Source organism: Phyllostomus discolor, chromosome 11, assembly GCF_004126475.2.
Source record: "Phyllostomus discolor isolate MPI-MPIP mPhyDis1 chromosome 11, mPhyDis1.pri.v3, whole genome shotgun sequence".
NCBI lineage: Eukaryota > Metazoa > Chordata > Mammalia > Chiroptera > Phyllostomidae > Phyllostomus > Phyllostomus discolor.
Window position 1 is genome coordinate 28,209,621 of NC_040913.2, and position 72,089 is coordinate 28,281,709.

At 35.0% G+C, this 72,089-nt stretch overlaps 1 non-coding gene and 2 pseudogenes across 1 annotated transcript; all 3 read left to right on the top strand.

Moving 5' to 3' along the window:
- Nucleotides 1-5,125: 5,125 nt before the first annotated feature.
- Nucleotides 5,126-5,289, top strand: LOC114509028. The gene has a single exon (XR_003685596.1). It is a non-coding gene; the product is annotated as a U1 spliceosomal RNA (small nuclear RNA).
- Nucleotides 5,290-26,529: 21,240 nt separating this feature from the next.
- Nucleotides 26,530-32,458, top strand: LOC114508429 (annotated as a pseudogene).
- A 2,323-nt stretch (nucleotides 32,459-34,781) lies between these two features.
- On the top strand, nucleotides 34,782-46,654 carry LOC114508428 (annotated as a pseudogene).
- The last annotated feature ends 25,435 nt before the right edge of the window (nucleotides 46,655-72,089 follow it).

Here is a 72,089-nt window from a genome sequence, read left to right on the forward strand (position 1 = left end):
TGTATGGTTCCAGATGGGTACGAGATTCATTAGTGTTATCACTTTATAAGGCATATAAATGTCTAATCATACGTTGTACACCTGAAACCAATATAATATTGTATATGAATTATAATTGAAAATTAAGAAAAGGTAAACAGCATAAAACAGTATTCAAAATTAATCCAGATAATTGCCTAATGAATACTGATATTCTGAATATTTAAAACAATACATTGCATTTTGTCTACATTGTCTACAATTAATCATAATATTAAGGTAAGACATGGTGTGCACTCTAGTTGGTACTGTATTTGGCTATTTTTGAGCTATATTTGGTACTGAAATGCTACATAGCAGTTGAATATAATTTTTTCCATAATAAAAATAGCAAAACATCTTCCCTGTTAGCCAATAACAAACAATATTCATATCAAAATGAACCCATTAAAGAAAAAAAGTGTAGCTTCTTTTACATACTTTTATAGCAGTTTGATCATATTTTGGCATAATCAGCCTGAAATAAATCTAGTATATGTCTCAATGGAAAGTGTTAAAGCTGAATAAAAAATTGCACGAATCCAGTTTTATCATGCACAATTTTTAAAACGATGCTCAAAATTATACAGAACTATGCTGCTTAGGCATTTCTTTAATGAATTGGAGTGAATGATAGTGCTTTCTTATAAACAAACAGGCACATAGAAACAGTAAAATCGAAAGGAGGATTCAGAGAATCGCATTATGCTAATCCCAAGAAAGTCATTCTTGTGATGTAGTACAAGAACAGTCTATATCCCATTCACTTCAAATATGAAAATACACTGCAGAGGCCATTCAGAAGTTACTGTTACTTCATAGTATATTCAGCAAATCAATGTAATATGCATTCACTCTTCTGGCAATGTGGGCTGTCAGAGTTCCTAAAACCCACCAATTCATCTAGAAGAGGCGACAGTTTGAGGTGTTTTTTTCTAATAAACGTTAAATTGTGAACTCACAGTTGTAGTCTCATGCATAGGATATTAAACAGAGAAGAATGCATAAGTACATTTATTGGAATTTTATATAGCTTTGTTATTGAACTTACTTTTATTTTTTTATTTTTAAAAGAAACACTCCAAATATTTCATCGCCTTTTTTAAAAAAAGATTTTATTTATTTATTTTTTAGAGAGAGGGGAAAGGAAGGAGAAAGAGAGGGAGAGAAACATCGACGTGTGGTTGCCTCTCACACACCTCCCACCGGGTACCTGGCCCACAACCCAGGCATGTGCCCTGACCAGGGATCTAACTGGAGACCGTTTGGTTTGAAGCCCACACTCAATCCACTGAGCTACACCAGCCAGGGTTGAACTTACTTTTAAATATCAGTGTTGTATGCTACATTTAATGGAAAATACAACACAGAAATAGCTTAATAAATATTAATTTTATTAAAGGGAATGTGTCATTAATAGAGTTTTCCTTTGACAAATTTTATAATGTCTGATTTTAAATATATTAATATATATTTTATGGGGCCACTAAGATAATTTTAAGGCATAATGTATCTTAAGTTGGTAAATGGTTTATTTATTTGATAAATGAAGTTTGAGTCCTCACTCAATGTAATGCCAAATATAAAATTTTGTTATAATTAACATGGGTTATCTACATAAATGCATGTTGATCTAAAATAGTAAAAATACACAAATCCTGTTGGTTGTAGCAGAAAGACATGTGTTTAATCCAAAATATTTTTTAACAAGGATTTTACAATCAAATATACTTAGAGTATCATGTGAGGTCAAGTGCCAGACTGTGTTCAATTAGATTTATACTTTAATAATTTCTTTTGAAAATACCTTTCAGAATCACATTAGAAGCTAAGCTCAACCCATTCTATTGAGAGTCTAATATTCTAATCATTTGGATGGGAGAAATCTTTTTAAACATGTTTTCTTAGAATTCTATTTTTTTCCCTTAAGTTGGTATTATGAATTGAGGTCTATTGGTTATGGTGATGTTTTTCATACAGAATGCTGAAAAAAAAAATATATATATATATTCTATAGAACTACTGGGTTAACAAGGTAAAGGGATTAAGAAAAAACTAATTTATAAACACACATACACAAAAACACACAAATAAATATATTCTAAAGAACCAGAATCCTGTATTTAAACTTTATTCTGTCTAATCCTAAATAAGTGATCTTGAAATATTTTAAAAAGCCTTAGCCCTGGCTGGTGTGGCTCAGTGGACTGAGTGTTGGCCTAAAAACCAAAGGGTCACTAGTTCGATTCCCAGTCAGGTCACATGCTTAGGTTGTGAACCAGGTCTGCAGTTGGAGGTACATAGGAGGCAACCACACATTGATATTTCTCTCCCTCTCCTTCTCCCTCCCTTCCCCTATGCCTAAAAATAGATAAATAATCTTTAAAAAATTAAAAAACCCTACAATATATCAATATATTCATCTTGAAATTCAGTGTAATAATAAAAACTTTCAAATAGGATTTTTAATGTATAACTTTCAAAAGTTTAAAAGAGCATGACTGAATCTCATACTCACCAATATAAAATAAACATTTGTCAAAGTTGATATTTAACTCACTATTTATTAATGGAAGCAGCAACATGTCATGAACAGTCTAGAGAACATTTAAGTATATATATATGGCAATAGATATAGAGATAGAGATGAAATTTGATAGATTGCTGGGTAAAATGCAAAACTGACTAATGTTTAAAACCCATAACCATAATATTTAGGATTATGTCCTCTACTTGATGGATATTATTTACATCTCTTAAGGCAAAATTCAACAATTTTTCCTCTGCTTCTAGAGGGTTGAAAATCAGTAAATGAATCCAATACTGCATTAAAAATATCCATTATTCTCTTTTACTTATATCCGAGTTGTGGGTACTTTTATTACAACAGTTTCTCCTGTTGTGATCAGAATCTCCAAAGATTATACTTGATCATGATAAAAACTGTTCTTGTTAGATTTGGCCTCATTATTCGTATAGATTCCATGAGAGTGTTACTTAACTCAATAAGCCTTCTTGAATTTGTTCTGTAAGTCAGGCTTGAACAGTTTTGACAACTAATAATGTCAAATCATTAACTTCTGTGTATAAAGTTTCAAAGGTATCATTGATTGCCTCTGAAAATTATATGGTTTATTCTTTTTTTCTGAGGTTGAGGATCCAAGCCCAAGACACATTGTCCATTAGATTTTAACTGTTAATTTATATATTTGAGTAAATTTCTCTTAAATTGAGATTTTTTATGATTTGTTAAGGTCCCTAAATTACTAGCAATCATTTTTTTTTGTAAAAAAAAATCTTTGAATTCTAAAACTGAGAGACTAAAACTGTATGATCCAGATAAGTCAGATTTCTTAGTAAGATATTACAGAATTTTGCTCCAAATATTATTTACCCTTATTCCTTAATATGAGTTTGTCATACCTGATTGAATGCATTTTTTTTCAAGTGTAATACTCCAAGTTTAGCCTTGATTGCACTATTGACTTCGTCCAATTATATCCTGGTAACACAGAGGGCAGAGTCATATTGCATCTGTACAAGTAATTGATTGCCATTGTAAGTAAGAAAACAGCAAAAATATTTGTGTTTGGTTTTTGAGAGGATAGTGAGAATTGGATATGAATTCAGAATGGCTCATTTCATCTTTAAAGAGTATAATCTCCTAAATTGTGGACTAGAGCTATCATAAAATAAAAAGGAGCTTTTTCATATACCATGTAAAATAGAACATTAAAAATACTGCCCATAGTATTTTGTGAGGTTCACTTCTGAACAAACAGAAAATGAGGACCTCATTTGAGGTCCTCAATGAGGATTTACCCTCCCACATGAAACACTCTTTCCAGTGTTGTCTGTATTTTTATACAAACAACATATTTTCAAAACTAGTTTTAGAATTTTATCAACTGTCAGCTCAAGGCATTGGTCTTGGAACAAGGAAAACCAAACAGGATGAACCCTATGAATGCTCTAGCTTTGGCTGATGCAAGCAACTCTCCAGGATGCGAAGGCACATCTACAGATGGAGAGGTCAGAGTGATATGATCACTTGATGCAAGGAACCCATGGGCCAAAAATGGTCGTAGCATTCAGAGGCTGAGAGGTACAAGTTAACAGAACTTCCCCCGGAGACCCCTGGAGACCCCTGGAGACCCCCAGAAGCATGCTGCTGTGCTGACGTCTTTATTTAAGTCACTGAGACCCAGTTTGGACTTCTGACATCCAATATTGTAAAATAATCAATTTGGGGTGTTTTACACCACTAAATTTGTGGTAATTTGTTATAGCAGTAATAAAAATTTAATATAAATCTTATGGATCAAGGCATATAATATTCACTCTCCTGTCATGCCTTTTATAACTTGCTGTATTTCCTCAAGTTGGTCTTTCATTACATTCTTTTATATTCTGAGACAGCCTGTGTTTACCCTTTAGGACAGAACGATTCATTCTACCCTGAAAAAAAAGTAAAATTATTTCCTTCACCTTGCATGAAGGGTTCTATTTTTCTGTCACTGTTGCTCTGAATATATCCATATACCTATATGAATAATTTTTAATCAAATATCTTCTTCTAATTCACAGAGAAAATGGGGGGTAGAAAGCTCAAAATTGTGTCATAATCAAATATTTTAGCAGAGTAGCAAAGCTTAAAAATGTACTTTAATACAACTTTTTATAGTCACACATAACTCACATCTTTTTTTAAATGGAAAAAATGAGCAGACTCATTAACATGACTAAAAAAGTCACTCTATGGAATATAAAAATGAGATAAGGACATATGTAAACTGAAATATATGCTTCATAATCAATGTTTTATTATTCAAATTTTCTAAGAAAGTATTCAAATATCCAACATTATTATCAATTAACTCAATTTAATAACCCAAGATTTTAAGTTACCTAAAGATCTTGGAAATAGTTTACACTGACAAATAAATTGGTGATATAAAAGTTTTTACTATAAACATTAAATTATTATAATTACTCTTTTCATTTGAAACAAACACCAATTTTTTGTAAGTAAATAAAATGTACATGCAATTAGCCTCAAGGAAAAGACCTGTAGCTATTAAGTATTTTTTAAAACACACAAAATTTTATGCTTAGCTGGAAGAGGAGATACCACAATTGTGAAGGTGGTTTTCTTGGGGTAAGGCTCACCCATTGCATTATGGGTCTGCTGACCCCTGCAATTTCCCCAAATGTGGGAAATACAACTGAACAGTTTGTGGTAGTGGGGGACTGTGTTTGCGCTCTCCCCTGGAAGAAAAAAGAAGAAAAAATTTCATACAAAATTATTATAACAGTCTTAAGATTTACCTTAACTATGAATATAGATTCTGAAAATGTTTCTAAACTAGCAGTTTCTAGAAGGACTGTTTTTCACAAAAAAATTCTGCATATTTACAGTACTAAGATTTGGTTTCTTTAGTCTATGGGAATTTGAGAATATTTTATTTACTTAAACAATTATTAGTATCTATAAATGCATAAAATAGTGCTCCTTTCATTTAAGTAGGAAAGCATTTCACACACAAAAAAGCACATCTTTTCTCAATTACAAACATGCAGAGTCCCAGACACACAGTCCATACTTTTAGTTCTACGATATTATCTGCAGATGATATTGAAATGCAATAACTGTCTCTATCTCAAGGGTGTTTTTTTTTTTGCTAGTGGATAAAAAATAATTAATTGATCTGATCTCATAAATAGACAAACAAAAAGACTAACAACTGGATTTTTTGCCATCTGTTACTCAACAAAGCATTGTTCTCAATTGTTCGTCCTACAGAGTTCACCAAATGATGAGATCCTAAAACCAAACCCCAGTCATTGTTACCATCAATGAGAAGTGAGTTATTAACAGAGTGTGACTTAAAACAAAAAACAAAACAAACAAACCAGAAAATCAGGGAACAGAGCAGGGCAAAGTGCTGTTTTTATTTCTTCTTGAAATGTTCTGAAATTCTCTCTGGCTCTCTGGGAGCCAAGAAAGAAAAACAAATGAACGAATCTACCTTCACTAAACAGCCGCATGAGGTGCGAGTTGGGAAACCATTCTCTTTGTGAATCTCAAAGTTCTTCAGCAAAAGCAGCAGTCTGTCCTCTGGACTAACACTTCAGGACTTTTGTGGAAACAATGACCTTGGCAGAGAGTGTCTTCCTCAGTCGAGGTCAAGGAACAGATTTGTTCTTTATCCTTGAGGATAAATAAGATAGGTTATACCTCTCTTCAGAACAAAGATTAGACAGATTTTCTAGGAGCCACTATACAGTCTACAATTACCTAAAATTGTGTTGCCTCAGCTGTGTTACAAACATGCTGTGTGTGGAATTCAGCTGGCTCCATCTCTGCATTGTCCCAAGGCCTTGGAGATGAGAGGGAAACCTAGGCAAACATGAACTTGATGCCGCATGCAGTGCTGTAATAAAGTCCTTTCAGCTGACCCAGGAATCTCCTATCTTCTCCCAGCAACTATGAAACCAAGGCAAACTGAGTAACTTGTTACTTTGTAGGGTAACATGTCACACTTCCAGAATTCTTGACAGCAGCATTTGTTAACTACTCAGTTTCTGAATCCTAAGTCTATTTGTGCATCTTCATAGATGTCAGTATAAGAAATGCCCAAACCTGTAGAGAAGTTTTATAAGAATTCATGTGAGTCTAAACTGATTATAGTTGCCAGGAAGCAAGCTATAAAATACTCTGAAGAATAATAGTTTTGTGGGGTTTTTATGCATTTGAAATCAAGGAGGGAACTTAAGGAAGATTACATAAGGGTGGGAAAAAGCAAGAAGGAGATTGAATTATAAGAATATGTGCTCTCTTAAGGAGTATTATTATTTCTGGCACTTCAAAGTTATGTTAACCTAGGAGCAGAAGGCCAATGGACAGGGCTTATTTTAAGGTTTGGCTGGGTAGATCAGTTGGTTAGTGCATCATCACATACACCAACACTGCAGGTTCCAGCCCCGGTCAAAGCACATGTAAGAGGCAACCCAATGAATGCATAAATGGGTGCAACAACAGATTGAGTGTTTCTCTCTCAAAAATCAGAAAAAAACATCAGAACCTTTCACTAAGAAAAGTTACAGGTCTGAATTGTGGTTATCCACCATGACCTGCCCAGGTAGGAATTTATAATTTATTACAGCACCACGTTTTTTGTCCTCCCAGATGATCTCCAACACTTATAAAGCATAAGTTTCAAAGGTTTTAAAAAAACATAACTCTCCTACCAACATGGAATGAACATGTGTCAAAGATACTCTTTAATTTATAAATTAATGGATAACTTACTGTGACTGCTTCAAATACCATTTGAGAAGTTAGATATAGAAAAGTAAAATTGCTTGGTTGAATGCAAAACTGGCTAATATTCAAATGGAATAGAAATCATAACTTTGATTCTCTACCAGAAGAAAAGGGTCAAGATAAACAGCCATTGAAATGCTGTAAAATACTCCAACAAATAGTCTATTTCAGCACTGCACTGAAAGAGCGCTCGATAATCTTTCTTATATCACGTTTCAGATGATGTTCCTCACCTATGGTTGAAAGGGTTCTGTAGATTAATGTAGTTAAAGCTCTTACAATAGTTCTCGGCATATGATGTCATGCTCTGTACATGTTAGCTACTATTTTATTTGTTTGTTTATATGTTTTTTTGAAAACCAAATATAAATATTTCTTCTAGGCAGGAAATTATCAAAGCTGAATTTTCCCTTATCCATGACCCTACCTATAGATGGTTAATGGTAATGCATTTCCTCCACACAGTCACAACTAAGTACTATCAAAATCTTAGGCCACTTATATCAACCCATTTTCCATTCTCATTTAACCATTCAAACTTTGTGTGTTAGGAGCACTATTAAAATTTGTTGCAATAGAATTACTAATGAAGGTCCTCACAGTCATGGTTCCCTGAAGTCCCCATTGTGTACAGGGCACGGCAAAAGTAGCTTTACAATTGTACATATGCAAACACAGAATTTATTCTTACATTATCATTTATTAGTTATCGTGTTATTTTCCACATGAACTGTAAACCCACTGTTGCTCCACACTGTACAATGAATAAACTTCTATGCAGCTGGAAGATACTTGCTACATGCCATTCTCTGGAAATGAAGAAAATAGTCACTAAAATCACTGCAGCAGTTTTTCATCCTCCTGAGGAAGCCTGAGAGAGAAAGGCTGGAGCTGGACCAACAATAGTGACATAAGTAACCCCTGATAGCTTGTTAGAAACAAAATCTCAAGGTCTACCTCACACCTACTGATTCAGAACCAAAATTTTACGCAGACACAAGGGAATTCACATGGGTATTCAACATTTTGAAGTGCAGCTCTAGAGCATCCATCTTTAGGTGGATGCTACAGGGTGACTCATCTCAGAGATGGTTTACGTAGTGGTTTCTTGTTTCAAGATGATGACTCTGGTTTAAAACCTGGTTCTTCTGTTTAGTAGTTTTATGACTTCTGCAAGATAAACAACCCTTTCATACTTTAGTATCTTCATCTGTAAACTGGATATCAAGATACTATTTAATAATTCACAGGGTTTTAGAGTGGAGTTTTACATATGTAAATTGTTTATATCAGCACCTGGCACATTTACATAAGCTTTTGATAAATGAGAGTTATTGTTATTCATATCTATGTGTTGGAGACTTTTTTATTGTTTTACTCACATTCAACAGTTGAATATATTGTAATTACTCCTTCTCATACTAAAATATTCAAAGATTTCAAAATTTGTTATCATCAGATAAATTATGTTAATTTTCATTTTAAAATTTGGTGTTATGTGGTTTTCAGTTGTTATAATATTTATCTGTTTGAATTAGTAAGTATACATGCATCTTACAGCAAAAATCAAAATCCTGAAATAAGAGAATTAATGAGATATTTAATCATTATATCTATGAAAGAAGAAAAATTGGTGCACTGAAATAACTTAGTCCAAGTGAAAAATTAATTATAGCCTAGGAAATATGAAAGTAAATTCAGATTAGAGATACTTTTGGTCCGTAAAGCTTTGTAATCTGACCGATTCTTGGCATTCCTACAGCAGGGATGCCTTGGAGCCATAAATACAGGCAAGAATGTTTTTCAAAGAAGGCTATTATTCTAGTAGAATTAGGCAGAAAATAACTTCTTACTCTAGAAAGAATTCCTCCACCTTTACTTCCATTATTCTATGCTCATTATCTTTCTCAATGTTTTTTTGCCACCTTTTGCTGAATTGCTTATTCTTCTAGTTTCCTTAAAAATTTAATACTATATATATACTCAAAATAAAAAGTAGTTATATGTATCTCCAATCCTTCCCAGTCCCTCTCTTTTCCCTTATGTTTTATTTAATTACTTGTTAGTTTCATCAATGAGATTAAATAACATGCTAATGTGCCATTACTTGATTGACCATTTTAGAACTGTAGTTTTACTTTCAACTCAGTATAGTTAATTTTTATTATTGATTATCTATCTTTACATATTAAACTTAAGTCCTAGAAAAACAGAAATATAAATTTCTTTTTTCACTGTTATATTATCAGTGGTAGAATAGCTTAAGGAAATTCTTTAATGACATGATAATAAAACTCATATATAATAGAATATTAGAGATTTTCCTTTTACATTTAAGTCATAATTAATCTTAAATTTATTTTTGTAAGCAAAATGAGCTAGAGTTTTACTATTTTTTAAGCTTAAAGATGAACATTAAGCCCCAAATTATGAAGGGTCTGAGAAATTATGCTACTTGTAAATTAACAGTATCCTTCTACAGTTAAATACACACACACGCAGATCACACCATTTACTCACACTGCATATTAGCAGCACTTGTTCATCACACCAAGTTCCCCACGAGGGTGATGTAATGAGGTTCAGATGCACTTACTATACATGCTGTGTGGGGTTTGCTCCACAGGAGAGGAACCTTAAAATTAATGAGGCTCAGGTCTTATATAGAGCAGCTGTCAGATCTGTCCCTTTACTTCTCTGAAAAAAAAAAAAAAAACCAGAGAACTTTGCTCTAGAATATAAACAAATCATTTTTGGAAAGGGGGAAATATTTCTAGGTCTATTACCTTTGGAAATTGTGAAAATGGATCCAAGGAAATTGAGTCTTTAAATCTCTCCTGAGCAACTGACTACCACTAATTTCCAAAGCACGTGTGTCATTCCATGATAAAGCCTAGACTGTGCTGAAATGTGAAAGTGTTCGTGGAGCATTGTGTCCCAACACTAATTTCTCTCCTAACATAATTTAGTGAATAGGCATTCCTCCAATGTTCTGCAAAGTAAATTGGTTGTATATCATATATTCATATGAGTGTGGATCTGATCTGGATACCCTATTCTATTCAACAGCTTTATTTCTTTTTTGTATTTCTACAGTAATACTTTAATTTCACATTATTCACATTAATGCACGCACATTTTATAAAGCCCTTATGACCTTATGACAAATCATGTTACATGAAGGAAGGGACAAGTTTCCTGCATTTTATTTCTTTTCTGTGATCATCTTGATTATTTTTGATGCTAACACTTCCAAAGAATTTTTAGAATTAGTTTGTTGAGTACAATGAATAATCCTTTTGGGAATTTTATTGAAGTTGAATTGAATCTATAAATCAATATCAGGAGAACTGATACCTAATAATGTATAATTACCTTATTTATAAGCATTATATGTGTTTTCATTAATATTAAAATATTCAAAATATAAATAAATTATTTGATAAGTTAGACCAACACCTCAACTCTTTATCATTAACAGAGGATATAAAAAATTGAGGCTTACTCATTTAATTAATTTCACTATCTGACAATGAAAAGAATAAACTACAATTACCCACCTGTACATAGTTTAATCTCAACATGTAATTCTGAATAAGTACTACAAGTTTCTGAGGAAAAATATTTTTTCTTAAAAAAATTATAAAATTTTAATATGATTATGTACCATGCCATATATGGGACAAATTTGGTAAATCTGGCAATTCTAGTTCTAGATTAGTTTTTGATCTGGTATCTCCTTTAACTAGTCCTCAAGTAAGGGAACTTGACAATACCATATAGTTCATCATAGACTCACCTGACAATTGAGATGACCACCTGTATTAACTTAATGGCTTCATCCAGTGGAAAAACAAAATTTTCATATCATTATGATAGAAGACAAGTTTTTTAAAAGATTTTATTTATTTGTTTTTAGGGCGATGGGAAGGGAAGGAGAAAGAAAGGGAGAAAAACATCAATGTCTGGTTGCTTCTCGTGCACCCCCTAACTGGGGACCTGGTCCATAACCCAGGCATGTGCCCTTTCTGGGAATTAAACTAGGGACCCATCCTTTGGTTCACAGGCCTGCACTCAATCCACTGAGTCACACCAGCCAGGGCAGGAGGCAATTTTACAATGTGGAGCAAGGAGTCCACCGAAGTTATGCTCTTACCTTCCTACAGAAACTGGGGGATGAGGGTCCTAGCTCCCTTGACATTTACTTTTCAAAGAGAAGGTTTCTGGGTTCTTGAAAAGGGCATTCTAGGGTCACAAAAGTGACAAAACACCAGTGGAAAAAGGGCCCTTGTAGTCTTCAAGCTAAATATATTCATTTTAAAGAGATGTAAAACTGCTTACATTAGAAGGAAATGTAAAGAAAATACGTGAAGATAAAGGAGGGGAGGAAAATCTCTCCCTTATTTCTAACAGAAAAAAATAAACCTCTTACTTGTAATTTGTATTTGACTTTACAGCTATCAGATAAAATATGAAATTCCCAGATAAGTTTGAGTTATTAGATGTGTTATATTTTTAGTGTAAGTATATTTCATGGTATATGTGGAATAAATTTGGTGAATCTGTCGATCTGGCTTCAAATTAATTGTTGACATAGTAGAGATGAGAAAATTTCTACCGAAGCTGCTCCAAACTCACTCAGCTGTAAAAGGCAGAAGGTCTCATGAGCACATCCAGAGAATTCCACAGTTTTACACAGATAGCATTAAGGCTTTACTTATCCACTCAGCCTCATGTGTGAGTGCTCTGATGCACAGTGATTCTTAAGAGGAGAAGGCAAGTAAAGATAGGTAGGATCTGGGTGAGACTGCAAGGCACTCCACATAAAGAACTTCATGCAAATAATAAAAAAGTGTAAAAATCTTTTCAGATAGACATCTTAGTAGATTAAGGAAGTGGCTTGAGATCAACCAAAAAAATAATTTAAATTAAACAATTGTTACAGGTTAATTTTAAATATGCACACCTATTTCATACTTTGCAGCTATTCAAATCCAAAGATAATATTTAAGACAGAGTTCGTTATATCTGTGAGGATTGAAAAAGAAACTTAATAATTTACTAACAGCCCATCTCAGCCTAAGCATAGTTTATTTACACTTGTTCTTTGATATGCAGCTAGAGTTGCTGTTTGCAGACCCTAATCACTTAAACTCACAATTATCTTCAAACTTTGCTGAAAAACTCTTATTCCATTTGTAATTATAGTGCTTTTCCTCACTTATCTCAGCAATTGTTATTATTTCTCTAAAGTTAAAATCCCCCGGCACTTGCACCCCTTCTATGAGTATGTAACATAAAGTCTTGTGAATACTTTTCTTGTATGGTTTTCTTTGCAGTCTTGCTTCTGAGATTCATATTATTCATTTGCTGAGGTATTGAATGGCTATTCTTTTGAGATTTGTATACACTTTTTGTTAAAAAGGAAACAATTGTCACCATAAAACATTTTCTAGACTAACAAATGAAAACTTTCGGCTTTCTTATTCTCTTTAGCAGACCAAGTAAAGAGTAGATTATGGGACCATCACTACACCTCCCACAGGAAACCTTCAGAAATCTCAGTAGCTGAATTAAGCTACCATGAAAAGAAAACACTGAAATATATAAATCATCACTCATATTTCCCAGTTAAGTTTGTACGCATGCAATACATACATTCAAATCTGGCCAGGAATGCTGAAGTTGGTTGAAATGTTTCCATGCCTCAACAACCTACACAGTAAATTGATTGATCACTTAAACCATCTCCTCCTTCCTTTGATCTTTCATCATTTGCTGGAGTGCCTGATGACTGACATCACCAGCAGGAGTACATCACTAGACAGAGAGCTAGCCTAAAGAAATGGGAAAAGGAAACAAAAACCCGTCTGTCAAACAGACGTGATCAAAAAATGATATTTTACAGGCATATTATCACTGTCAGCTAAATGAATAGGTAAGTGAAATAAATGATATCTGAAATTAGAGGTGAACAGAGATTCTATAGCTTAAATTTTCAAAGGCAGAACAATGCTGAGGGTAAAATTATTTATGAATGCTACATTGTTTTACCATCCAAAGCACAGAAACAATTTTCAGATAATTTATATCTTCACTCTTCTGTAATATTTATGCAGTTTGGGAGCTGAGAGGGTTTGTTGTTAGTGATTTAACACTCTTGCTTTTTTTTTTTCTTTGACTGCAAAACAACAAACAAAAGCTCTGGTAAGATCAGAACATTTTTGGATCAGCATATCTGAATACGCCTATCAATCAATCATGTTTTCTTATCAGTTACACCAATTGTTTTTCACTGTATGTGAAGGAAAATAAATTATGCCATCTGAACAGAATAAACTGGATTTCTCTGAACAGAAAAAACTTACATATTAGTTTAAAATACAGTTTAGTTTGATACTCTCCACAGCAATGCTCTGAAAGAGCATCCTACTGCTATTTTAAATTGCAACTCTAGCAGAGAAGGATTAAGCATCATTATCAAAGTTACATGTAAGCAATTTAGCCTCTTCTCCAAGGGTCCTTAACCATGATGCCATTTACTAACCCCACTATCTTGTCCCAAAGCTCAGTCTCATTCCTTATGGAAGATCCCTATGTCCTAATATGTCAGTTTAAAAAAAAATAAAAAAAAAAAAAACATTGTGTCTCCTAAATCTTGTTATAGAAAAAAAAATAGTTCCATGTTTTCCATTTTTATGTCAATTTGTACAATCCTATATGTGAAAGCCAACGTTTCTATTTTGTCCTGGAGTGACAAGCACTATGACCTGACAGGTCTGCGGCCCCTCCAATTCCTAAGATTAAACCAAATTGTAATGACAAGTTATTTGTGCAGAAACACTTAGACTAATGAAAGAAGCTTGTATCAAACCTTTAGAGTGCAATTCCTGAGAGAGTTGTTGCCAGCCTTTTATCCAAGCACCTCCCCTCTCACTAACTCTGGCTACTCAGCTCTTCTTCTGTTAAAGGCACAAGTTTCCCCCACTTCCCTGTGCCCTTCAAGAGTTCTCGTCACCAGAACTGTGGTGAGTTACTGGGAATACACTCTACTCGGAAAAGTCCCCTTCTCTCTCCTTCTGTAGTTTCCATGCTAAATTCTAACCTGGATTCAGAACATTTTAAAGTAAATTGATTAAAACCCAGTGACCTCAAACACAAGGGAGAGAATAGGATAGAAGAAAACATCAGATAACCTAAAGGGGATCTATTTCTATCTGTTTTTAAGCTTATTAGCACTGTGGGCCTGACTTTTCCCACATTAGTGTCCCTGCTGGGATGTGCTGCAAGGGCCAGCAGGAGTGTTTCTCTTTGACAGGTTTTGTCTTTGGGCACCTTCTTTCCCATTTGGAATGCCTCAGACTTTCAGAGGTTGTTACTTCCTTGTCAATTCCCCTCAGCTTTCCTGTACCTCGCTGAATACTTATTCCTCATTTCCTCCAGAAATGCAAAGTTAGTTTGGCTTAAAAAATAATCCCCCATCATATTTAGGACACAACTTCAAAACTAAAAGTTCTCAAAACTTTTTCAAAAAAGTTCTCAAACCTTAGTTTAAATCATTTGTGGTCTTTACCCTTCAATTGTTCTGAATTCTTGGGTTAAAATAACAAAATAAACCTGCCTGCAAACAGAAATAATGCCTTTTCTATTTTTTTCTTACCTCCTTAGCATGAAGCACATAAATTTCCTTCAATTAAAAATTTGCTTTCTTTCTGATATGTTCAATGTAAAAACACACAATGTTTAAGATCTGTCCAGAAAAAGTCTAGCCATTGTTAGTGTAACAAAAATGGTTTGTGCAACATCAATGTAACCTGGCAGCCAAGGAGAGTGGACTGGAATGGGTGTGCATGAACAATGACAACTTCGCTGTACTAGTCAGTGGGGGTAGTACATGCCCTTGATGTGTACTGTGTGGCCATCTCATTCAAAATAACTGAGTGAGGAGAGTAATGAATCTGCATCAAATTTTGCATTAAACTTGAATATTCCTCCACAGAAACTGTTCAGATGATTCAGATGGCCATTGGAAATGATACAGTAAGTATAGTGCAAATAAAAGTATGGCACAAACACTTCAAATACGGTCGAGAATCTGTTGAAAGTGATTCATGTTCTGGAAGGCCTGCAACAAGCACAACATCTGAGAATGTTGAATGTGTATGGACTGCAATCAACAAAGATCAGCAACTGACAGTGTGAGAACTGAAAGCTGATCTTGGGATTCCAAAAACTACTGTGTCCAAGATTCTGATGCACAAATTTGGCATGAAACCTGTCATGGAAAAATTCATTCTGCAGCTTCTCCTACAAGAGCAGAAGGAATATTTTGCTGCTGTTGCTAATGACTTAATCCAAACTGCTACCAATGAACCACACTTCCTCAAGAAGGTCATAACTAGAGACCAATCATAGGTCTATGGCCATGATCTGGAAATGAAGACCTGGTTGTCCGAATGGAAGTTTCCTGGTTGGTTCTCCATGCCCAAAGAGGGTGTGACAATGTCTCAGCAAGACCAAGACCATATTAACTATGTTTTTTGTTTGGGAAGGTGTTGTCCATCTGAGTATGCCTCTCCATGGAGAACTGTGTGAGGTCCCAAGGTGCTTACTTTGAAGGAGACTGAGGTGTCATTGTCCTATGTACAATGTTTCTTGTACCTTTTATCTTCTTCAATAAATGTCTCTATTTTTTATATTGTATGGCTGGATACTTTCTTGATGGGCCTTGTAAAACGAAAGATATGCTGACAAAGATGTAATTCTTAGCAAAAGAAAATAAGAAAAATTCTCACAGAAAAGCACATTTTAGCTCATACAACTGTGCTAATCTAAATATCCTTGGATCATATTATAGCTTTGGGTCATATTAAGCAGGACTGAATTATAAAAGATGCCCAATGATTTCATCAAACATATTAATATTTATTTTACATTCTGTTTATTTTCTTTTGCTCTTTATATAGGGTGGCTCCTGGGGCTGCGTTCAGTGCAGTATCATAATAGTGATATAACAAATAATATCTAGGCCAGAACCTCGAACCCAAGATCCTTCAGAACAAGCCTTGTAAAAGTAGGACCTGGGACATAATTTAAAAACCTCTGTTCTTATTTATTTATTTTAAAGTAGTATACATATTCTTATTAAAGAAATTGAGTAGAACTAAGTGTTGCAGGTTTGATTCCCAGTCAGGGTACATTCTTCATATGTAGTATACAAAGATATTATTACAATATTTATTTAAGATGCTTAAGCAAGTTTGAACAAAACTTAACCCTAAGATAGTGTTTATTAGATTAGTATTATTAGTGTACATCTTTTAATTTGTTTGTTTATCCAAAATATATTTGTGTTTTATAAAATGATAATGCACTATAAAGATAGTCCCACAAAGAACACCAAATGTAAGCATGAATATCAATGAGATAAACAAGGAAATTTAAAAAAATCAAGTCCTGTTAATTTCATGCAGAGGTTCATTTTAAGTGTCCTAAATATCATTATTTGATAGTAAAAATATCAGTTGTTTGATTTCTTGGAGTGTCTGTTTATATAACCTTTCTTCTACTTTGCTTTACAATAATTTTATGCCAATTTAATATGCAAAAAATTATGCTTCATGTAATTTTCAACCATTTTTAAAGGTAGAGCCTATAAAAATTGAGAACAATAATTTTAGAGAGAAAAATGCAATTCCTTGGGTCTACTAATAATGTTTTTCAATTTTGCTACTACAATGAAAATTCCAACCCATACTCAATAAAAGTTGTCCTTGAAGTAGCTCTTCACTGTAACAGATGACACTCTATTTGGTCATTTCTAAGCAAGATATCAATTTATCTCCCAAAGGAAGAGAATGCTGACAACATAGAGAGCATGCAAGTCAAGTACTTATGAATTGAACACACACTATGAAGTGGAACGAAGGCGCTTCAAGGTGCTCATTTGAAACCACTGTCACTTGACCCAGCCAAAGTACTGTCTTGAGATTTCTTGTGTGCTCTCATTACTACCCAACCGCTATTTGAGTGTATTTACGAGCAGGGTGAACCATTGTTATTGACTGGAAAGCAAAGAATCAGAAAATGCCCAGGGTTTATGGAGATGATGTAGTCAACTCTGCAATCATCTGATAATTAGCCAAAGTCTGGTAGGCATTTACTGTTAACTTTCATCCCCCATGAGACCTATCTCCCAAAGGCAAAGAAACAAAGTGCAAAATAAACACTTAAAAAATATTCCCTAACCTTTCCTAATATTTATTACTTGGCATGGCTAATAGGAAAAAATAACATATGCACATGACATTTTCTTCATACAGGATTATACAGTGTAACTCTACCACTGATGAAAGTAGGCAGAGCACCTTGACCTGGCTTACACGTTCACTGTGTTCCCATTTCAAAAACAAACGACCAGTGGTTTAGTGCTTTTAAATCTTTGCCCTTATTTTTATTTAGCCTCATCTCTCCTCTCAACCTGAAATTCTCCCTCAATTAAATGTAAATATATATGTAGCAGAATATATTGAAATAATTTAAGCTACTGTAAATTCTTTTTAGATATATTTATCTGTCCCTATCCATAGCTATCTTCTGTCAATCTATCTACCTCTACTATAAGATGATTTTTTCCTCTGAATATCTTAACAGCCAATTAAGAAATACCTCTAAATTAAACTCCTTCACTTGTATCTATATTTATAAGTTCAGAATGTATTATTTTGCTATCTTGCTATACTAGGAGGAGCCCAGTTGTGACAAAAGTAAAAAATTACAGAAACAGACAATGTTGATGTTTAATTCAAGCATGTGCTCATTTTCTTCTCCTTCAAAAAATTACTTAAAACTAAAGAATTTAATTGACAAAGTCACATATCAATAGAAAACACAATTTACCAAAGGATGCCAAAAAAACATGAAAATCAATTTATTGTTTGCAAGTCTAGTTTTTCAGAGATCCATAATTTGCAGGCAAATGTGGTGTAAATGCTACTAATCACCCCAGACTTCTGTCCCCATTATTGAGAACAAGTTTTGTTTCCTATAAGTACAGTAATATGCTGAAAAATATAAACACAAAATCATCCTGAAAGTAATTTAACTTTTCTAAAAATACTGCTTTAAGTGTCTTGTCTTTCTTCCATAGATAGGGTGTCACTTTACCTTAATTGATTAGATTTTATTGGGACTCTGACACTCTACTATAAGAATTTAGCCCTCTAATCTGTCAACATCATTGCTCTGAAGTTGAAAATAATCATAGAGATACAATTACCTTAGACTTTTTTGCTGCAACACTTAGTTCTCCTGCATAGATAGTCATTTATTAAGGTGGATAAATATTATATTTATTAAACTAGAAAATGACATAAATATTACTAATATTAATTTTCATTAACACAGCATAAATGTCACAATTATATCTTGAGATTATTTATATTTCTACTTTCTTTCTATTATTATAAATCAAGATTATATAGCAAACTGTAGTATGACTAGGTTTATGAGCTGATTATTTTTTAAATTAAAGTTACTGATCACTTAAAAACAATGAGATTATTTATTTACTTATTAAGGTTATTTTCCTTCTTATTGTTACTTGCAATTGCTAATATATAGTATTGGTAGATTAGAATCATTCATCATTTTTTAAAATAAAGATTTTTCTGATCATCCATGATACAATTATTTATTTAAATATTTTTAAAGTTACATACACATGAGAATGTTCATACTGTCTTGTTTTCAATCATGACAAATATAACAACATAATGTTGTATGTTGAGCATATAATCTCCAAATACCACCAATATGTAGTGAAGTTTAATATCAACCTGAAATTCAGTTATGAAAACACTGTATTCATTCCTTCACTGAATAACCAAGGATCATGAACAATGCAATTGCTAAGAGTAGAATTAATCAAGTTAAAGTTCAGGAATACAATTTGTTTTAACAGTTTTGTTATAGAGAAGGTCTTCAACTTGATAACTTTAAAATGAAAACAAACTGATGCCTTCCTATATGTTTAAATTAAGCATGCTATTTTCGCCTTGACACATCCAAAATAAGAACATTTTTCAACAGCAGCATCGCTTGTTTACACATCAGCTGTAACTATTAGAGTTGGTGTCCTCTGTGGACTTCGAAGACAATTAATTTCTCCATGAGTGGAAAAGTAATGTTTTTCACTGACTTGAAAGGACAGATGCAATGATTTTTTTTTTCAACAACCTGACTTTGCCCGTGTGAACCTGGTTTGAGGAAATGATGACTGAAGTAGTCTTGAACGGTTTTGCATTTGGACACCATCAGCCAGCTAGACCTTGGGAAATATCCTCTGCTCATTTGTACTTGACAAGCATTTGATAATTGAACTGAAGAATCTGTTCCATTACACATTGGTGTTTTTATCCACATGTTTGCTGGAGATTATGACTGCAAAACAGAAGTAGTAAAGATCACTCTCTAAATTGTACCTCTCATTTACATTTACCCAGCTTTCCTTTTTTTACAGAAATGTAGAAGTCAGCTACTTCATATTTCCCCACCACCACCACCACTGCCGTTTTTATGTTAGTGAACCAAATGCAGCATTTTACTGGTAGATTTTTAACCATAACAGTTAGGGATATTGTATAATTTTAAATTATTTGATAAAGAAGTCTCCCATTAAATAATTTCTAAATAGTCTATATGACATGAAACTGTCGCCTTTCATGGGGACTATAATGGTAAATAAAAGTAACTGTCACTCCACTGTAATTCTTACCACTGATAACTATTTAGAGATAGTTTAGAACAAGAATTACAAGGTGCATATCATATATAGCAGAAAAATCACAATGTATGGCCATATGATTAAACAATTGGAAAGGTCTCTACAACTTTAGAAAACTTCAAAAATTAAATATTTCTAAGCCTATCATATAGAACAAGAATCTTCTGAATGCCTAATTACCTGATAATATTGAAAGCTCCTAAGACTGTAAATGTTCTTTTGGGTGCCTGACAAAAACAGCAGGGAGTTGCTCCTTAAAGTCAGATTAGAGTGTATATGAAATGCAATTCATCAGAAATACACTATTTTGGTTTTCTGGTGCATGGGAGCAATGAACTCTAAAATCTGAAATCAGAAAGGAGATAAAGATTATTAGAGAGTTATATTATTTCATATCAAAGTCATCTTAGTTCGTGTTTCACCAATAAGATGATTTCAAGGGTATCTGTGTGATGTGGATATTTTGATGCTGAAATTTAAGAACTATGTGCCCATCAGTGAATGAACAGGAGGCAAAAAAATGATAGATTCCATTTTTTGTCATGGGCCCAAATAAAGTATTACTGGTCATGCATAGGGCAAAGCCTAAGTACAATGGGCACAGAGGTTATGTCTAATATTTCTCTCTATTTTGTTCTTTCAATTTTCTGTAATGAATCTTTGTCCTCTTTCCTCTTATTTACCTGGAAAACCTCCTATAATCCTTTATAATTCAGGTTAAATATTTATTTGTTATTAAAACATTTCTGAGAGCCCTAAAGAAGTATTAAATGCTGTTTTAAATATTATCATATTAAAGCTATGATTATTTATTTTAACATTAAATTCTCCAGTATTAAGTGCATATGCCAGTGCATACATTCACACTCACATATACACACACAGACACACCCTCGAATTTGTGTTAACAATATGGAAAATAATATAGATATGTGCATGTGGATGTGAGAGCCAATAGAGGCTGTTACACTCTCCACCTTATGGTAACTTAGTAACTGTGTTAACCTCTATATCCATGCTTAAACATCCATACAACTTCTACAACAGCCCTGGCTGGTGTGGCTTAGTGGACTGAGTGCCGGCCTGAGAACCAAAGGGTCGCCAGTTCCATTCCAATTCAGGGCACATGTCTGGGTTGCTGGCCAGTCCCCAGTAGGGGCTGTGTGTGTCTGTGTGTGTATGTGTGAGTGTGAATGTATGCACTGACATATGCACTTAATACTAGAGAATTCAAAGTTAAAAATAAATAATCATAAGAGACAACCACACATTGATATTTCTCTTCCTCTCTTTCTCCCTTCCTTCCCCTCTCTAAAAAATAAAAAAACAAAATCTTTAAAAATAAAATAAATTAAAATAAAAAAGCTGTTAAAAATCAAAAACATCATACTTAGGCCCCACAGAATGTGACTATATAGATACAAACACAGAAGTACTTACCTTTCCCTAAAGGGGTGCATTGGGTCATATCAGTTATTACACTCTTTTTGGAATGAAGTCCCAAAATTTCTTTTCTAGATTAAATTGAATGCTATCTAGGTATTCTGTAAAGATTAAATATAATATTTTAGCATCATTGCAAGACCTCCCCATTATATTACCACCACACTGAGTCAGTTCTGGCTCACTTTCCTTTATGGTAATGCAACAGTAGTCTGTTTTCACCAGACCTGCAATTTTTATATGCAAATAATACCATAATAGACTCCCTATCTTGGGCCTATGGTTTCTAATTTAGAAATACAGGTTTTTAGAAGGGAATTATAAGGATTTGTGACCTGTAGGTAGATGATAAGGATAGCAAGAAGTCTTTCATAACCCTTGTGCCTGAAAGAGATTTTCAGGTTGTTGTGTGTGCAAAGCCAAATTTATACCATTTGGAGAACAAAATCAATTAATGCTGATCTAATTTTCAATTAATTTTTACATTTTCATACACTGATGGATTTGGTGTTTGGGTAGATTCCAACAGAGACATAACTATTGAGACAAAAAGCAACATTAAAGAGCACAGTCCTCCTTTTATCATTATAGCACAGCAGAAAAATCAACAGTTAATAAAAGGGTGCATTTGCCAGAAGACATAAAACACTCAGATCAGACAGTCCATCAGTCAGGGTGGCTGGAGCTTCCGGTAACAATAAGTCTTAAACATGTCACATTTCAACACAAGAGCCGTCTTACCCTTGCTCAGGTAAAAATAGTGAGCAGAAAAATAGGTCCACAGAGCAGCTCTTCTCCAGGGAGTCTGCCTGTGCCCATACCTGGTGGACCCTCTGCTATCTTCAACATGTAACATTCAGGTCTTCATCGTCTTCTCCATCCCACAGATCTGAGTTTATATTGTGTTGACCAAAATGTTAGTTCCCTTCCATTAGGTGGCTTTTGTAGCACTTAGTTGTCTTTAACTTCATTTGAAACAATTTTGTTAGATTGCATTGTCTCATGAAATGCAGTGTTCAGTTAGAAAAAAAATCAAAATTGGTGAATTTTTGTGTGGCCATTTTAATATTGAAGATGGAAGAAAATAAGCAACATTTTCAACTTATTATGCTTTATTATTTCAAGAAAGGTAAAATCGCAACTGAAACACATAAAAAAAAGATTTGTGCAGTATATGGAGAAGGTGCTGTGACAGATCGAACATGTCAAAATGGTTTGTGAAGTTTCGTGCTGGAGATTTCTTGTTGGATGATGTTCCATGGTCAGGTAGACCAGTTGAGGCTGACAGCAATCACATTGAGACATTATTTGAGAATAATAAATGTTATACCATGCAGAAGGTAGCCAATATACTCAAAATATCCAAAGCAATACAGGTATTGTTGAAAATGGAAAATGTGTCTTTTATTTTATGGAAAAAAAACCCAGAAATATTGGCCTACTCAAAAGATGAGAGAAAAATTCACATTAATGGGTGGGGGCTGAAGGCAGATGCCTATGTACTATGAGAAGAAAATGGAGCATGGAACTTTAATCTTAGCAAAGAATTGGGATGAAACAGGTCTCGCACCCACTGAAGACCAGAAGTAAATGCACTTTGCTAAAGTCTGGGACCATTACTGTTTGTCCACAATGGAGCAAAGCAAAAGGAAAGCAACTATGTCCTCAGACTTAAGTCCATAATTCATGATTTACTTTTAAAAAGAGAAGAAAATAGAACTAATTTTATATCCCAAAGCCTTGTGTGTGTCTGCACTGTTAAGATTACTATGCAGCCCCCTTGAAAGTATCCACAAGCAATATGGTCTCTGAATGGTGATCCATACATACAAAGGAGCTGACATGTGAGACAACTATAAAAATTCTTGATAAAATGAGTGAGTGTGGAAAAAGAAAAACTCATATGAAATGTAAACCCTGAGAATGAAATTACAGTGGACAAAAAGGAACTCAAACCCATGGCAAAAAGCAAATAAATCTAGAATAAACAGATGACCTGAAAAATAACAGAGTGCTTAGAAAATATTAAAGCATGTGTACTTTTAATGGTCAGAACGACTATGAATAAAATAACATCCATAAAACAAGGTCAGAAGACAAGAAAAAAACAAAATAAAAACTATGGAAGTGGAAAAATGCAATTATGGAAATTAAAATAAAAGAAAAATTTTAATAGTAGTCTGGGAACAAGGAAAGACTGAATAGTTAGAATTGAAATAGTCATTCAACAGTGACCAGAGGGGAGAGAAGAGGGAATTTCAGGGGGGAATGGGTAGGGTTTACAAGAACAAATTTGGAGGACACATGGACAAAAACTAGGGGTGGGGGGTAATGGGGGGAAAAGGGGAGGGTTGGGTGAGTGGGCTGGAATGGGAGTAGGTGGGAGAAAACTGTACTTGAACAATGATTAAAATAAAATAAAAAAAAGAAATAGTCATTCAAAACATTGTGAAATTAAAAAAACATAAAAGATAGTATGAGTAATTCTGAGTAATATTTAGTGGAAGTTTCAGTAAAATGAAATAATTGGGAAAGAATTAAAATTCACATAGGTAATAGTTAAAATTTTCTCTAATTGACAAAAAAATATACACTAGTAAAAAGTGAATCCCCTGCTGAATAACACAAATGTAAGGGCAAAAAAAAATAATAGCTAGAAAAAATAATTTATAAATTAAAATTTCAAGGAAAATGGCAAGTATTAAAAACTACTAGAATTAAAAATCTACAGTCTGGTGTAGAAGTTTTTAGAAGAAAAAATAGATACAACGTCACTATAGTGAAAGAATATAAATCCCAGTCTTCGCCCCTAGATCTAGCTGAACTAATATTTTACTGAGGAAAAAAATTTTCACTGGTACAGTTTATTATTTCAGACATTTTCTCAAAATTTACAGTGATATACTGGACAATAAAAAATGAACATTTTAAAAAGTAAGCAGCAAAAAATAATGGTGAGCAAAAGCAAAAATAAATATTTATAAATAAAAGTGCCATTTTTGTTTCTTTTAAAATAAAGTAGAAATAGAACTTTACAAAAAAACAGCTGATTGTGAGAGGGTGGTCTGAGTAATTTTATAATATGTTAACCTCTTTAATGTGGATGGGTTAGAAAAAATATAAAATACAATGAGCATGTTAAAATATAAGGAAAATTACTAAAAGAATATACATAAAACATTACAGATTTCCAGCACAGTAAAAATGAAAGCAGAAAAAAATTAATTTTTAATATAACAGGAGGCAGAAAAAAGAATAAGAAGAAGTTCTTAATTGTGTTTTGCTTTCTTTTGGCAAAAACTGTGCATTTTTATCAAGTAGTTAAGGGTATCACTATGGAAGAATTACTGAAGAAATTTCTAATAGTATAACAATTATTATAGAAATTAAAAACACACTTATAAACTAAAATGAACATATAAAACCAGTAATTTATTAGAGAAAACAGTGTACTAACTTTAAGTTTCAAATAATATTTGGAGGAAAAATGCAATCTGGAATTAACTGTAATATATGTGGGAAAATGCTATAAGTTATAGTTCACCACAAGCTAAACAATCATTCATAAAATTTTTAAAATAACTTTTTGATGAGCTCTGTAAAATATGAATTAAGTAACAAAAGATTCATAACATTTATTCAGTTCTTAAATGATTCAGGAGCTAGACCAAACATTTCATATATTATAATTAGCTCATTCAGTCCTAACAGAAACTCCATGACACTTGTGATATTATAATTATTACTCCTATTTTGCAGAGGAAAAAACCCAAGTCATAGTGTTCAAAAGGGACCTAATCAAGGTACACAAGTATTAGATGAAGAAACCAAGAATCAAACTTAGGTAGATTGGTTCCAAAGTGTTCAACCTAAACCACGTGGCTCTACTGCCATATGCATTGCTCTCCCTCATTAATTATCAGACTCCAGCATCTTCACTCTTAACCACTACTATGCAATCTTTCCTTGTATAATATCATCCTGCTTTACTAGGAATATAATGTGCTAGTTGAGTGGATTGTGGTAGATTAAAATGTTCATTTTTTGTCTGCTCTTTCCACAAAAGGTGAAATCTGTAGCCTTTCCTGTGAAATCTTGTATGGTCCACAGGCTTGCTTTGACCAATAAAATGTGCCCTTTTTGAAATGCCAAGACACTCATTGTGCAAGGAAGCACAGTTTAGCCTCCTTGAAGATGAGAAATCATGCAAAGAGAGACATCACATGGACAAAGAACATCCAGCCATCCAGCAAAAGAGCCCCGGACACATAAATGAGGTCATCTAGGACCATCTGGCCCCAGATCATTGTAACTGCATAGTTACTATGAGCAAGATCAACAAAAGAACTTCCCAGCTGAGTCCAGCTTACCAAACTGTGAACTGATAGAAATATGAATAATCAAATGGTGGTGGTTTAGAGCTACTGAGTTTTAGAATGGCTTGTAATGCAGAAAATTCATCCTGAAATTTTCATGAAGCCTTCTATGATTTTGTTAATCAGACACGTCTTGAGTATACAGTCTATTTCTGAAATTCCCAATTGCAACATATCTTTGACAAGATATATCTAAAAGATGATAATTATAATGACATATTCATATACATATGAAGATAAAAAGATAATAGCTGCTCTAAACTATTAGCATAGATTCAGAAACTCCTGAAAGCACGATCCAAGACTCTGCCTCCAGAAATAAATGTTTTATTCCGCCCAGCTGGGTGATTGTATCTAGCTGTCAGAATTCTTCAATATGATACTCTGACTGGTAGATTGTGGCTAAAAATGAGAGGATTGAGCCTGAACACTAACTCATTGATATGATATACAGAGTGTATAATTGGAAAGAAATGCCAGAGATTGGTTAAATGAATTAAAGTGGACAGAACTATCTTCAACTTTTTCTTTTATAGTGAAGTGCACTTATCCAGTGAGGAGACCGGCAAACTCTGCTCGAGATGGAGCCTCGCCGCCCCAAGCAACTCCAGGTCAGTGTATTGTATTGCCTTTGTGTGTCATTCAATGGAAATAAAGCAAGTTGAGGGGCCTGACATTTCTTGTGAATCTTCCTGAATTCTAAATGTATCATCATCTGATGTTGAATCAATCATGGCACCATAGGCAGACTGGGGGAAGAAGTGGAGTTGACACAAAGATTTTTATTCAATATAACAAAAGATTAATGAGGTAAGAGACACAATGGGGGAAAAAAGAACTGATAAGACTAACCACTGGTGGCCAATCCATTTGATGGTGAAAATTTTGGCATGGAAACTATAAGATGTAAATTCTACTATAGTTAAATAGGAAAAAAAAGAGTAAAACAGTGAAAATGACTCCCACAAAAAATGAAGTGACTACAGCTGACTGCATTGACAATGATGAAACCAGTAACTTGAGATTTAACACAAAATAAATTAAGATCAGCATTTTAAAAATATGATTCATATTCATGTTTTAATACTCTTGATAATTAACATCAACTAGTTTGATGCTTAGATATTGTGGAATAAAGAGGTCTATTTGGGATGATTATCTACCTAAAATCAATTGTGATTTTGTCACCCAACCCATTAATGACAAAATACAGCCATTCTCTCCTCCTCACGGTAGTAAAAGCTGGAGTCAGGTGAGTCTTCACAAAAAAAATGAGAATTGTCCTGTTTCCTATTCCATGTTAGAATAAAACATGCCTGTTAAACAACAAAATACTAAGAGTAGTAACCCCCTTAATTTATAATATGGCAATTAAAATAGAATGGACCCTAATTACATGCTTATTCCCTAAGTAATGCTGAGTATAATAATTCAGAGAAATGCCAGTCTTTCTTGTTCAAGAAACAAAAAGAGGATTATAATACAATAGTGGATTAACTTCCTCAGTTACCTCCCATGAGTTTGCAAGTATGTGAAATGTTCGGGCAATTAAAGAAAAGGCAAAGAAGAAAAAAAAGGAAACCGAGCTTAAGGGTAATGGATGGAAAAAAGATTAAGTCAGCTGGAGTCATTCTACTATATATTTTAAAAGGGGAGGAAATTAAAATAGAAAAAAAATAGACTGGTTACCACAAACCATCTATTTTATAAGTCATCTCCTTCAAAGAATCATGTCACATTCGATTTATCCTCACTGAGATGAATTTAAAGTAGATAAAATGAAAGAATTAAATAGGAGAGCTAAAACATGGTGCAATATTTATCTCATCTACAAAGTATGATTTAGACTAGGGGCTTGTAAATGTGTCTCCCTCCATGATCTGTAAGACTGTGTGAGTTTTTCTTCTTGGACTTGCTGGACATAGGCCTATAATACACCAGCATTCCTGCCTGTGAGAGAAAAAAGATACTACAGGGACTTCAGTGGGACTGGAGACTTATGGAGATGCTTCTTGTAAGACATTCAATGAATGAAATTATTCATGAATGAAATAAAATTTCACATCAAAATGTCAGAAGCTAAAGTGTATTTACCTAAATCCATGTTTACAAAGGATATAACATAAATGGCAAACAATACAGTTACTTTCTTCAGGTCAAATTTCAACCAAGTCTGTCCTCATTCAAAATAAACTAGATATGCAGAGTGAAACTTCCTAGGTCTATTTTGCAGTGAGTATTAGGCATCAGAATTTCCAAGGGGCAGCAGACAGTTTCTGCTTTGACTAAAAAAAAATGGTAGAAGTGGAGTAATAATATCAATGCACCCTATAACAATTTGAGTTTGACTAATGAGAAAGGTAAGAGGGTCACTGAGATTGATGGCAAATTAACAAAGGAATGAATAATGCAGTGCAGTTGGTAGCAGTGTCTGATATAAATTACCCAAAAGATGCAACAGGCTAATGGAGATTGGTGTAATGCAATTGATTGGATTAGAACCTTGTTTTCATACTTACAGCAGAAGAAAATCAAACTCCTGTTTGCCTTTATGTAGGTTGAACTTCAATATATGTTTACCACATTGTCTAAATTATTAAAGTTCTACCAAGCACTAAGACTTTTATGGACATAATATCAGTGAAGAACAAGCTGAATCACTGTCGTGTGGACATTATATTAATTGATGCAGACACCGGCCCACAGTGTCCACGTCATTATGGATGAAATGAGACATTCACATGGACTACTGAGTCAGGTGGAGGAAAAGGGACAGCATGGCTTTTCTCTCAGGGGGAGCAAAAGCCCAGGCCTCTGCCAGGATAGGCCTTTATTTCTATCTCGGGGCACATTACATGAAGGTCCTCATTTTCTATGCACAGGTTCACTTTAGGTGGTTACCTTTTACAGAAAACAAAGGAGCCAATGCCACTAATCACATCACAGAAGAGGGATATTTGCAAATGAAAAGGCAAAAGTGGTTGAACTGGTTACACTCATCCTTGGAAGGTTTAGCTGGATTTTAGGAAGTTACTTTACATTAAATGTCCTCAATTCAGGGTGAGGGAGTTTTAGTAAAAAGTAAAACTCATAGCGGTCTAGGTACATTGCAGGCCTGATTCCCCATGGGAGAACCTATCCGTGGGCGTGGGTCCTGTGCATCTCCCAGTGGGAGCTTGGCCCATACTACACAGACAGTCCCCCACATTGATAACAGAATGGGAAAAGGAACAAAAAAATTGACAACAAAAGTTACCTGTAAGTCTTATGAAAATGGATGATAAATTTTGAAAATTCAAAATTGGCTTACTTCATGAAATTTTGGGAGTCATTTGCCTGGTGTCTCAGAGATCTTCTCAAAACTAGAACTAAATTATTATTTCTGAAAATTTTGAATGTGAATAAGTCAACATTTAGTGAATATATTTTATTCTGGATAATGCACCTTCCTAACTTTTAGAATCATTATTGTCTACTTAAAACAGGCAGAGTGAAAGAAGAACTAAGTGATTAGGCAAAAGACAATTCAAATGGACACCTGAACAAAGCTCTTAATGTGGGATATGACAAAATGCCATGGCACAGGACTTGTCCTGGGCCACTGGGACTATAATATCCAAATGGACATAGGATATTATACATTTTACCAACTCAGTTCTACACTCATTGGACTTGGTAAGAGAAGTCAGACTGTGCCTTCAATACAGGGTAGTTACAGGTTAATAGGATTAGTTACCTGAAAGATACCAACTGTCACTGCTATCTATGCAATGCTCTTTTCAGTAGAAACTATTCACTTGGTATTGGGATCTAGTAGAGATAGCATGCAACACTGAAGACATATAGAATACAACAATGAATTTGCTCTCTTAAGTATCTTCCAAGAGATTTGTGGATGGGAAAATGTTAGAATAATTTGGGTAAAGTGCACCAGCAGACAAAAATATAAACTCTGAGCCTGTGATGGATACAATTGAGGCTCTAATGAGGAGGCTCCCCAAGAGAATTTATTTGTCAAGTAAAAATAGTGTGTGTGTGTCCACTGTATATAAATGCATATATATACACAGATGTACATTCTGTGTACTGTAGGTCTTGTCCCAGGAGAATCATCACATAATTACCATTTGCATGACAATCAACCAACCTAAGGACTTTTTCCTCACATATCTGTGGCTGAATGGCATGACCATATGACCCTCTGTTTGAGAAAATAATGCAAGCAGCATGATGCACTTATGAAAACTCTCAGTACAATGTGACTTTCAAGGATTCAGCTGGTGAAGGAAAAACTCTTGGAAAAAGTAAGAAAGGACAAATATGTACAGTAGTCTTAATTATTTGCAATAGTATATTTAGCTTTTGAACAAGAACTAGAAGCTTATTCTAAAGGGATCCATGTGGATTTCTCCAAATTGTTACACGGTGGTGGTAGTCTACCTATGTGCTTAGTTAATTGGATCATACACAATTGGAAAATTAAAAATACCCTCATGTGGAGATCTATAACTCGGGAAGGACTGCTAGAATTCCAAAGAATGAATAAAAGATAGTATATGTTGGATGGTCCTAAAAAAACTAACAGAAAATTTTGAAGAGACCAGAATAGAATACTTAAGAATGCATTTGAGGAAGGCTACTTTGGTGGGGCCTGGTGGACCCAGCTAGGTGGGTTCTGGTAGCTACATGAAGAGAAAGATGGATACTGTGATGCTAAGGACTCTGACGATTTCCGTAAAAAGTGGTAGAGAACAGAGCACAGGCTGGGGAAATACAAGAATCTGTTGGTAAAAGCAGAGACTGAGCATAGTGCTCTGTATATTAAGCTGAAGCATGCGTGCATGCATTCAAGTGGATGTAGAGGTCAAACAGAGAGTGAACTGAGGCCGACTATGAAAAGCTGAAAAGACAGATTCAGATGATCTAGAGATGCTCATATGTGACACTGGAAGCATTCAACTAAGCAAGGAGCAAAAATCAAGTCTGGCTCTTCTCAGCAGAGGCCAACCATTCATTGGCTATGCTGGACACAAAAAGACTTTCAACCATTGATGAATCTGTTCTATTTTATCAGGTATAAGCTTTGACAAGACTGATGAAATGCTGGATTGGGATTCTTCTTTGGTAAAAACTTTCAAACTAAAGAAGAGAGAAAAGGGGCACTCCACTACCAATAGGTCATGGATAGTCTCTCAGAACCTGTAAAAAAGCTCATTCCACTGGTTCCATGGTAGACCAGGGTTCACTTTATGAGTCCATACTTGCAAAAACTACAGTAACTCTTCCCAATGATGGCAGACCCATTGAAATTGCATCCACTTGTGAAATTGTGCCATAATGGGCAAAAAGCTAAAACAAAGTAAGTACTTGACAGCCTTGGAATAGTGACTCCACCTTGAGTAGCAAGCAGCTGGAGCCATGAACTGAGACAGACACTCCCAGCACTCCACAGAGTAATGAAGAGATGCATCTGTCTGACTTTGTCTCTAAGACTGTTCTAAAACCCGAATCTTACATTCCATGTGGAAAGTGAATAAAGTTTGGCAAGCTGTTTCTGAAATATTGAGACTGTTGTGTGGTCTCTCAGCCACACTGTCAGGGCCACTGTCCCCTTCCCTGCATTTCTACCCTGATAGGAACAAGTGTTAAGATTGGAAAGGAATGTTGGCAGATAATATGCCCCAGGCTTCCCAAGTAATCCTCTCTATTTTTGTCCACTGAACAAATGAGAGTGAGTGGAGAGGGTTGACCAACACAGGTCTGTGTCAGATATCAGGATTTGACTTGACAGTGAAAGCTCTGAAAGTGGAATTTCAAAGAGTGAAAACTATACCCTTGCTCAGTAAAGTGGATGATGTCCATGCTATCTGTGGCCTCCTGAAAGACTTCCTTTGAAACCTCAAACAACCCCCTCTGAACTTTTGGCTAAACAAAATCTTTATGGAAGCCACGGAAGTCACAGATGAGGACAAGAGAATAGCTGCCATACCAGGCAGTTGGTGAACTGCCCCAGGACAACAAAAACATCTTAGCTTTCCTTATGAGTCACTTGCAGGAGTGGCTCAGAGCCCAAACATTAAAAATGGATGTTGCCAATCTAGTTAAAGTCTTTTTCCATACAACAGTTGCCCATGCTGTGCCCCATCCAGATCCAATGACAATGTTACAGGACATCAAGCATCAATCCAAGATGGTAGAATGCTTGCTTTCACTGACCCTGGAATACTGGAGTCAGTTCACAATGGTGGAGCAAGAGAACACTGACCTCATGAATGTCATTGAAAACTCAAAAGCCTTTTGAACACTACAGACACCAGATTTTTAGTTGAGTTTATTGGGGCCTGTGGCCACTCCTGAGCATCAGCTTCTTGAGACTCCTTCACCCAGCCCCCTGACATGAAAGCCTGTTTCACCCTCACCAGGAGCATCCCCAGATTCCAGAGCAAAGATAAGTCTACCACCAACCTAAGATGACAAGGCAACATTTTTGTTTCTCCAGTGCTCAAGTGAAGTCATTTACTAACTGCAAGAAAAGGCATACCTATACTCCCTGTTCTGCAGCCTCTTGTACTCATTACTACTCTTAGCATTCTTGAAGCTTTAAATCAAGTTTAACTGTGCAAGGGGTATATATATTTTTTTTTTCCAAGAAAAAGACAATATTTGAAATAGCCGTCCAAATATAAAAGATGAGTCCCATGCAGTTTACCAGACAATGCAATTAGTCTGAATAAATATATATTTCTTTGTTCTCTGCTAAGGTATTGATAGTTGCCTATGAGTTTTCAGAATGACAAGAGAAAAAGATCTTTTTTTTTAACCTTTCATGCAATTGATTTGAAAGGAATAGAGTCCAGCTGGCAGTTATCAGGTGGATCATAGTGAACTATTATTTATAGCTTCTAGAGAATTTCTAAGGTTCTAGACAGGCCCTTACATTCTCTATTTTTTATTGTAAATGTTATTATTAAAGCAATGGTCAATAATATTACAAAAAGATAGAAACAATGTGAATTATTTAAATTTAAAGAATGCATATATATTTTCTCAACTCAAGGGACCTACTTTGCAATGACTATGATATCCTGATCAGCTAAAAGGCCATATTACTTGGACATATTTCATTTATTCTCATTCTCAGAGTAGTGTTTTGATAAAGAATTTAAAAAGTAAATTGAATATTTTCTTAAAAAAGAACAAATAATAAAGAGTTTATCTGCATAATCAGGTGACTGGACTTAACACTTTAATTATTTATTTATTTTGTGTTGTCATTTGAGTACAGCTGTCTCCATTTTCTCCCCACCACTCTTCCCTACCCCACTCACCCCCACCTCCCACCCTCAATGCTACTTCCCTTTGGTTTTGTCCATGGGTCCTTTATACATGCTCTTTGACAACCCTTCCCCTTCTTTAGCACTCTAATAAGGAAAATATAAAATGGGATCATTTGGAGTGCAGAAATGAGAATGCATGTGTAGGAAATGATTCCACACTACAACCGTCTCTCTTTTCCACTTCACAAAGTGTTTTGTTTCTGTTCTACTGTAGCATCTCATGGAGCCAAGAGCTTGCTTCAGTTTGTTGTCTCCTACTGAGAGAAACAATTGGCATATGACATTTTCTCTGAGACTTTAAGCCTTGCTGTACTTATTCCAAAAGAATTCTCTGATTGGCTAGGCCTTAAATTGTTCTGACTATGTTTGATATAAAGGATATCTCTATTACAAATTGAAGAATGTAAACAAATGAAGGAGAAGACATTGATGCAGTTAACAGCTTTTGCCAGTTTTGGGTTTGAGGACTATATCTGAGTCTTCAACTCAATCCAGGTAGAAAGAGTCAGACTAAATCTGGGAATAAATAACAGTAAGGGAAGTGGTAGCTTAATATAAAGGCACTTAGAAGTGAGTGATAACACCAGAAAAACCTGATAATATTTGTTCCCTCAAGAGTGTCTCAAGTCAAGAGAATGCCCAAATTAAATTTTTATTCCCTAGGGAAGACCACAAGCACTATTGCCTTATGAAAAAATGTCCTTTTCTTGGAAATGAGGTAGCAACTTTACCCAAAAATTCTTCCTGTATAATCTGGAAGGAAAAGGGGAAATACAGCACTCTCTAATGACCCTACTGACTTTTGATCGTTTGAACTATTCTTTTAGTTAAAGGTTTATAGACTATGGTCACTGGTCAACTCCTTATGTCCTTGATAATCTCAAGGACATATTACTTTTGAACTGTGCAGATCTGTAAGTATACAATATTTGATCATCTGTGAACTATTAAATAAATGCAAACCAGGTTGGCACACTGCTGAAGCAGTTGCTGGAATTTGAGGGGTGTTGTATTGCTGTAGCTTCCTTGGCATACCAGAGCTTGTGTTCTATTGAGCCGAATATGCTAAATGAAAATGTGATGAACTCAAGAGTGGGCCTTGAGAAAAGGTTGATAACAAGGAGAAGGGATAATATAAGGATGATGCAGGGTCCACACTCACTGAGATTGTCCTCTAGAGCTCCAAAGAAGCCCTATTTAGCTGTTCTTATCATACACATAGACTGAATAAATTTTAGAAGTATAATATGCAAATTAATAATTTTCTCATAGCTACAGTAAAATCTGTATGTGAAATGCAACTTTGCTAGATTACACTCATGCTCCACAGTAGCAATGGCAAGTGTAGTGGTAAAGTCAACACTAACCCCAGTGGTCATAAAGGGATTCAGAAACCATTGATTTTTAACTAGGTGTTTAGAGCCAAACTGAAATAGCATTTTTGGGAGCATGCCACAAATTTGAGAAGTACCTATTATCTCATAAAGAGATATTAAATGGATTGCTTTGGCAAGAAACTAGCCAAATTTGGTGACACTTGGAAAGGTATGTGGAGCACTTATATCCATAAAATGATGAGGCAATTTTCCTGAGTGACACTTCAGGAGAAGGTATGACCCCTTACTTAGGATGGGCTGGCTGTCTTCTATGCTACTAACCATGGAGTCAAATATGTTGTGAAGAGGATAACTGAGTATGATAGAAGTCCAGCACAAAGAAACTTACTCATGGAAATAAATAGTCTGAAAAGCCCAAATTGTGAAGAGTGTCACAGAGAAGCATTGCTTAGCAAAGATTTCCTTATAATACAACTGAAAGGAAAAGGGCAAATATAATATGCAATAAGTCATACCAGTAGGATGTGAATGGACACAATGATATTTAAAATTCAATAGTTGTCAAAGCTGATTGTAACTGGGTTATGAGTGGAGCATAGACTTGGTAGGTCCAAAATGAATAAACAGTAAGTTTTAATAACTACTTCTGCTATTGGAAATGAGACACCATTGATATGTGGTGAATATATGTTTGGTGTACAAAATATTACTTTAATAATACATCTGGTATTTGTTGGTTGTTTGAAAGATACTGAGTATAAAATGATATATTCCAATAAGAAATCACAGAATGGAATGTTATTTGGAAAAATTTTAAATCCTCAGTTGATGTATGTCCCATGGAAACTGATTTGACTGAAAAGAAAATAAATTTATTTCAGAATAATTATATATATATATATATATATTTCACATTTATTTTTGAGATGCACAATTAGTGATTAATGAAGAGGTAAAAAGTTAATCCAATTGGTTAAAAATATTAAAAACATGAAAAGATGTGATCAAGACTAACATATTTAGTCAATTATGCTAACACTCACTGAATTTTATATATTCTATTGGCTATAGAAGAAAATCTCCCTTTTTGCCTGTCGTATCAAAAATATATCTTCCAAAAGGGATATAAGAGGGTATTAAAAGTATGTATGACTGTACTCAGTACTCAAGGGTAGACTGTCATTAAAGAATTAACAGTGGGTCTGAATTCATATTCCATACTCAGGAACAGTTAAAAATACGACTTCGGATTTACTTTCTTGCAACTCTGCCCATGGGGGTGTGTTGGCAATCTAAGCAATGATGTACCAAGCATATTTTACATGCTTATCAGAATTGTTCATTGTTAAACTTCATAGGTAAGTTGTCACTGCCCTGGGGATGATGCAACTTGGCATCGAGAGCTAGAAGAACTTCATGGGAAAATAGTGTAAAAGTTAGGTGAGGAAAGAGAATTCAGTTTCCCTGAATGGCTATGCCCTCTGAAGCTTCTTTTGCATCCAGATGTGCCAGACCCTGGAGGGCCTTTACTATTTTGAAACCCACAGATACAAACGCTATCTTGTTGTATGATGTATTCTCATATTCTCTGTTTTTCAAATGAACAAGAAAGTGAGGAAAGACAGGTAGAAGTCACAATCTTTTTGTAACCTAATTTTAGAGTCATTAGATACAACTCACAATCAAGGAAACAGAATTATATAAGAGTTTGAATACTAGGGGGGCAATCACTGGAAACCAGCTTAGAGGTTGTCTACCATACTTAAGACAGAAAATATTCAAGCAACAAGTTAACATTTGTCTGGAAGTGAGTTCATATGACTTCTAAGTTACTTTCAGATTTACATTTCTATAATTTTGTAATTTAATTGTGGAATGAGAGAAGTTATAGAAATATTTTTAATACATTTTCAAAAACTGAATAGATTTTTATATTTTAGGTTAATTTTCCCTTACTAATAAAAGAGACTCATAAGATAAAGTTTAAAAATATTTAGTCAAAATTCTGACTATTTTTATGATTTTGAAGTATTTAACCTCATATCCTTTATAAATTTATTTTAAATAAAATTTATAAAAACTCCCTATTTAAATACATTTTAAATATTATGTATTGTTAAAATCTTTGCTCAAATCTGTCTGCCTGATAGGTTTTCCTTTTAAATGAGATTTTTCCAAACATGACAAATATTTTTTCCTTAACTGATTTCATAATGCTAATTAAGATTATTTAATAATTACAAAATAATTTATATTTATCTTTAGCTATTTGCAGTTTACAAAGTCTGAATTAAAGCCCTGAGATTCTAGTCTAATTCTTAAATGAATGTCACATCAATTTATACTTGCTCAAAATAAATATTTTTTATGATATCTGTCCTTTTGATATATACTTGTAAGACTCTTTTTGCTTACCCTAGGATAATCTTGAAAGAAATTAAGTAAGCATTTCTTAACTCTAAGTGCCCATTTCATTTTTCAAATACCAGATTTTTCCAAACTGAAATTTTAATTTTTTTATTCTAATACACAACATTAAGTTGTATTGATAGTAATATAAACACATAGAAACATTTTTCTTTTAAATATATGGAAAAGTGATTGAAATATATGTGAGGTTTCGATACCTGTGATTATTTGAAACTCTATGGAAACATGCTGAATTTATATATATATATATAAATAAAATACTCTAAACTGACTTTTCAATATCCATCAAAACTGATGGCCAAGTTACAGATATCTGAATAGCTGATTTAGGGCAAATATTCTGAGTGACCTCATACGAAATAGCATACTCCATTTCAGCTCTATTGATGCACCCAGGAAATGGGAAGGTGAAAGTCACAGTTGTGGTGTCCAGACTGTTTCCCCTACATACAAATATATCCCAAGCTTTAAAAAATACCTCTCTGCTTTTCTAAGCCTTTTCCGCACAAAGTAAGCATCTGTGTGATTGGTTGCTGGGTTAAGAGGTTGCATAGATTACTAGATCATGCTACATTTTACATCCAAATTAATGTCACAACTGTAACAAATCAGGATGCTCAGCTATTGTCAAACAATATAGGGCCAAGGTTGGCAAATTAGTTAGTATTAGCATATAGACCTTTTGGCAGGAAAGGAAAGCTCTTTACTTGAAGTGGGCATTCTACAGAATTTGTCAGCTAGAATCTGCCACTGATCTCATTAACTCATTTGTCTTATTTAGGCTAAATTGGCAGTAATGTCTTCATGGCAAATGCTTATTTTTACAAATGAGCAATGAAGCAGAATATGGGGAAAACAACACTAAAACAGCTTTACTGAAAGTTTTTAAGGTATTTCTGGAGCTGGAATACTGATCTCTAGCTATAGAAAATTTTCTTTAGCTCTTCCTTTTGTTTTATATTTAACAAAAGGAAGAGCTAAAACAAATTATATTTGTTTTATAATTTTAGCTATTAGGACACCTAATGCAGGAATTAGAGTTCCTTAAGTCTATTGAACAAAAATGCATTGAGTATTAAGAAGGTGAAGGATTTATTTTTGATACTGGATAAGTAAAGAAAGAAAAGGTTATTTTCCACTTTCATTATTTTAGTATTATAAGTCAAAATTTCCTTACATGATCTCGTTTGGACAAATCATATAACTTATGCACCTATGTAGAGATTTATATATTTAAAAAAAGCACACATACACACAAACACACACACATACATATATATATATGCACACATGATCTTACTATAACATGATTTGTTCTGATCAGCTTATGTCATTTGGCTTGTGAACAAGGAATTTTAGAAAATTAAGTAATAGAAAGACACTATTTCCTTTTCATGGGGACATATGAACATAGACTTACATGAGCACATATACAGACAGCCTCAGAATAGTATGTTGTGTGTATAGATGTCAAAGTACTTTATTAATAATGGGTATATAAGCTGTTTATACTATTGTTAGGACTAGATCAGCTAGGTTATACTATATGTAATAAATGAAGTCATATTGAATTCCTAGCAAAAGATCATTTTAAAAATATGTTGGTTGATGCATGTAGAAAACCATATGCAGAAAAAATAGTAAATGCCAAATAACATGAATTTTTATAAAATTATTTAGTTCTATAATCTTACATCAAGTCACATTTTTGAAATTACAGCTTAAGATCTGCCAGAGAAGTACTACTATGCTCTGTACCCAAATTTTCATAGACTTCATAATTATGGATCCTGAGAAAAATCTCTATTCAAATTTATGGACAAATTTTTTGTGGAAAAATAGAACTCCTTGCAAAAACAAGATAATGAATAGTTTTTTACTAAAATGAGTAGTAACGGAAAAAATAAGAATATTACTCACTTTGGTTTTTATTTAAAATGTGATTATTGAATATTGTAAGGAAATTCACAATCCACAGTTTTATTTGATACATAAGAAGAGCCTTGTTCTTTTGTCACAGATATTAATTCATATTGCTTCTTCCTGAGGTTATAAATGAATAAACATCAAAATTCCATTTGCTTCAATGTCACTGACAAGAATAGCGCATCACTTATGTATTATAGTAGAGACTCCATGTTGAAAATGCAAGTAGATTACATAATGGACTTAGTGGTTATGAGTGAAAATATATTAAATAAATTATTTTCTAAATTTCCCAGAAAATGTGTTTCCAAGTACACAAGAAGTAAATCATTTGTAATTAAGGCATTTAAACCTAAAATTACATTTTTACCTATTAATACGGAAATTTATTTTTATTTTAAAAATACAATTTGTTTATAGTTCATGTGAAGACAGAATGAGTAAATATGGGCGGGTTACATTCTGGTCTGATCACTGAGGTCCGATCAAAACATGTGGGTAAACACTGAATTATGCAGAGTGTCCTGCTTTATAGAAAATCTGACAGTGCTTTATTGAAGTGTAATTGACAAATAAAAATGTATACATTTAGTCCTGGCTGGTGTAGCTCAGTGGATTGAGTGCGGGCTACAAACTAAAGTGTCGCAGGTTCGATTCCCAGTCAGGGTACATGCCTGGGTTGCAGGCCATGACCCCCAGCAACTGCACATTGATGTTTCTCTCTCTCTCTGTCTCTCTCTCTGTGTCTCTCTCTCTCTGTCTCTCTCTCTCTCTCTCCCTTCCCTCTCTAAAAATAAATAAAGATAAAATCTTAAAAGATGTATATATTTAAGGTGTACAGCACAATAAGTTGATAGCATTTTCTTATTTCTGATATAACAAAATGTTCTAGGATCATCTCATGTTTTCCCTGTGCACCCTAGAATCAGCCATTTGCCCAAAGGTCAACTTACATCTTTTTAGCTTATCTACTTTGAACACAATTCCCCAAAAATCAAATGTAAGATATAAGAAAATCTTTGGATGTTTTCTGGTTAATGAGCATGAAGTTGATTTTACTAAGAGGAGAATACCTTCTGTAACACAGAAAAATTATGAAAATATGTTATTTATTGAAAATAATATAAATAAGTGAGAATATTAATTAATTAATGGATCTCAGTTAACGGAATTCAGCATTTTGGTAGACATTTTTAGAGTTAGAAATTTGAAAATCAATTATTTTTGGAGAATAAGAATGCTACTACTAACAACTAGCATTTAGTTTTGAGAAAGAAATATACTTAGTTTTGAGGGTAAAGCAAAAGTAGGTTTACACTTGTGAGTATGCAAAACAGAGTTTATTATTATTTTTTAATTTTATTCATTTATTTGTAGAGAGGGGAAGGGAGGCAGAAAAAGAGGGAGAGAAACATCAATGTGTGGTTGCCTCTCTCACGTCCCCTACTGGAAGCCTGGCCCACAACCCAGGCATGTGGCCAGCACTCAGTCCACTGATTCATACTAGCCAGGGCCAGAGTTTATTATTGTATTATTATTTAAGTTTTGTATTATTTTCCATATGAACAATTGTAAACTTACTTTGTCCCACCCTGTATAACTCCTTTTCTTTATCAACACTATGCATAGCATTGTGATACAGAATACTGCTATCCTAAATGTTCAATCTAAAAGCTACTATGAACTCTTTTTAACCTCACAAAAACCAAGAAGGAAACTGGATCCTAAAAACATGTAGTATATTCAAAAAGGATAACTATCAGTGAATATCAATTACAGTCTGGCAAATTCCCAATAAGCAGTACTACTGAAATAAGATTTGGGACATGAAAGTGAATTGCTAAAACCTATTTTGTAAGCTTTAATTATTTAAAATAACTTGGAAGTAGGATTCAATTATCCTTTTACAAATGGAACTCAGTTTTTAACTACCAAATAAGTCAATATTTATAAAACGGAGGCATATCTGTGATTATTCTGATATAAAACAATGGCTATAAAATATCTAAAATGGCTCGAGATAAAAATCACATTTTTTAAATGTGTCAGTATATTCAATAGAGAAGTGGAATTTCTTTGAAATCAGAACAAACTGGGAAGAGAACGTTAGGAAAATAAGTGGTTGCTGAAGCTGCCGTATATCTGAAACATGTATTGTTTGAGGGAGTGTGCTGAGAATCCACGAACTGGTACTATGCAGGCTGGGGAACTCTACAAATATTCACTCCATATAAAATCAGGATTGGATAAAGGCCTACTCAATAAGAAAAACTAAATAATAATATTGAAGACAGAAAGTAAAGAAATTTTATTTTTCATGATCCAGGCTCTTGGGAGAAGTAAAATAAAAATTACTTCCCATGAGACCATGAGATTTTTACAGCAGTTGTCTAGATATAAGAACTAAATGTGCACCATTTGTCTGGTTAAAAAAACACACAAAAAATAATTTAACATATTTCTTGGATTTGTATTTCCTTTGGTTCTCAAGCACACAAAAAAGAATAATAATAATCTACTGTGGGGAACTGACCCTAGAACCAGGTTTCATAAAAATGCCACAGAGATTTACAAAAATATATACATCTCAATTAAATTTAATAAAATATCATAAGAAATATGCCTCCGTGAATGATATTCATCAGGGAAAATTTTTTAAAAATACTAGATACATAGAAATTATATATTTGAATTATTACATTTTACAGTAGGCTGATTAATGGCTCCCAAATATGTTGACATCTAAATCCCTGGAGCCTGTGAATAGGTCATCTTACATGGTAAAAGAGGTTCAATAGGTGTGATTAAGTTAAATGTTTTAATATGGAGACATTATGCTGAATTCACTATATCCTTATAAGACTTAGTAGAGTTACAGTCTGGGAGAAAGGATTGTGATAACAAAACGCAGAGACTAAAGTGATGCAGCAATGAGTTAAATAATCAAGGAATGCCAGCAGCCTGTAAAAGCTTAAAGAGTCAAGGAACACATTCTACTCTAGAGACATCAGAAAGAACCAGACCTGATAACATCTTTATGTTAGCCCATTAAGAGCTCATCTTTTTACTTCTGACCTTCACCTGACATCCTCACCCAAGGATATGTTTTATTGATTTGAAAAAGACAACAAGGAGAGAGAGGGAGAGAGGTTGAGAAAGAGAAAACAAATCACGTATGAGAGGAATGTCAATCGGTTGTCTCTTATACACCTTGCCAGGGGTCAACCCCACAACCTAGGTATGTGTATGTGCCCTGACCTGGGATCGACCCTGCTACCTTTTGGTAAACAGACAGACCCTCCAACCAACTGAACTACCCAGCCAAGGCTGACCCTTGTTGGGAACCACCCTGCCTGGTTTAAGAAGCTGTAACCCCACCAAGGCTAAGGCTGAGGGAGTGACCTTGGACCCTAAGCCACCAAGGAGACAAAAGCTTATCTTCCTGGCAGGAGCTCCACTTCTGCTCCTTTTACTTCATCCATAACTGGCTCCCAATGCTTGGTCGGTTAGCCAATGACAGGTAAGATTCCCCAATCTTACCTGTCATTCCCCAAGGGGGGAATGACCTAAGACAGGCATGATCACATGGGAGGCCCCCAAGGAAGGACTTTGGAGGCTACAGCAAAAGGGGGTGATGGACCTTCGCCCCTTGGCTTTGACATAGCCTGAGTCCTCATTCTGTCTGTGAGAAGTCTCCTAATCTCTTGGCTGCTTTACTTCCCCTGACTGACTTAAGCCTGAAACAATGACAGAGGATGGTGCAGCCCTGTGCTAGAAAGCGTGGGTTCCCCAGGCAATCAGGCCTAAGAAAGAATATGTAAAATCCTGTGAAACCTGCTGTGTTTAGAATTCTCTCAATTAAATGATAAGGGTCCAAGCAAGAAGTAAGTTTGTTCCTCAAAGTTTTACAACTCTGTAGCTATCTGATCCTGACTCAGAATTGGCCCTCAGAGTTCTTTGTTATCTATTGTTTGATCCTTACTTCCTGGCAATGATTAATGAGCTCTACCTGTATTCTTGTGCAAATGAACCCAATAAAAGCCCACTGAGGAACAGGCTCCTGGCCCTTCTCCTTTGAGATTGACCACCTTTCCTCCCCAAGCAAATCATGTCTTGGTAGACTTATTCTCATCCATGGTGGCCGGGGGGAGGAGGGGCTGTGGGTTGAGCCCCCCCACAGACCCTCACATTGATAAAAGAATAAACTGGTGTTGTTTCCATTCATGAAGTTTCAATTAACTAAAATAACTATTGTAATAATGACCAGAAATGATCATGATAAGATTATCATAGGAAACTAATACACATATAAATATGAAATAAGAATAATTAAAAAGCTGATATTGTGAGAATATAAATTGAATTTTTTTCTGAAGAAAGGAGACTATAAATACATATATACAGCGATTTGGGGGAGGCTAAAAACCAACTAGTAGAGATTTTCAAAAATGCAATAACACAAATTAAAAATTCTGTAAGATAAACAGCAGAATACACACAGCTAAAGAAAGAATTAATTGCATGCATGAACCATATATAGAAAATACAGATAATTCAGTGTAAGAAGTCAGAATTATAAAATTTTTTAAAAAGCTTAAGAGTGATTTTGGAGAATAAAATGAGAAAAGATAATGCATATCTAAATGTACAGTGATTGTAGATAGAAAATATTGGAGGGAATTTCATCTGAGACATTTCTAGAATGATGAAATACACAACTCTCCTTCCTTCTTTTCTTTCTTTCTTTCTTTCTTTCTTTCTTTCTTTCTTTCTTTCTTTCTTTCTTTCTTTCTTCTTTCTTTCTTCTTAATTGTTGTTCAAGTACAGTTGTCTCCATTTTCCCACCACTACTTTCCCCAGCCCCAGCCACCCCCACCTCCCACCCTAAGTCATTCCCCCCTTTGGCTTTATTCATGGGCCCTTTGTACAGGTTCCTTGATGCCCCTTTCCCTTCTTTACAACTTTCACATTTAAGCAATAATTATCTACTTCTGTAAAAAGAAAAATTCATATGTAAATACATTGTGATCAAATTGGATATCACTAAAGACATCGTGAAAGACATAAAAAATAGCCAGAAAATATTTACTGCAGATATACGTATGGTTGAAATATGTCAAAATATTATGATATTTCAGGACTACATTTTATAAGAGGTCAGTGTTTTAGACATATAGAAATAAATGTGTCTTTGTATGTTTACTGGAAAACCAAGGAAAAAGAAGTATCAAAGTACATGTTTAATCATAATTTTTCTAAAGTATAAATTACATTACATATTATAACATTATATATAATATACACATATACTATGTGTACTTAATACACATATGCATATATATAATACACATGACATTAAACATGATATATATCATATGCATATATAATCCATATTATAATGCATATAAATTACATTACATAATGTAACAATTTGTAAGATAAAGTGCTAACTCCTTTATTTTTTTCATTTAAAATGTTAAGTGGAATAGAATTTTTTTTTTAAAAAGGAGAAACATGAATACTATGACAAAATAGCATTGGTAATGACAATGGCATATGCCAATTTTCATACTCAGTTACCCTAACTTATACTTTGTTCCTTTTTCAAAAATATTTCATAACACCAGAACTTGTTCAGTTTATTTTCTTCACTTTTATTTATATTCATTTATTTAATCATCCAACTCTGTCTTGCAACATATAGCAAATATTTACTCATGTTTTCTATCTAAATCCAGTCATCTTTATAGGTCTAACTCAACTTGTCACATCGTCCATACTTATTCTAGAACTCATGTACACACACCTTGATAGAATAGCCTTGAATGACAAAAGAGAAACAAAACAAGAAACAATAAAACAGATCAGTGGCCCAGGTGGGCTGGCCACTAGAGTGGGCGCAATTACCATCTCCATCTCTACAGCCACCTCTGTGGCATCCTTGCCCCGGACACTTGTTGCTGAGTGGAGAGAGCCAGGCGGGGTCACCGGGGTCATCATGGTGCCCAGCATGGTCTTGAGGATAAGAACTTTGAGCTCATGGGCATTTCAATTATGGAGGACCAAAATGAAGATAAGTCCACCAGGAAAAATACTCTGTGGCAGATAAGTAATGGAACATCACCTGTGATCATGTCCAAAAAGAGGCCATCAGAAGGAAGCTCAAAAGGAAAAAGACTTTAAATATTAAATATTAAATATGTATTAATTCTATATTAAATAAATTTTTATCCAGTGGTCTGAATCAGATCAAGGGGAATTTGTGGAGGACCTTATTTCTGATCGTGTCATTACCAGCATGAACATATTAACTCATACCTGAAGTCTATGTTGCTGCAGGACTGTGTTGCTGCTTTACCAGAGCAAGACTTAGACCACGTAACAGAAAGCATTCTTTCCTACCTGGATGCCAGGTCTCTGTGTGCAGCAGGGCTGGTATGTAAAGAATGATAGCAAGTGACCTCCAAAAGATTGCTTTGGAAGAAGCTGATTTGATGAGTGGTGCTCACTGACACTCTGTGGAAGGGACTTGCAGAAAGAAGAGGGTAGGATCAGTATCTGTTTAAAAACAAACCCATAGATGGCCCTCTCAACTCATTTTATAGGTCATTATATCCAAAGATTATCCAGGATACAGAGACTATAGAATCTAACTGGCCATGTGGATGACACAGTTTGCAGGGGATTAAGTACTGCTCTGAAATTAGTAAAGGCATCTACTGATGGTGAAAAAATCATCAGTGGTCTATGAGGTAATTCTATTATGAATTGGGATAAAACCAGCTTGGAATGTTTGAAAGTGTTAGTGGGGCACACTAAGTCTGTCCTTTGTCTCCAGTATGATGAGTGTGTCATTGTGACTGGCTCTTCAGGGTCTATAGCGAGAGTCTGGTATGTGAATGGAATGCAAACATGGGTGAAATTCTGAACAGGCTGATCCATCACAATGAGGCGGCACTGCACTTAATGCTTCCGCAGTGGACTGATGGTGACCTCTTCCAAGGACCACTTCATTGTGTGAGGCATGGCTTCTGCCACTGATACAACTTTACACCTTGTCCTTGGCCGCTGCACTGCTGACAGTGTAGTAGACTTTGATGATTAAGTACATCATGTCTGCCTCTGGTGAAAAGACCCTCAAAGTCTAGAGCATAAATACCTGAGAATTGGCGTGTACTCTAAATGGGCACAAAAGAGGCATTGCCTGTCTCTAATACATGGACCAGCTCATTGCTAGTGGATCATCAGATAATACCATCAGGCTCTGGAATGTCAAATGTGGAAGCTGGTTAAGACTTCTAGAGGGTCATGAAAAATTGGTGCAATGCATCTGGTTTGACAAGAGGATTGTCAGTGGGGCCTGTGATGGGAAAATAAAAATTGAGGACTTGCAAGTTGCTTTTGACCCTCCAGCCCCAGCAAGCACATTGTGTTTGTGCAGATTGGTGGAATGTTCTGGATGTGTGCTTGGGCTACATTTTGATGAATTTCGCATCATCAGCCACTCTCATGATGACACTATTTCAAATGGGATTTCTTAAATGAGACTCCAAGTCCAGAATGAGATTCATTCTTCCTCCATAACATACACTTACATCTCTAGACAACAGGCTGCCCCACCCATTTCAGGGTTTCCTACTCTTGAACTACCAACTACATGGCTACCACATGCCTAAAGGAATTCTTCACAGCTGAGTTATGAAGCTGAAATTGGTACTAGATGCTCAGTAGATGCAAAGCAGCCTAATTCTTCAAGTTCTGACATTTCTCACCTCTGATTCCAGTCTCCACTTTGAGAAGGGTACCTTAGTTTCACCAGCTTCAAGTAGGACAAGGAGCCCATTTCCTCCCTTCATCAGTGAAACAAATCTAATGCTTCAAATGTAAACTGTTTATGTAAAAGGAACAACCTGCTTTCCAGGATTGACAGTCAGGAGAAGACTTGGCCTCTAATTTGTATTGATTGCTTTTCACTTTGGTCCGATACTAAGAAACAGCATCCTTTGGTGAAATTTTGGGTACTGAACACCCACCCAGAATATCCAGGGCTTCCCTTTTCAGAACTTTCCTTTTGGCTGTCCACGTGATTCGGTATTCTGACTTGTATTAGGAACATGTTGGATAATGGAAAAGTTTCTCTGGAATGTTTTAGTAATATTTTTGGATTTTACTTACTTTCGGTACAATTTATCTTAATTTAAGGAACTGTAAGCCAGGTTATATTATCTCTCAACAGGTAATAGAGCCCTTTTCTTTTATTAACTGTTCTTTGTACCCCAACCACCTCCTGATATTTGATAGAATAACACCGTTACACATGGGCTTGCCTCCAATTTAAAATACTGTATCTGCATGTAGATGTAATGAACATAACAGTTTAACCTCAAGGTTGCTGGAGCCAGGGCCCCATGCCTGAGACACTAACACAGATTGTGTTTTTACTTAGCCATGGACTAGGCTTTAGAACCTGATGCCAGGGTTGATATGGATTACATAGAACCCTTCCTGCAGTATTTATATGGTGTTTTTATTTTGTCATTGGCATTGTGTGTGTGGTGTGTTTCTAATGGAAATCTTGTTTTAAAATGAAATTTTTAAAGTTTAACTCAGAATGTTTTATTTGTTGAGCCATGTATACAATAGATAGGTACCCGAACATTTTTGTTGTTGTTATTGTTTTCCTCATAAGTACTCCTGAATGCTAGTGGTCACTTCTCACAGTACTCATTCCATGTCACTGTCAAAACCATTATTCCCTGTGTTAATAACCCCAAGGAGGGAAGAACAAGAAGGCCCATACTGAGTGGCTCTAGAAATCATGCAACCTGTTCTTGTCAGAATGTTAACGGGCCCTGCTTGCATGTTGGAGCCTATATACCAGGTCAGGCTGTTTCAGGGGCTCATCTTGATTGGAAGGGTACTCCTACATGGTACAAAGCCTCAAGTTCATGAGTCCAGTCCCCGTCATCCTGGCATCACTTGCTGTTGTGGCCCTGGCAGATTTTCAGAGCTCCTGAGTGCTCAGCAAATCAAATATATGAATAGCAATGTCATGCTGACCATGCATGGAAAGGACTTCGGCATACAACTGACACTCTTTTCCCTTGTTCAATATTAGATTTTGATTTGCCCTATGCCACTGTTTCCAAAGATCAAGGGGTTATCAGTAACAAAATAAAGGACCAATAAGAGCCCCATGTTAATGAAACCTCTTCCTGTGGAAGCACACTCTACTACCAAAGAGAAGGTCCTCAGGCTCTGATTTGCTTTGTGTTGAGAACAGTGTGGGGTCCATGTGTGTGTATGTGATTGGTTTTGGGGAAGGCTTTGCATTTTTCTTTTTTAAATACATCCTTCATTCCCACATAACTAAATTTCTGTTTCTGAGAAACTGAGTCTTAAAGTATAAAAAGAAATATGCTTCCATCCATAAAGGAGATGTTGTCAGCTTCCCAGTGGTCATGAAAGTGAGGTAACTTTTACCACCCTTCATTGTACAGCTTTCCTAGCAGACTAGTTAGGAGAGCCTGGGGAATGGGAGGGGGAGGCAATTCTTCTGAACAAATGAACTTTCCGTTGTTGTTTTTGCATGTTTAATATAAAAGATCTTATTCCTTGAGAGATCATGGCCCTTGAATGTGCATACAACCTTTGAATGGTACCTACTAAATTACAGCAGGGGACGTTGGCACCAAGGAATTCTGACTTTCTGGGATTACAATAGTACTCCCCAGCAACACTCTGGACTTTATTTTACTAAACCTTAGTTGAGCAACTGTAAATTACTGCTGCATTAATATTTTTAAAGCACTGACATAGTTTAATTCTTACTTATAAATAATTATATTTGCCTATTATCTATTTGAAATAAATTTGAGTCTGGACACCTATTGGAACTGTTAAATTGTACAAATATTACTCATGACAGCTTTGTACTGTGGAATGTGCTTAATAAACAAAAAGTTGACCTTTGTCCAATAAATTATTAAGTAATGTCAATAAAAACAATAAAACAAAACAACCTGCTTATTTGTCTTATATAAGTCCATGAATTACATTTATTTCCTAGAAGAGGCAGATGTAAGTAAGAGGTTGTGTCTGTTGGCTTGGGTTAGTTAAGTTATCTTAAGACCTATATGCCCTTAAAATAAATAATTTCTCTTTATTCACTGATTGATGAGCACAGGTGATATCTTTAAATACCTTATAAGAAAAGTAATTTTTGTTGTTAAACTAACATTAAAAGGTCTTTCAAAGTGAGAGACAACAAGTGTTTATTAAGATTATTGGGTGGGAGTTGGGGATGGGTGGGGCAAGTGGGGAGTGGTAAGGGAAAAATGAAGACAGCTGTACTTGAACAACAATAAAAAAAAAAAAAAAACACAATTACTAAGAAGGCCTGTTCAGCATGCTGATTCAGGCAGAAGCCCAAATACTATTCCAATTAGGAGACAAAGGCAATGGGTATTCATGAGAAGTGGAAGGGGAACAATCATGTCTATAGAATGAAGGTGTTTCTATTGGTGCAGATAAAGTGACATACTGATGTTAATTCTAAACACTGTTTTTAATTGCTGGTCTAGTAGCCATCATTCTAGTAGTCATAGTGACTGCTTTCTTGTTAACTTGTCAAACAGTTAAACAGCATTTTTCTTTTCTTTTCTTTTTTTTTTTGGAGGGGTGTGGAGGACACAAGTTTGCTTAGGTGCAGCCCAAAGAATATTTTGCCCTGTTTTAATTAACATTTCAAAGGTTTGAGACATACAGCATGCAAAGCAGTTTCTCTGGCATGGCAGGTCTGGCTCATTTTACAGTGGCTCTATTTATATTATTGTTTCCATTGTTAACAAAAAATGCTTGTTCATTCAAACACGAAATCCACGTCCCAGATAGAGTAAAATAATGATATGATTAGTTATAACTACATATCCTTAAATACATACCTGAATAGAATGTTAAGAAGAAATAAGATGTGTTATATTCCAAAATAAATGTACATTTAGCTATATGGACACAAGTGCAGAACACCAGAAAAGTACAAGGTTTGTCCAGAAAGTATCCATTCATGTACTGTGAAAAATAGAGGCATTTATTGAAAAAGATACAAGAAGCATTGTAAATAGGACAATGACGCATCAGTCCCCCTTAAAGTAGGCACCATGGGACCTCACAAAATTCTCCCAGCATCTCTTCCACTGTTCAAAACACTGAAAAATCCTTTGTTGGAATCACCATCAGCTGTTCCTTCCTAAGTCCCTGAATCTCATCAACAGTCTGAAATCTCTTCCCTCTCAAAGGTGATTTTAGTTTTTAGGAAATCCAGAAGCTACAGGGCACCAAATTTGCACTGTTGTGGAGGCTGAGTAACCTGGATAATTTTATATTTCACCAAAAATCTCTTTGTGAGACATGATGCATGAGCAGTTGTGTTGCTGTGATGAAGCTGCCAATCACCAGTTGCCCATAGTTGCAGTTGTATTTATCCTATTGCATGTATTACCCAATGAAGAACATTGAGGTAGTAGTCCTATTGATTGTTTGGCCTGGAGGCATATATCCATGATGGATATCAAAAAACACATTTCTGAATCAAAAAACACAATTTATATGATCTTGATATTGCTGCAACTTTACTGTACCTTCTTCAGGCCTGGAAAACCAGGCAATTTCTATTGGGATGACTGGGTCTTCATTTCAGGGTCATGGCCATAGACCCACGATTCATCTCCAGTTATAACCTTCTTGAGGAAATCTGGTAGATTGGTAGCTGTTTGAATGAAGTCATTGGCAACTGCAGCACAATGTTCCTTCTGCTCTTGTAGCAGAAACCATAGAACAAAGTGTGCCACAACATGTTTCATGCCAAGATCCTGTATCAAAATCTTGGATACAGTAGTGTTTGGAATCCCCAGATCAGCTTCTAGTTCTTGCACTGTTAGGCATCGATCTTTGTTGATTGCAGTCCATACACATTCAACATTCTCATGTGTTCTGCTTGTTGCAGGCCTTCCAGAGTATGTATCACTTTCAACAGATTCTCTACAATCTTTGAAGTGTTTGTGCCACAACTTTTATTTGCACTGCACTTATTGCATCATTTCTGAAAGCCTTCTGAATCATTCAAATAGTTGCCATGGAGGCATGTTCAAGTTTAACACAAAATTTGATGCAGATTCATTGCTCTACTGGCTCACTCATTTTGAATGTGCCAGCCACACAGTACACATGCTCGCTCAATGGCATCTACTGCCCCTACTGACTAATACAGTGAAGTCATCATTGTTCACCCACGTACATTGTACGTTCCAGTCCACCCTCCTTGGCTGCCAGGTTACACTGATGTCCTGCAAATGTTCTCATTACATTAACAATAGCTCTACTTTTTCTGGACAGTCCTTGTACAAACACTTTTGAATGATTAAAGAGTTACACATTCCTGCAGACAACTAGACAGAGGACTACTAAGATCTGGCTTGCTATAGCAAGTAAAACTGTTCTGTTTTCAATTTCCAGTTATTTTCAAATAAAAGATTGGATGTGCAATCTTGCTCAAAGAGAAAAAGAATACATCTCTAATATAAGTCTTATGTCACTATCTCCTGCCTGAAAACACTCTAATCTATTATTCTATGCATATACTGTTTTGTATTATAATACAATGTCATGGGTGAGAATAGCACATCTTAGTTCTCAAATTTTTTAAATTTCCAAATTCTAATTTTTAAAGAAATTCTTTGAAATGTATACATGTATTGCAACAAGGCTTTGCAGTTAAAATCTTTTGTTAAATATTTTTTTTTAAATGGAGACTTAATAATTTTTGCATCAATTGATGGGAGTTCATATCCACTTTGTGAAAACTGGTTTATGCCAATGTATTAATTCCATCTAATTTCAGATCAATCAGTTTATCATATTAGCAAGTGCTTAATTGATTTATATGCACCACATAATAATGTTAAATATTTAAATATAACATGAGAAGAGTGAACCTAAGTGTATAAATTATTTATTGATCTAATTTCTGAGTCCTCTCTTTTTTTTTTTTTTCTGGAAATGATACCCTCTTCTTTTCTCCGCCTCTCTATATGTAGCACAAAGTCCCAGTGTAAGGGACATTATCCCTTTTCCCTGAACACGGTGACTATTAAATAAGTAGACTCCTACTCAAAATGATAAAAATGTGCTTTTCATGAATAGGTCACAGAATGGACACGGAAATTAAAAGAGACTTTCTCAATATTTTTCATCTGAAGCTAGTGAGATCTCTTTCCATGTGGCTTTACTGTGAGAGTTTGTGACTGTGGTGGTTGGGAATGCCCATACCTCTAACTACAAGGAAAAACCTGATTCAGTTAAAATTAAAATAAAACAGCAACAACAACGACAAACTTGAGAGAGGCAAAGGGATAAAGTACTAAGTTCTAAGACCTTGATTCTGTTGTTAGAATGCCTAGGGCTGCCTGGAATATACATTCACAAAATTTGATGTATTTACTCTCCTTTTGATTGTTTGAACTCAGTACCCCTTAATATATTTTTTAAGGTAGCTCAATTTAAGTTGTCTTTGGTAGAAAAAAAATTAGACTTCTAACTAGTAAACATGAACAGATTTTACAATCTGTATCCCTGCATTCTACTTTGCACTATATAAAAATTTTAATGTCATACTTAACATTAACATTGGATGTACAGGGAAACCTGTCCTTTTTCTTATAAAGATGTTTCATTTACTTATATATAGAATTTGACAATAAACTTTTTTCCAGAGAAATAAAAGCATCTACCTTTGATTGAGCTGTATTTTAAAGGCACGATGGGAAGTAAAAAACATTTGACATTATTTAAATCTTTAGAGTAACCCAATGATGGTTTTGCCATTGTTGAGAAGACAAAATGGGTTCAAAGAAGTTATGCAAATTCAATCTATGACTATATTGCACCAGACCCATGAACATAATCATCATACTATATTCACTCATTGGTTTCTGGATGCTCTTTTAAGAAAAAGAAAACCTTTGATGAACCAGTTTATCGGCTTTCTATATATTTTTAACAAGATGCATATAAAACTATGGTAGCTAACATATGACTATTGATGTTAGTCAGTGAATCTCCTTCCACAAACTCCTGTTTGCTTATGGAAATAAATATGATGACGTTCTCAGAGCATAATATTTATTACTTGATATTGTTGTAATAAGAGATTCTTTTGATATGGAGGGGACTTGAATTGTCATCTGTAGTTAGTAAATAAATAAGTAAATAAGTAGACAATGAAAATTATATGATATCTACTGGACATATTTAAAGTATTTTGAAATAAATATCCCCAGGATAAGTAACTTTCCAGAGTGAAGGAATTAACATTTCTAGTTTAGCATTAGCCTATTTTATGCTTGGTGAAAGTTATTTTGCAATGTTATTCTTCTGCTCTGAAATTTATTGTTAATTTCCCAAGATAAAGAACACTTTATATATTCAGAGAGAAGTTAGATAGAATCTTATGGGGGAAAAAAACTTCAAATAAAGTCATCTGGAGTGTTCAAAACTGGATAGGACGACTTTAGATTTAGGAAGAATTTTAAAATTCTAACTGCTAACAACATTCACTTTCTGATTTAAAAGCTCTTGCCCTGAGATCACTGTTGGAATCACAAAGAAATATTTTCCAACGGCATTACCAGTCTCTTCTACAGATTCAGGAGAAAAAAATGCTTCTTTACTTTTTAAACCAAATAGTTGCTCTCTATTCAGAGCAACTTTTTATTCACACTATCTGATTGCTGTATTCACACCTTCTCCCCCCACCACTTCATTTAGAGTGAGCAATGAAGTAGGAAGGGTAAAATTAACAACCTCCAGACACACATACACACACACAATCTGCATTGTGTATGTACAGATGTATGCACAGATTTATGAAAATGTTCACATGCATATGCATCTATGCACAGTTAGCAGTATATTAGTTAGGCCTATTTATAGTTTTTCTCATCGTAGATCAGTTTTCTACTTTACCTGAAAATTAAATATGTTTCTTCAATGTTTAAAAAAATCTGTATATAATTTAAAAAATATGAACCCTGAAACACCAATCCAAAAGAACCAATGCACCCCAGTGTTCATAGCAGCAAAATTTACAATAGCCAAGTACTGGAAACAACCTAAGTGCCCACTGGTAAATGAATGGATCAAAATACTATGGTACATTTACACAGTGAAATTCCATGCAGCAGAAAGAAAGAAGGAGCTCCTTCCCCATTGTGACAGCATGGATAGAACTGGACAATATTATGCTAAGTGAAATAAGCCATTAAAAAAAAAGATAAATACCATATGATACCACCTTTAACTGAACCTAATCAACAAAATGAACAAGCAAGCAAAATATAACTAAAGGCATTGAAATTGAAAACAGGCTGACAGTGACCAGAGGGGAGGGGATAATGGGGGAAAAGGGCGAAGAGTGTACAGGAAGAATTATAAAGGACACATGGACAATAACAAGGGGGTGGGAACAGGGGGAGGAGATAGGGAGGGCTGGGGTGGTGGTTAGGGGTGGGGGGAAAGGCAGAAAACTGTACCTGAACAACAATAAGTTTTTTTTCATTAAAAAAATGAGCAAGTAGAGAAAAAAAAATGCTTCTTTAATGTGTGGCTGCAGCTAAAGACCAGAATCACTAATCAAGTCATGTTTTGTGGATGCAGAGAGATGTCATCTATGTTTAGAAATTGAGCAGGACCTATCAAGTAATTTCTCTTAGGTCGTTGAAAAAGCTGCTGGGTATTATAATGTTTAGTCACCAGTGGTTTGGTTTGAATTTAATACATCTTTGAGCTAGAAGTTAACATCTTTGTATTCTATAATTAATCTCCTGAGAAAGCCAGACTTATTTATTTCCCCATTTTAGATTCAAAAGGGTCATTCGTTCCTGATTAAAAGCAAACATTGATTTTTACATTTAAAAAAAAGTTTTCTAATGGCTGGTACTTGGCTTTCCTACTGTGACTTTTAAGTGTGAAAATATGGTTGGCCAAGCAGAAAACCTCTTTATAGAAGGAATTCTGCCCAAAGTGTCAATCTCACTGCATCAGCCTTTTTGAGGAAGCACCTTCCTTTCCTCAGCGGTGAAATTGCTCCTGGTATCATAGAGATACTGAGATCCCCTTTCTTGTATTGCTTAGTCTCTGCAGGCTTCAAAAGCTGTTGCGCTCTTTTCCTTTTCCTTGCAGAGTTAAGGTGCTAATCACTAATGTTACTTCCTTCTCTGTAATACGAATGAATATGCTGCTGATGTCAGTAATCATTGAAAAAGTAGTTTAAAGAGTAATGTTGGGCTATGCCTTGCCAACAGTCAGCTCTTCGAGCAGTCAGCCTCGGCAAGTCCCCGGGCCTTATTAAAGAAAATGTGCGGAAAAGTAGAGCCAACCCTGCTGGATGTAACCCCACTCTATTTTATCATAAGGATTTACATTACCGCAGAACATGGCAGGTGAGTTATAAATAAACCAAGAGTCTGTGGCTCGTGCTAAAGGACAATAAAGCATCTGTACCAGACAGAGAGTCACCTTCTTTCTCTATTAACTTATCATTCTAATTTTCCAGGTTTCCTGGGGTTCTTAAATATGATTTTTCCTTTCCCAGTCACATATTTCCTTTCACCATTTTTTGTTTCTCTCAGAATGTCTATTGAAATTACTGAATAATAGGATTTTCTGTTATGCCACACCTTAGAAGTACATTTTTATTCCTCACAGATTTTCATCACTGTCCTCTGTCATTTGTTCCTAATGTTCATCTGCTAACTCAGTTCACAAAGAAAATACTAGCCTGCTAGTTCCCTGTTCTGTGCTAAGCAACAAAAATTATGCATGAGCAACATTTGGAAAAGAAATATCCATGTCATTTACCTATAGGAAGTGATCAGCTATAGTACAATGATTGGCCACCAATAGATTGAAATATGCAAACTATTTAAATAGCTGCTCTACATTCCCAGATAATTTAGACAGCTCTACTAGGCTTTTAAAGACTAGATTCTTCGAGCTTCTTTTCAGGACTACTGAATTATATTCCCTGGTACTGGGTGTTGGCTATAAATAATGAACAGATGCGAAATGCCAGTTGAGAAGCACTACTCTGAGAACTTATAGAACTGGTATTTTTATTTTATAGCAAAGATGTATAAATAAAATGTGATCAAATAAACAAACAGTAACATTAACTTATAAAGATTGTCTTATAATTTTGTAATCACAAAAAGAACTGTATTTAATTATATTTAAGAAAATATACTTGTAAATGGACTGAATTGTACCCCCCTCAAATATGTTGAAGCCATAACCCCACTAAAACTGTATTTAGAGGTAAGAGTTTTAAAAAGGAAATAAAGGCAAAATAAAGTCATCTGATAAGACTAGTGTCTTTGTGGGTAGAAGAAGAGACAGCAGTGAGCTCACTCTCTCTCCAGGCACACTCAGAGGAAACTCCACGTGAGCTCACAGTGAGAAAGCAATCATCTGCAAGCCAGGAAGGAAGGTTTCACCAGAAACAAACCCTGCTGGCATCTTGATCTTTGACTTCCAGGCTCCCAAGCTGTTAGAAAATGAGTTTCTGTTGTCTAAGCCATCCCATCTGTGGTATTCTGTTATGACAAGCCAAGCAGGCTAATATGATATATTAAGCTTAGTTCACCTGTGCTGGTGTTCAAAAGGAACAGGAATAAACCAGGCGTGAGTAAAATGTGTCATGTAAATTAAACATGGCTGGGCCAGAGGTAGTTACCCATTACTGTTGTACTTGATGGGGGAAGAAAACCCTCTAAGAGAGAGATAAGTCACATGTACAATGACAAGTTTTAGGATAAAACAGATTCTAAAGTCACATCATGTTAACAATGAACAATCAAACTGATTATATCAACATTAATTATTTCACAAGCATCGATATCAGTCTCTGTGCTAATTCCTGGTTGATTCTTTGAGGTTCTTTGTGAGTCGCTACAAAGAGAAGAGAAGCAGAAGAGAAATCTAACTTGGTCATGGTATTCAAGGAAAAAATACATAATCTGCAAAGTGCATAGTGCTGTAATGACAGGTAGCAGTTGACTTCATGGCAATTAGTGGATTAGTTATTTGCCTTCAAATAAGGAAATGAGACTTAAAAAAAACATCAATACTCAGAGGACAGCACAATTTATTGGGCAATATTTAATCATCCACTTATTTCTTGTATAATGAAGTTTTATTATTTTGTAACTAAAGGAGATAAAAAATAATTTGCCCTATTTCATGGCAGATAACAAAGAAATGGGTAATTATTACTTATAGGCAACTATATCACACTAAGCAATGTGCTAAATATTTTACATTCCAGAGAGCCAGTATAATCTTAAACATTAATGTAGGTCACTACTGCAGGTAATAACCCAGCAGAGGCAATAAATAAATAAATAAATAAATAAGCAAGTGGGAACTTGGGAAGTCTGAGCCTATAACCATTTTAGGAATGTTTATTGACCATACTACTAATTTATTTTGCCATAATTGTATGTGCATACTTATATTAAAGAGAAAGTCAAGGGAATCGTTTCCAGAAATACAAGAGTGTCTATACTTAAAAGAACAACAAAATCTCTTGCCATAAACCACCCAGAAATGATGGATGACATATAGCTAACATTTTGAAGTAAAAGGATTTTGTCTGTCTTGTTCAATGCTGTCTGCCTTGTGTCAAAAATTACTGTCTGGCATAGAGTAAGTGCTCAATAAATTGTGGTTGACTACATGAATATATACCTTCACTTTCTAGAAAGCAGCAAATGTCTTAGTAGCCATAAATAAAATGGGAACAAATACCAGGGCAGTAAACTTGAGCTGAAAAGCAACACCCTTCAGGGGTGACTGAAGTGGAAAAGGAGTCTCAGTTCTCAGGATCTAAGAGGGTAGAAATGATGACTCATGAACAGAAGACATATGGTCTTATAGGAGATGCCAGAACTACTGAATCTCCTGTATAACACTGGGACGTTCCATGGCCTATAGATTCAATCACTGAATGGCCTAAAAAAAATCTCTTATCCAAGAGAGAAAGGACACATGGAAAGGCTGTATGCCTTTTCTTGAGTTGTGTGTGTAATGGAGGGAAGAGTAGTTGCTGGAGCCCAGAAGGTCAAGGGGTTATCACAACTATAATTTAATTTTGGGGAATGAAATCAAAATGTCAAATAACTTCAGACTTTATTAGGTGAAGAATTCATGTTAACTTCTAAAGATGTCCTAAAAGAATAGGAATATGCTTAAATAATTTTCTTTTTTTTTTTTAAGATTTTATTTATTTAATTTTCAACCCCATAATCAAGTCCTGACCAGTGTGGCTCAATTTGGTTGGGCATCATCCCCGCAAAGTGAAAGGTTGCAGATTTAATTCCTGGCCAGGGCACATGCCTGGGCTGTGTGTTCCACAACTGATTGATGTTTCCCTCCCTCCTTTTCTCCCCGCCTTCCCATCTTTCTAAAAATAAATAAATAAAATCTTTAAAACAACAGTAATCAAGAAAGGAGGAATTATGAAAAGTGATTAAACCAATAAAACAAATTAATTTAGCCCTGGGTGGTGTGGCTTAGTTGGTTGAACATTGTCCCCCAAAGTGATAGGTCACTGGTTCAATTCCCAGTCAGGGCACATGCCTGCCTTGTGGGTTCAGCCTGGAGGGGGCATGTAATAGAGGTAATCGATGGATGCTTCTCTCTCATTTTAATATTTGTCTCCCACATTGATGATTCTCTCCTCTCTTTCTCCCTCCCTTCCCCTCTCTAAAAATAAATAAAATCTCTATTAAAAATGAATTTATATAAATTATTTGTATGAATAAACTGACTCTCCAAATTATATCTCCAAAAATAATATGGAGCATATAACAGATTAAACAGTAAGTGTACTATTTAAAAATGGCCAAATACCTTAACAGATACCTACCTCACTAAAGATGATATACATGTGGAAAATAAGCATATGAAAAGATGCTCTATATCATATGTCATTAGACAAATGCACATTGAAACAACAATGAGTTAACCACTACCCACCTACTAGCATGGCCAAAATTCTAGAATGCTGAAAACACCAAATATTGGCAAGGATGTGGAGCAACAGGAGGGCTCATTCATTGCCGGTGGGAATTCACAGACACGTTGGAAAACATCTGGGTGGTTTAACAAAACCAAATGTAGTCTTACCATACAATTTATTAATTTCTCATCTTTTAAATTATCTGAAAGAACTGAGAACACAAAAACCTGCACGTGGCTATTTATAGAAGCTTTTATGTATAATTACCATAGGTTGGAACACCTAACATGTCTTTCAATAGGTGAGTGGATAAACTGGTATGTCCGGACGATGGAATATTACTCAGTGCTACAAAGAAATGAGCTGTCAAGTCATGAAAATACATGGAGGAATCCTAAATGCATATTAGTAAGTGAAGGAGGTCAGTCTAAAATGGTTACATACCCTATGATTCCAGTATGTATGATTCCAATATATGATATTCCAGAAAAGGCAAAACTATGGAGGCAGTAAAAAGATCAGTAGTTGCTAGAGGTTAGGGGAGAGGGAGGGATGAATCAGGGCAACACAGGATTTTTAGGACAGTAAAACTCTACATAATGCTATAAACACTATAATACTATAAATGGTGAATTCACATCATTATACATTTGTTCAAACCAATAGAATGTACAACACCAAAAGCGAACTCTAATGTAAATTAACGGACTCTGGGTGGTAACAATGTGTCAATGGGAGTTCATCAATTATAACAAATATAGCTCCCTGGGGGAGGTTGTTGATAAGGGGGAGGCCACACAAGTGTGGGGGCAGAGTGTATATCAGAAATCTCTGTACCTTCCACTCAATTTTACTGTGCACCTAAAATTGCTCTAAAAGATAAAGTGTACCACAAAGTATAAAAAACGGTGTTCTAAAATATCTATTATATTCATTTAAAAAACATGCTATATTATGTATAGACATACAGATGTGTTATAAATACAAGTTGGGACAATGGGCACCTCTGGAGAACAAAGGATATAAAATATGCTTCAATTATAACTGTAAAGATGAAATTTCTTTGGCTAAGGGGTGGTTTCACATGTGTTTATTACATAATTTGCTACAAATTTTGTATGACTGAATTATCTATGCACAAGCACAGTAGAGAGAAACAAAGAATATACTGAGGATTATGTACGTGGGAACAGAAGTTTTTTAAGTGAAAATATCGATAACAAAAAGCTTCCATCCTCAGTAGATATTATTTTCTAAAATGTGTTCTGTGGTCAACACTAACAAAGGGTCCATTTATTCTTTTTTCTTTATTTCTGTTTATGCAGCTTCCCTGACCACATTCTTCTAGTCTCTCTATATTTCTCGTTCCTTAATCATGCAGGTGTGTTCAGCTCTGTCCCTGTCCCTACTTCAAAATGTGTACACCCAAACCTACTACAGAGATCGGGACACAGATGACCCTCTCATTAGCAGGTTCCTGTTTTCAGCATACATACACATATATACAACATGGAGTGCTTAAAAATGCATGTATGTGTATGTATGTATATCTTGTTTATAGATCTATAAAACATGAATATTCTGCAAAGCAGAGGATTATTTTATATTATTTTCCCCAGTGTTCAGTACCTAGCTTGGCGTGTGGCAAGGCACACCACATAAGGGGTCCCTCAATGTCGCTGGCCTTCCCTGACTGGCCAGCACCCTAACAGAAGGGCTGCCTGGACAGGCTGCCCGAAGGGTCTGCCATTCATGTCCATGTACATAGCACATGGATGTGAGTCTGTGTTGAAGTACATGTAGAGAAAAGAGTTTAGGAGGGGGGGAAACATTACAAGTCATAATAAAACATATGGGGGAGTGCCCTTCAGATAAACATCAATTCCTATAGAACACAGTCTTCTTTAGGTTTTGTTCAAAACAGTACTAAAATAATTTATTATTGAAGCTTAAAATAGAAGGTATTTACATAATATGCTAAAGCTGTGAATAAGGAAGACAGGCAGTTCATACAGAAGCAGGCTGTCATAATTATGTTTGCTTTTTAGACTATATGTCCCTCCTACTGAACAGAAACGTGGGCATTTGTGCCATTGGCTGTTTTCCTGATTCTCCAAACCCAGTCTCATCTCCAATAGCCACAAACCAAGTAAGAACCAACGAGGGCTCTTATTTTCCAGCAGTTTGCTGTTCTGTGGCTCTCAGAAGTTGTTTGTGGTCTGTGTTTTGTTGTTGTTTGTTTGTTTATTTTTTATTTTATACCTGTTTCAATCTCAGCTCCCAAGTACCTGGCATAGAGTTGGGTAAGTTGACACTAACTATATTCCCGTTGCATTCAGATGCATTTGCTAAACCTTATGTTGCCATCCTTTTCCCAAGGGCTATCTCCTCAAAGGCACCATCTCAGGGGGGAAATGCCCACAGATCACGTGTTTTCTGCAAAGTCGCAGAGGCTGCTCCAGCTCTTTGAGCCCACTAAAGCATTGAGTAATAGCAGATCTCTCTAAACTTTCACTAGAAAATTAATTTAATTGAACTTAGAATTTGAACAGGTTTGTGAATGCCTTTCGCCATCCTCTATTTATTTTTTGGCTTTGATTTCTGTTGTAGTTGTTTCAAAAGATTAATAATGCCATTTCACCCACAGAATACACTTTCCCCTAGATACTTGGTACAAGCTTGTAAAAAAGTATAAAATGCCAACTGCATTTTAAGGTGCTTTTAAGACAGAAACACTGAATATTCTTAATCAACAGCAGCATGTTGTTAATATATGAAGGAAACAATATTTTGGCTTCAGCACCTAGAAAGACATTTTAGGATGATTTGAGAACATTGCAGAAAGTGAACAGCAAACACACAAATTGACTGCTAGCTAATGTACTCTTATTTTCAGAATATGACTTTTCCTGGACTTTGAAAATGCCATTTTATGAACAGAATTTGAACTCAGAAGGTTAGCTTATTAAAGGATAGGTCACGACCCAAAAGGGTTGAAGAAAATATGAAACCTCTGTGTTATATATATGTTAACTCAGAATAAAAAGAAAAACAGTACAATTTAAGGGAAGACTTCATTATCACACATCTTTTCACCAACTACTCTGTGTATTAGGTCTCATTTTGTGTGTGCTACTCACTAGAAGCATATTCAAAATTAGATTTAAGTTACCTCAAATATTTTTTTTCTAATTGCAACAATTGTGTGTACTACTCTGACAAGGAAACTCATGCACAACTAATCTCATTATGACCTTGTCTTTAACCACCATCTCTAGAGCCAGCAGGGCAAGTGTAGGCTTTCCATATTGTTAGAGAAAGGGATACATTTCACTTATGAGAACTTGGAATATATCATTTGGCCTAAATGAAAAAAAAAAGTCACTGAGTAACATTACCTTGAGATTGTATTTTTATTGGTCTATTTCACTTCAAAGGAGGGCATATATATATGCACATACACATATATACATATGCATACACACACGTGTGTGTGTGTATATGTGTGTGTGTACATATTCCTGTGCCCTGCACCTAAGTATGCATGGATCATACATTTCATTTCACATCTTCTAGTATTATGACACATAAACTTTTAAAACTCTTGCATCCTCACATTTTGCCAATAAGATGTGAGACACCAGTAGGATGGGTCTGCCTGGCATGTGGCAGTCACACAGTGGCAAAATGGAGGAGTTTCTATTTCAGTGAAAGTGACATTCATAGTCACCAGAGAAAAACATTACCACAAATCTATGATGGGGGAACCCCAAAATGGAATTTATTTATAAAACAGTTTGTATTTATTCTTAAATGTTTAAACTTCAGTCTACTTTCAAAGTACTCTCTATTTGATGCAATACGCCTATCGAGATATTTTTTTTCACTGCTGAAAACAGTTTTTGGACTTGTCAATTTTGATGCTTTTTAGTTCTTCTGCCATTTTTTGCTTTACCTCTTTCACATCAGTAAAATGTTTTCTTTTGAGGACTATTTTCCTCTAGAGAAACAAACAAAAAATAGTCGCTTGGGGTGAGATGGGGTGAATAGAGAGGGTGGGGCATGGGAGTCGTGCCATTTTTGCTCAAAAACTGCTGAACACTCAGGTGTGCTCATAGAACACCATCATGAAATGGGAAAACTTGTTAAAAGAGTCTTCGAAAAAATTCACTGAAGACGAATGCAGCCTCTCATGACAAGTCCCGCTGGTACACTGATACAGATGGGTTCCTAGGACACTCACCTAGCCGGGGAGAACATACAGTTCAAACAAAAATATTTGAATATTAAGTAATAGATTCCGGACTAATTTACAGAATAGAAAAAAAAAGTGGCAAAAATTATCTATTGGAATGAATTAAGAAACATTTAAGTAAAAAAATTTTTTTCTACAAAAAGACTAAATACTAGCTTCATACCTACAAGAGAATATTATTGATGATGAACAATAGCAAAGGGCCATGGGAAAGGACAGAACTCCAGCTAACACAGCAGTTACAAACATATGGCATCACTGTTGAACAAAAGTGCTACAGATTAAAAACCTAAAATTGAGTCATGCCCTGGCTGGGTGGTTCAGTTAGTCAGAGCATTGGCCCAATCACCAAAGAGCTGAGGATTTGATTCCTAGTCAGAGCACATACCTAGGTTGCAGTTTAAATCCTTGATTTGGGGTGTTTGCTGGGGGCAACCGATCAGTGTTTCTCTCTCACATCTTTCTCTTTCTGTCTCTCTCTGACTCTCTCTTTCTCCCTTTCTCTCTAAAATCAACAAACATATCCTTGAATAGGATTTAAAAAAAAAACACCTGAAATTGAGTCTTTTGCCTATGTTTAATGTCACCTAACTGTGAGTCAGATTTGTCTTTTAGGCAACGTTTGCACAACTGAGAAGATATTAGCAACAATAGTATCTGCCAACAGGGAAGAAAAGGAAAGAAAAATAAACACACCAGTGTTATGATCTAATCAAAATTATAATCTAAAGGAGGCTTCTCAGGGGAAGAGGGGAGGAATGTGAGAAACACACTGGGGGCTTGTTCAAGCAGCATACGTTGAGGCAATATACAGCCAAGAAACATTGGCAGACTTGCTGGCAGAGGTAAGGGAAGCTCAGAAATTCCATTTAACACTGACTTGTGGAATATGCTCTCTGTGCATTTATAAGCCTTAATCCCAGTCCCCTGAGGCCTGAGCAAGCAGACACACACTGTGGCCTGCAGTTATGTTCATATATGTTTTTACATTCTTGCACACACACACTCCCACTCACACGTACTCACACTGCCCTTCATATGCACACCCATATTCAATCACACTCCCACTCCTATGCTAGTAGATCTAAATCACCTAGAAATTAAAAATAGTTTTAAGAATTCCCTTTTTAAGAAAAAAACTTCAATTGCCAGTGGATGAATTATGAACTTAATATTCATATCTTGATAAGTTTTCAATTATATCTACCAGCATTTTTCAGTCTATTTTGATCCATTCTCTTCTATATGGAATACAATTCCATTTTCCAAATTTGACTAAACTCAAGTTAGTTAGAACACAATTATCCATCAAAATGAGGTAGCTTTAGCTGGGAAAAATGAGACATGATCAATTTAAAAAAAAATAAAGTCATTTTTTCCCCTTTCTCTGAAAATTACTCACCATGTATGCTCCCACTGACCACATGGGGAAAATTAAATCTCTTGACTGTACTAAGACAAGTAGAAGCAAAATGAACATAGGAATTTTAATCTTTTAATTGAAGAGAATACACTATATTTATTAAGATGTCAGCACTATGCTAGATCCTACACTAGCTGTGATTTGTTAATACTCTCATTGAAAAAGGCCAGGGGTTTATTCTTGCCATTGGGGCCAGCAGCAGTGCAACCTTGGATTCCAGCTAACTGTCATGTCTCAGAGCTATGTCCATTAAAATTGGTTTTTAAGTGAGTTATGTATATTATAATTTCCATTCTTAAATGTATGCACTATAAATTTAGGAGTTTCTGTTACTCTGTATAGGAGTAGCAGAAACTTTTTCAATGATATAATTTTATTGACACAATGAGATTATTAAGAGTTTTGTGGTCTATGACAGGGCCACTACAGGGCCAGCTCATTTGTCCTTCCTTCAGCAGGTTTTAACACAGTCCAACATTTATTTTTTCTTATATTTCCTTTTAAATATAATTATTTTGGGGGATTAAACAAATCAGTATGCAATTGAACAATATAATTATTCCTAAGCACCTGTCTTCACTCAAATCCAATGGAAAATAGCTGAAATTTTCATAGTCACTTCTTTTTATAGAATGCTTTTGCAAATGTTAAATTGATTCTTCTTCATGTAACTGAGATATATACGATTCAAGAAATTGAGGAAGACCTAATTAAAGAAGGAGACGATAAAGAGGTATTGAATGTTCACTATCTTTCCTTCAATGTGTTAAAGTTATTTTTATTGTTGACACTATTACACATGTCCTCATTCTCCTCTTTCCTTTTGTCCACTGCCACCCAGGCCCCACCCCTACTCTTCCCTCTGGCAATCCCACTTTTGTTAATATATCATAAAATTTCTGAAACACTAATTATAAAAGAATATATGCACTCTTATGTTCATTACAACATTGTTTACAATAGCCAAGATCTGGAAACAGCCCAAGTGCCTATTACTAGATGAGTGGATAAAAAAGCGGTGGTATATTTACATAGTGGAATACAACACAGCAATGAAAAAGAAAGGAATCTTACCTCCTTCTATGTCTGAACTGGTAGAAGTGTCACATAAATAGAGATCAAGTTAGTTATAATTTTGATAAAAAAGTGAACTAGAACACCTGCCTTAAACATCTAGACAAAGAGGGAGGTCTTTTTTTTAAGATTTTATGTATTTACCTTTAGAGAAAGGGGAAGTAAAAGAGAAAGAGAAGCAGAGAAACATCAATGTGTGGTTGCCTCTTGTGTACCCCCCACTAGGGACCCGGCCCACAACCCAGGCATGTACCCTGAATGGGAATCAAACCAGTGACCCTTTGTTTTGCAGTCCTATGCTCAATCCACTGAGACACATCAGCCAGGCCAAGGGGAGGTCGTAGCACATCTTAATACTTCACTGCTGACAGTGTCCAGACCATTCCCAGAGTCACTGGCATAGCCTAAATGGCAGACATCCCTGTCAGTACAGGCCAGGAGCCCCACCTTGGATGAAAGAGCACATGCATCAGAGAAGAGGCCACTACAAAGACAGAGGACCCAGAAAGTCTTAAACCCTGTATACTATGGGCTGAATGTTTGCGTCCCCCTAACCCCCAGTGTGGAAGTATTAGATGGTGGTGCTTTGGAGGGTGATTAGATCATAAGGGCAGAACCCTCATCAATGGTACTGGTGTCCTTATAAAGAGACCTCTGAGAGCTCCCTCACCCCTTCTGCCATGTGAGATCATAGTGAAAATGTGGCTGTCTGTGAACTAGCAGGCAGGCCCCACTAGGCTTCGAATCTCCCCGTGCCTTGCTGTGGAGGTTCCTATCTTCCTGAAATGTGAGAAATACATTTCTGTTATTTATAAGCCACACAGTCTGTTATACCAGCCCAGATGGACTAAGACAGAAATATAAGAACTTCCTTCTCACAGCTCGTCAATTAGCTAAATTGCCCTCCTGTGGGCAGGTAGGAGAGGGTAAATGGAGGAATATAGCTGAACGTCTTGTAGTGCTTTCCCAGGAGTGGAATCATAGTTTCCTGTCTTCTAAGGAGACCTGACAAGTGTGGATTCACACTTCTTTTCAGCATTCATGTCTATAGAGACTCAAAACAAATTACCTGAATTTCCATGAGGCTGCAAAAGGAAGACAAGATTTCTCTTATACTTGAAGAATGAATATTTTAAATATGTTATTTTAAGAACATGTTATTAAATAAACTTTATATCAAGAAATTCTCACCTAAAATGTTTCTTATGAAATGGCAATCATTTTTGAAGTGGCAGTGTGACCTTGGGGAAAAAACATTCCTCAGACAGAGATAGATTTTTAATTCTGTTGCTTCTATTTACTATTTGTCTATGAGAAACTTACAGGATTTTTTGTTAAAATCTGTAAAACAGGAAAACAGTCTGCAGAGTGTGAAGTATTAAAAAATATACAAAATATACATAAATTACTCAAGTTGGAACATGACCTACACTCATTAAATAATAACAATTATTTTAAACTTTTCTTTAACTTTTACCTATCATAAATCCAGCTTCCCCCCCAGCTCTCCCAAAACTAACTTTAAAAGTTAAGTATGTCCCCTAAAATTGTCACCTTATATAGACCTCAGTGAAGCTCACTTTAGACTTCTACTCTTCACAGATATTTCAGATTAGGAGGCCGGCCAGCTCATTAATGGTAATTACCTTTGTGAGTAGTGTTCAGATTTGAGATTCTGCTTGCAGAGCCTGGTGTCCCTTGTTCATTCAGCATAATTTCTCATATATTCTTAGACCAACTGGTACACAACAAGCAGTTCTAGGCACATGAGGTACATCAGAGAAATAAACATTTAAAGATCCCAGCCCTGGTGGAAGACAGATTTAATTCTCAGGTGTCATAAATATAAATAAAATATGAGTATATAAAAGATATCATTCTGTTCTTTATATAAAAATCAAGATCACTCTTGAGAAAGTCAAGGATGGCTGACTTTCTTTTCCTCAAATACTTACCAGAGAGATAACACACACACGTACAGACACAACATATCTGCAGAGTACAGAAACAAGAAACAAAAAAACTAGACTCCCCTTCTTTGTTTTTGGTACAGGAGGGTAGCTTTTGGGAAAAAAAGAGAGGGTTTTGTGTGTCTAACTAAAACTCATTAAGAACTACCCTATATAATTTGCCGTTTATAATGCTCACCCACATTTTGTGTGCGTTACATGGGATTATTATACTGATGATATGTAATTATACTCACGTGTAATGTGCATCCTATTTCTCCCTCAAAAATTTGGGCCAAAAAAGTATGCGTTATGCATGGAAAAATATGATATATGTTGTAAGCAGACTCCAAACATACACCTAGTGGAAGTGAAAGATCTCCCTCACCAAGAGAATTGAAATATACAGAAATGAAATGAAAGTAATAGACTGAACAACAAAGACATTCATGCCTAATGGAAATAGAAATATTCAGCAGCAGGTGGTCTCTAAAGAAGCTGCAGAACATAGGGGTGCCAATCACAAAGCAGAGCAAAGCCAACATGGTAGCAAAGTGGGTATAAGGCTACAGATGTCAGAGCATTTTAAAATAACGGCAATATATTCTCAGTTCTCTTAGTTTTGTACAATACACAGACATCTTTTCGTATTCCATACCTTGTGTTTTTCTTGCTTTATCAAGTTTATAATAATAAGAGCAATAGCTTCTTGACAGTTTTGTCTCTGAAATATGAGATTCTTACTTTAAAAATATATTAAAATATATACACTTCTTTTTATATAGATCTTGTAGCTGTTTTGCTAAATGTATTTTTGAGAATTATATAAATTTTATCAAGACAAATTTATTTTGTCACTTTTGTTTTTGTTGATTATTGCTAGTGTACCTAAGAGTATTTGGAAATTTTTAATGAAAAGTAAACTATACTACTTTTAGTCTAATTTATTTTTACACTAAAGAGATGACATTTTCTTTTCATCTCTTAACATGTTGCAAACATTTGTTTCTGTCTTCACAAACAAGGGGAACTGTACCTTTTTATTCATTAATGATTTAAGACTACTGTTTTAATAAGCTATCAAGGTGTATTTTAAAAAATGATAATATACTTTAGCAGAAGGAAAAAAAACAGAAAACAATTATTTAGTGAGGCAGTGAAAACAACTTGAGAGAAGAAATTTGAGTAATGAGGAGAAGAAAAAGAAATGAACTACATTAACAGCAATATTTCCCAAATGGGACACTTTGCGATTAATACAGACGTTGTCCAAGAAAGAAGGTCAGCTGTCAGGTAAATAAATAGAGGGAGACTCTTTCTAGGAAAATGATTTGTATGACCATTGGTCCTGTGAGCTAAGCTTTAGTTACTAAGGTACCTATCTAACTTGACAGAATTTCTCACTACCTGATCCCAGAACCTCTGCCAAGTGACTCCCCATCAGCATCCAAAGGAGACTCCCCTCTTATTCCACTCATTAGCCTGCTTAGTTTTCATCTATCATCTATGAGGCCCATCTCTGTCATACTAAGATTTTGTTTGGTATTCTCTTCACTACCCAGCGTGGAGTCTATCCTTCTAATGCTAAGAACAACCAAAAGCTTACAAAGAGGTCGAGCCCTGTGTCCCTAGCGGGATAGATTGTGAAGGTAAGAAGAACAGAATAGGCTAAGGGATACCTCAGTATATCAGCCCTTAAAACAAATAAACAGCAGCTATAGGGCATCCAGGTGTTTTACCAATCAATTGGCAGTTATAAACATTGTCTGGCTGAGTTTATTGGGTTTTCTAAACTTGACTATAAAAAGAGATTCCACAGAACAAAATGATAGTTCTTGTTCTTGCAACTGCAGAAATAGGACCCCTACTTTATTGCTGTCAGCTGGGGTCGCTCTCAGATCCTAAAGACTGTGTTCAGATCCTAGCTATGTGGCCCTCAGATAAAGCAACATTGCCCTTACTTTCTTCGCCCTTTTTATTGTATTTCTTCCATGGCCATTGACATTTTCTTCCACCTCCGTCTACTCCTTCCCCCTCTGCAATTACCACACTGTTAAGAATTTCTCACAGTCCATCCAGCAAGATAGTGTTGTATTTAACATGATATTATCACATAACATTTTCTTTCTGGTTGGTCCAAAATTTGAATGAGGTTCATTCCTGAGCACTAGGCATCTCCTGTTTCTATAATTCAAAGCTCACACATATGAAGTAAAAAAAAAAATCTAAATGTTTAGCTACCATCTTAAGATGGTAAAAGGATAGTGCTTTTATTCCCTCTAGTTTTTGATACAAATATAAACAATCATAAATCAATAAATCCTAGATTATCCTTCTAGGTAAGCAAGACATATAACCAAAAATATACAAAGAAAAAACTAAAATGACTGACTGCATTAAAATGAAAGTGTTTATTTCATAAAGGATAAAATAAGCAGTACTGAACACAAATAATAGATCCCTGGAAAAATATTATTAATGTATATTATAGAGAAATGCAAGGAATGCTTTTAAATTCATGCAAACATCTATAAATTAACACATAAAATAACTCAATTAAAAATAATAAAGGTTATGAACAAACAATTCACAGAATAGAAAATACCAAAGGACAATTAACATGCTGTAGGATGTCTCACATTACTAGAAGTCAGGAAAATACAAATTAAACTAGTGATGAAATGTCATTTTTACCATCTCACTGAGAAGTATAGATATCCTTATGCATTATTGGTGGTACTGTAAATTATATAAATTTTATGAAGTAATCTGGCAAAATTTATTAAAATTTAAATATATATATTTTGGAAACCAGCATTTTTCTTATGTGAAATTTCTCTACAGATATGAAAGTATCAATAATTGAGAGAGATAAGCATGACTACAATTATAATAGAAAAATTCTGTAACAATATTGGTAACCAAGTAGAGAAAAATGGTTGAATATGGATGGATAGAAACTGTAAACTATTAAAAGATGACAAATTTAATTTATGTTGTGTGTGTGTGTATATATATATATATATATATATATGTATCAATTTGAAAGGATGTCTGTATTTTTAAGTGGAAACAAGTAAAATATTTTAAATATGATCTCATAATTTTTTAAATGAAATGAATCAACCAAGAGGAAAGTTCTTTTTTGTTTTGTTTTGTTTTGTTTTAATATTTTATTTATTTATTTTTAGAGAGGGAAGGGAGGGAGAGAGAGAGAGAGAGAAAGAGAAACATCAATGTGCAGTTGCTGGGGGTTATGGACTACAACCCAGGAATGTACCCTGGCTGGGAATCGAACCTGGGACACTTTGGTTCCCAGCCCGCGCTCAATCCACTGAGCTACGCCAGCCAGGGCTGGAAAGTTTTAATATGTATATATTTGAACAGAAGTACTATTTTGGAGAGGTGTGGTGTATACTCAAGTTAGTAAATTTAATTATGTTGCTCTATATTCAATCAATATAAGTGTTTTTAGTTTTTTGCAGGACTATATTACTACCACCTAACAGTCATCAGTAGGTCAATATGACCTTAACCTAAGGTAATGTTTTGCACTATTTCTTTTGCAGTCTTTAACATACTTGCTTCTGGGACTCTAAATCCCATATTATTTTGTGTTTGCTTTCTTCCGCACCTAACAGCTGTCTGACCACAATGTTATTGGCTCTTAACTCAATACCTAAAACCATTCCTGCTTTTCCAACTCTATATGTTACTTTTTCTTGCTTATTGCTTTCTCTAAGTAGTGACTATTTCATGGAATATTGTTTTTTAAAGATATACACCAAATATATTGGAGAATAGAGGTGAGACCACTACATATTGAATAATTGTTTTATGTCACACAACTTGCTAGTTGCTTTTAGTATCCATAAACTTGAAACTTATTCACACAAAATCTTATATGTAGATCAATGAGCAGAATTATTAGCATGCACACACGAAGAAGACTAGTAAAAATGAGAACAAAAAATATCAGAGTGAATTAACTTAACACAAAATACAGTTAAGGGAGGTATCTGCAAGCAGCATGATGAGACCAAAAACTGTGTTTACTTTTTCATATGTTAAACTGTTAATTTTTCACCTAGCAGTCTATCTCCATCCTGCCTTCTTCAGTTGGCCTGAAAAAAGATCTGATTGTGATGACATTGTAATTCTGAAGGCAGGGTAAAGAATAGCCATTTAGGGAAACAAGTAAATAAAATTCTACATTGCCAGTCTTCTTTTTTTCACAGTCATCTAAAAAGTACCTAGTTTATTTTTCCAAGACACATTTTACTCCTATTCACAAGATCCTTATTAGTGCTATACAGCTTTCAACACCATATTATAA